Source organism: Dermacentor silvarum, chromosome 10, assembly GCF_013339745.2.
Source record: "Dermacentor silvarum isolate Dsil-2018 chromosome 10, BIME_Dsil_1.4, whole genome shotgun sequence".
Classification (NCBI taxonomy): Eukaryota; Metazoa; Arthropoda; class Arachnida; order Ixodida; family Ixodidae; genus Dermacentor; species Dermacentor silvarum.
The window spans coordinates 77,368,976-77,441,064 of record NC_051163.1 but is presented as its reverse complement, the minus strand read 5'-3'; the positions used below and the strand labels follow the sequence as shown (position 1 = coordinate 77,441,064).

General features: G+C 46.7%; 1 protein-coding gene across 1 annotated transcript; it reads right to left on the bottom strand.

Moving 5' to 3' along the window:
* Positions 1-15,432: 15,432 nt before the first annotated feature.
* Positions 15,433-42,273, bottom strand: LOC119466135 (uncharacterized). The gene is made up of 5 exons (XM_037726625.2): positions 42,133-42,273; positions 36,976-37,114; positions 34,149-34,282; positions 29,860-29,965; positions 15,433-15,663 (listed from the first exon to the last, which is right to left on the bottom strand). The coding sequence occupies exons 1-5, from the start codon at positions 42,203-42,205 to the stop codon at positions 15,441-15,443; spliced, it is 675 nt and encodes a 224-aa protein (XP_037582553.1). The 5' UTR covers positions 42,206-42,273; the 3' UTR covers positions 15,433-15,440.
* Between the last annotated feature and the right edge of the window lie 29,816 nt (positions 42,274-72,089).

Sequence of the window (72,089 nt, the reverse complement as noted above, 5' to 3'; positions counted from 1 at the left end):
TGCATTAGGCGTTTTGATTTCTCGTGGAAATAATGGCCGCCTCATCGAGTTGTTTAGATCAAGGATTATAATTGTGCTATCTGCCACAGGCAATTAAAAAATATGGTGCAGCTAATTAAGATGAAACACCCTGTATATACACCTCTGCTAAAGCAATTAAAATTAAGCATGTCCGATTAACATCCCCAAGCTTCAATAACTGTGTTCCTGTGGATGTCCGACGGATGTACTGAAAGGCCCAAGTGCATGATTTTGCATGTCCCTGTAACGTCCGAATGTACGGTTCTGGCAGCCATCGGACGTACGACGGACTGCCTGTTTTCTTGCGCATAAGCGTCCTATGGACGTCCGTAGTACATCTGGCGGATTTCTGTGGATCTCCGACGGACATCCATATGTCCAAAACTGGCCGACCAGTGGATGTCCACCGGACTTTCGTTGCCCATTGGGAAGTACAACTCATTTCAAGTATGACACCATCTTGAATAGGTTGCATGACGATTTTGTTCGCTTCTGTGATAGTGCTGTAGGAAAAATGGTAGCACTATTTAGACAAAATGTTAATTATGTTTTTGGAAAGTTCTGAAAAAAAATAATTACAGTAAATTGAAAATACTTGTCTGTATAATTTTACTGCAAATAATGTAAAATGCCAACCATGATTAGTTCCCAGTAGAGTGTATGCCTTATGTCGTTAAAAAAAGAATTATAAACCACAATAAACCACTGTAAGTTTATCATACCTGCTACTACTTTGGCAGTATTTAGGGCTGAAGAGCTATGCTTCCCTTTCCAACCAAGCCAAGAAAATTGTGCAGCAAGCTCGTCAGTCAAACAGTATCCAAGAATTCTTTTTCGTCGCCCAGTTTGCGTTGTTGCCGCCAAGCTGCACAAATTCACGAACCTGCCGGGAAATCATAAAAAGCATGTGTCAGACGCTTGTACAGTGTGCAAGGTGTAGAAATAAGTAAGAAAGTTATGGGTAAATTCAGCCCCACAAATAATTAACATATTTGGACTGCAAGCAGCATTCTAGTAGACATCTTGCGTGGAACAAAGCCTATATATGGCCATATAAAAAACAATCTATAGCATACCAAAGTACTGGTGGTTTCCTGTGTCAGCTTTGCGTCAAAATCAAGCAGCTCTTGCAGGCAGTTGAACGGTTGATTGACTAGTGGTGCACATGTTGTCACTGCTGGGGATGATAGCATTTCACAAAGTTTATTGATACTCTCTGCTTGTTGCTGAAGCATTAAGCGTATAGTGTTGAGGAGACGCAGCATATGCTGGAGAACATCTGCAAAACAAATAATAATAATAACTGCACAATGTGTAACCTTGGAAGTCACAGTAGCCAACAATAAAGAAATATCTATCGGGTGTTTCAGCGAACACTTTAAAAAATGTTTAAAGGTTACCTGTGGCAGATAGCACAATTCTAGTTCATGAGCTCGTCTTCTCGAAGAGGCGGACATTACTAGCACAAAAAAATGAAATGCATAATCGACTAATTAAAACATCACTAATTCAGTTTTTGACTAATTACATTACGGCCCCCATATTGCAATTTACAAATTCTAGCTGTGCAGTTAACTAGGCGGATCTACTTGGAACGAATTATCAGGATGACACCAGTTTCGGGATAATAATTCCCAAACTTTGCGATGAAATGCATTGGCATTCCAGTTACTTTCGTACTTCAATGCGTAAAATGATGTTTTGTTCAGCTTCCTCGTGAGCATCGGAGACGGCATTTGTGTTGGCCCGCGAGCATTCCGGCATAATTCACACGCAGAGGGTCAATTAGTTCAAGCACTCTTCTCGTCTCCCGCGACGCCTTCACTGCAATACGTCCTTCGCGAGCACTCTCCATATTTACATGCAGACCCTACAAACAACTATGAGCCGATTACATCGCCTATGAAAGCTTGCGCATCTTCCCGCCACTTCCCGTAACCAAGTTCAGCCCTGAAGTACAAGTTTTCCTCACCTTTGTTTCTTGAGTTAACGTCTGCAAGATGGATAAACAAGGCCCAGATGTTCAAACGGAGACTTAGCGCTCGCACTTGCGCGCTTTCAGAGGTCCTTTAGCATGGAGGAAGAAAACGCGGCTCATAGAATAAAGACATGGAATCAAGAACCAACTTTGATAAAGACGCGGCTTTTGGTTGCTTTTGGCGCGAAGGAGCCATGCAACGCTGATGATGTTGATAACTAGGTGGCTACGTGCTTCTGTCTCTCTTAGGGTGCCTCGATGCCAGCGCCGCCGCGGCGCTGGGCATCGAGGCACCCTAGTCTCTCTCACCGTGGCTGCAGGTGGGATTGGATATTATCACCGCCTATGTTCAAGATATGAATAAAATGAATAAATTAACAATTTTCACTGAGAGCAGTTACTTATATAACGATATATGTTTTCATAAATTACTGAGTTTGTATTGGTTTTTGGTACATTCTTGTTGTAATGCTGGCAACTATGGTGCGTTAATGTAGCTCGTTTCTCGCGGCGCCGGCGTCTTGTAAACAAACAAACGGTTGATCGGCGCGAAACAGTGCCTCCTTTATTTTTTATGCACTGGCAAAAAATGTGCTGCGATATACAGCAGTACACCTTAGTAGAAATTTCGTGGCTTCACGAATTCACGATCGAGAATTTATGCGATGTCCATTGCAGATGTCGCTTGCACTATACGCAGTGCAGCAACTATTGAAAAATAATCAAATAGACGATGTCCCATGGCTGTCCTTCTGTCGTCTGAAGCATCACGTCCGTGTAAAATCCAGTGCAGATGTCCTTAGGACGTTCGAGATTAAAAACAAAACGGACGTTCAAAATATCCGGAACACAACGTCCCTGGGTAATCCTGGGGATAACCGGCTCTGGACGTGGACGTTCGGATATAAATCGGACGTCCACCGGATTTTCGTGGCCCATTGGGGTCCACGCTTCCCTGCAACCGGGTTTCATGGAAATACCAGCGTCCCGCGGCTTTCAAAACGACGTGATCCTTTGGCTTGCAACTATCAATGCCTTGGGTGATCGTCATGCTTGGCCAGAACAAAAAAGAAGGCTGGTTGCGACAAAACGACTTTGCGGTGCCGCCAAGGCATGGGAAAACTACGAAGGCATCAAGAAGTAGTCCTGGCCTGCATGGAGCGCAGCTCTGACAGTTGCTTTCGGCCCACTTCCCTATGCCTGCGGTGAGTCCGATCAGCACAGTTCTGCGCACGGCGCTCCGGAGAGTTACCGCTCCGATCCCGCAGCAGGTGTGCCCAGCAACACCTCGACAGGGAGAGCCGCAGGCTGCCCCGCCGTAGGCGCCGGCTCACCGGGTGTCGCCGTCGGCTTCAACGCAGACGGTAGGCAGCGCGTGGCGACCACCGCTCCTGCGTCGGCCCACCACCGGGCGGCGCATCACAACCGACATGGTAATATGGGCTCATTCAGAGCCCATGTTACCCACGACCGTACAAAACGGTGGCAGGAAGTGGAATCAGACCACGGCGGATACGGGATACGCTCAAGCAGTGCAGCTTCATCTGACTAAGCACTGTTGATGCACTGGGAATAAAAAAGAGCAACAAGTCTCACCGAGATTGGAACTCGGACTACAAATATCATAGTAATACCTGTTAGTCCATGAGACCGGACACTTCCGACACCGGGAATCGAACCCGGGCCTCCTGGCTGAAAGCAAAGTATCCTAGCCACTAGACCACGCCTGATTTTTTATTGCCTTCTCGGACTTGGAAATACAAAGCACAAAAGATAAAAACACCTCAGCTACACTTGAGCTGACGCTTGCGGAGCTAAAATCTTTTCAGTTGCACCAAATCATCAAGCAGCGGTATCCACTCTGGTGGATCAGGCTGCGCCCTGAAACATTCACGAATATAAACAACACTCTCGATAAAGTTTTCATGTGTAGAACGAGATGTCGGCGTGTCGCACCTGCATTCGTGTTTTCCACAGACTGTGGAGGCCAAGGAGCATGATTAAATCGTAGAGCACATCTTCGTTTTCAACTGGTAAGAACCGGATGCCGTACGGGTTTAAGGGGAGCTCTTTTTTAATCGTTCTCTGAAGCACATCCCAATAAAAAATGGGATCCCAGCATTCTAAGAAAACATGTTCAACTGTCTCGGGCTCCCTGCATAACAAACAGTTTGTTGTCTATGGCACGAATATCCCTTTATCATGCAGCCAGGTTTTGACAGGCAGCGTACCGGAGTGCAGTTTAAAAAAGAATGTTTTTACTGCAGGTCTAACGGCCATCTTTCTAACTCGTTTAAGAATAACTTGCCCTGGACCTCCGCAGTGTGGTGACCGGTAAAAGGGTATCGGCAACATCACGTCAACAAGCGCTTTGTACAGATTTTTCTTATTAACATTGCATAGGTAGTCAGGGGTAAATCGTACTTCCAACATCTTGCACGAAGGACAACCTCGCGCAAGTAGCCTGTCACCACTCCATACATGTTCTCACATGAGACTATTCTTCCAGGGAGCAGCCTCTGTAAGCGCACTTGCATAACAGTTCTTAGAAAGGGATCACTTTGATCACGTAGGAACATAAATCGCGAAACTACTTGCCGCAAAAATAAGTGCACTAGGCCAAGGCCTCCGCTTTTAAATGAAACAGAAAGGTTAGTTCGGCTGGTTCTTTCCCAAGTGGACACCCAAATAAAAGCAGCAAAAACACGATGCATTTTTTGAACCGCTGTCCGCGTCGCACACAGTACATTCATGACATACCATAGCTTCGAAATAAAAAAAAAATATTGCAGATAGAGGCACGGGAAAACATTGACAGCTGCCTCCCTTGCCACGCGTCCGCTTTCTCTTTCACTCTCAAAGTTTCTTCTTTCCAGTACGAGCTGGGATCCCGATAACATTCCAGGGGCATTCCTAGATATCGCGTTGGCGAGGTAGACCATCGTAGTCGAGAAAAAGAATCCGGTGCTACGTCCCATTCACCATGCCAAAAACCGGAGCTTTTTTCCCAATTAATTTTACTTCCAGTCTAAACACAAACTTTTTCCACCACACTCGTGACTTTACAGATGCTCTCTCTGTCTGCACAAAACACCGCTATATCATCTGCATACGCGAGTACTTTCACATGCGACGACTGCAGCCTGTAACCCGAAATATTATCAGAGTTGATAATTGCCAGGCAGAGCAGCTCTAAATAAACTGCGAAAAGCAAGGGGGAAAGCGGGCATCCCTGCCTTACTGAAGAACGTACAGTGAGTCTGTAAGTGAGTTCGCCATTAACTATGATGCGGGTCGTACAGTTCTTGTAGGCCATTTTTTCGCTTTCTACTATAACGCAACCAAGGTTGCAGTGTTCCAGAATGGACAACAGTATTTCGTGAGAAACATGGTCAAAGGCTTTTGCCAAGTCGAGCTGCATCATTGCTATCTGACTGCCAAGTGCATCAACACACTCTAATACGCTGCGTGCAACGTGTATATTTGTGGCGATGCTACGGCCTTTAATGCCGCACGTCTGGTGAGACCAAACAATTTCGTGATCACAGACTGCAGTCGTTTTGCTAAAACCTTCATAAAGACTTTGTAGTCGACGTTAGTGAGGCTAATCGGTTCGATATGACCCCACCAACAGGCGTTTTCCGGGATCGTCAGTCTTCGGAATCAGAACAATGTGAGGAAGTAGAGAAAGACAGTGGAACCTGCTTGCGTTCGTAAGGCTCAGTCAAGCACATGGAGCATGTAATGTGCAACAGAATGCTTAAAGGTTTCAAAGAAAGCTGTACTTAGCCCGTCTGGCCCAGCGGCTTTCCCAGATGGTAGGTCGTCTATCGCTTTCTCTATCTCCCGCAATGTTATAGGCAGTTCAAGAAGCTCTTTAATTTCGTCATCTAGAGTTGGCATATGTCTTAAAAAGTCTACATGAAAGCCGTCTATGGTCTTGAGTTTATTGCTAAGAAGTTCAGCGAAGTGTTCGGCTAAAGCGCTCTGAATGCATTAAGTACCTTCTGTAATTCGGCCGTCATACAGGATGCTCCTAATCTCTTTCTTGCAAGCGTATCTTTTTTCGTCTGATAGCGCTCGCGTTGTTGGCGTTTCGCCAACCCCCAATTTTTCGGACCTTGCGCGTATAACGGCGGCTCTGTATCTGTCTGCGTCGATTCTTTCGAGCTCACATTTCACTTCTCGTATTTCTTAAGTGAAATTTGCAGGCGCGCTACTTTCCATGCTCAGCAGCCATTCAAGTTGCCCATTCAGTTCTTTTTCTTTCTCTTTATAACGAGCTACACTGCACTTTTCTATAGCTTTCATTTTTAGCCACTCTTTTGAATCCTTCCCATTCAACTGCAAAGCTAGCAGGCTGCGCATCTAGCATTTTGTCTAGCTCGATCTGAACTCGCAAAATAAACCCTTCATCTTCCAGAAGTTTTGCATTCAGTTTCCATAAGAGCCAGTTAAAACGCGATTTCCTGCCCTTTATTCCTAAAGTGGCACTCACAAGGCAATGATCGCTGAAAGGCACAGGTTTAACATCATAGCTAGAGCATAGGGGCACAAGATCAACAGACACATACATCCGGTCAAGTCTAGCATGACTCTCCCGCTGAAAACGCGTGAATTCTGGGTGGGTCCCAGTAGAGAACACACTGCCAACATCATCGAGACCATAATCGTGAACAAGTGTGTTCAACACTTCCGAGGTCTTGTCTATAAGTGGCCTACACTTGACTCTGTCAACTGCGGCGCACACACAGTTGAAGTCCCCCAATACAAGCAAGATCTTGTCAACGTTCAACCATGGCTCAAGGGACAAAGAAAAGTTGACTCTCGCTTTCTACATTGGGAGCATATACACAAACAATGCGCCAACATAAATTTGAAAACGTGAAATCAGTAACCAGAAGACGACCACTTGGGCAGGCAAAGACCGACTTTACGGTTATTCCTAACGCGTTACGGATGAATATTAGGCATCCACCCGACGCCCCAACAGAGTGACAGACACACACATAAAAGTTTGCTTGAAAGGAGGACACCATGCGGTCGGTTTGCTCCTGACTCTCTATTTTCGACTCCTGTACAGCGACTATATCAATATCGTTATCTAGCAGGAGGCGATTAAGCTGGTACTGTCGCCTTCTTGCTCCCATCCCTCTGACGTTCAAGGTCGCTACACGAAGTGGAGTACTGAGATTAATAGCCATCTCTAAAAAAAAAAAAAACGTCTCAGTCTGCATGGTGCCTACCTTCACGGTCGGCGCAGCTTTCCTCACGACTGCCGGAATCGCTTGACGCCGGTCGACCAGCAACCGGCGCTCACGTCGACCTGGACCCAGCGCTGCTACGGAGGCGGTTTCCCCGCCTGCCGCTCATCGACCGGAAGGTTCGGCCGTTGCTTTAGCGTCGAACGTCTGACACCCGGTGCCTTCGGCGGAGGCTCGTCGCCTTCGCCTGCAGGCTGCTGTTTCACGCCGTCTTCTTCATGAGGACGCTTCCCGGCCGTCGAGCCCGCCGCTCCCTGGCTGGTCTCCATGGCATCCATGTCTGGGGTCTCTACGCTGTCTAGTGTTTCGACCGTGGCTTTCGCCGCGTCCATCGCCTTGTCATCGCCGTCATGTTGCGGCTCACGCTGCGCCGGAACACTATCAGCTACTGCACTAGAAACCACCGCCTTCTGCTTCACCAAAGGCGTCAACGAAGGCGCAGTGTCGCGCGTTGGTTTCCCAGCTGCACGGGCTGCTTCCTCCGCGTCCGCTTCGTCCATCAGCATCTCGGACGAGTCTTCGCTGGTTCCTGGGCCTGCAATGCTCGCGTAAGTGCGAGCACACTGGTCTTCTTCGTGCCCGTAGCTTCGGCAGGTTCCGCAACGCGGGACTCGACACTCCCTGCAGATGTGGCCCGTACCTCGACACCGAAGGCACAGCGGGGGCCTGCCCGGTACAACGACTAGTGCCAATTCACCGCTAACGTTCAGCTGGTGGGGCAACTCGTCCAGCTTCACGCCTGCTTTCAACTTTAGGGTGACAAGCGGGTAGTTGAGCCCTTCTCAGTCATGCCCTGCACACGCCAGCGCTCCCGGGCAACTTCTGCAACTTTTCCATACGGCGCAAACGCGACACGCACGTCCTCATCAGGCACATTGTGTAGAAGCCAGTGGAGTTTCAGTCGAACGTCCTGGTTTGCCGGGTCAATCACCAGGCAGCGGCGGCCTTTTACACGTAGCTCCCCGACGCTCGAGATCTGCTTCACCGCATCGGCATCCTTGAAAGTGATAGCCCAGACATGGCTCATGCGATACGCCCCCAGGGCGACAACGTCCGGAAGAAGCGAATGCTGTGACAAAGCGTCGCGGAAATCTTCCACCCGGTATGGTCGGGCCGTGATATCCGCGTGCAAAAAAACTGTGTTTAAACAAAACGCCCTGTTGGCAGACCTGGCAGAACAACCTGGTAGGTGCTTTCCTGTTCCATAGCCCTGTTACCGCGGCCTGACATGGCCGCTGAAGCCGCTCCTACGGAGCTCGTCATTATACGTTCGTCACGCTAGGTGGCCGGAAGCCACTAGACCACGCCGGATGCGGGATACGCTCAAGCAGTGCGGCTTCATGTCCCTAAGCACTGTTGATGCACTGGGTGTAAAAACGAGCAATAGGTCTCACTGAGTTTCAAACTCGGATTGCTGGATTCAGAGTAATAACTGTTACGCCTTGAGACCGCTCACTTCCGACGCAGGAAATCGAACCCGGGCCTCCTGGGTGAAAGCCAGATATCCTAGCCACTAGACCTAGCCGGATGCGGGATACGCTCAAGCAGTGCGGCTTCATGTCACTAAGCACTGTTGATGCACTGGGAGTAAAAAAAAGGAGCAACATGTCTCACCGAGATTCGAACTCGGATTGCTGGAATCAGAGTAATAACTGTCACGCCTTGAGACCGCTCACTTCCGACGCCGGGAATCGAACCGGGGTCTCCTGGGTGAAAGCCAGGTATCCTAGCCACTAGACCTAGCCGGACGCGGGATACGCTCAAGCAGTGCGGCTTCATGCCACTAAGCACTGCTGCTGCACTGGGAGTAGAAAAAGAGCAACAAGTCTCACTGAGATTCGAACTCGCATTGCTGGAATCAGAGTAATAACTGTTACGGGAGAAAAAAGTCACAGGCCTGCGCGGCACACGCACCACAGTCACAGCCTAAGCTGGTGGAGCGGCTCAAGAGTAGCTCCCATTTCCCACGCACCACGCACACCAGGGTCTTCGCGACAAAGTCTCTTCGCCTCGTTTTGACGAGAACGATCTGAACTGTCAGCCCGGCGTCGACGGCGAGCTCCGGCTTGTAATGTTCTCTGCACAGCAGTCTGCTGAGCCCGATGATGCCTGGCCGCGCAGGGCTGTGACGTTTGCAGGCACCTTTACTAGATGGCGCCACAATACTGGCGGATGCTAGGGATCGCGTTTTCTTTTATTGCGCGCCTCGTCTGAATGGCATCTCCTCGTCTGCGCATGCGCACGCTGCTTTGCAGGTGGCTTAACTAGATGGCGCCACCATACTATCGGAGGCTCGGATCGTTTGCGCCTGCGTTTAAAGCGCATTTTTCCGGTGCCCGATAGCAAGCGCTTGCCTGGCTCAGTGGTACAGTATCTGGCTCCCACGCAGCGGGCGCGGGCTCGATCCCGGCGGGAACTGGGTACTTTTTTCGCACTTCCAGCGGTAGCGGTTACGATCGCCGGACGCCATCGGCGGCAGCAGCGGCGGCAGACACCATCGCGAACCGAAACAGTTATTGGAATGAGCCTATAACAGCTTACGCTGTAAAAAAGAGTAACAGGTCTCACCGAGATTTGAACTCTGATTGCTGGATTCTGAGTGCTAACGGTTACACCATGAGACAACACACTTCTAACACCGGGAATCGAACCCTCCGGGGTGAAAACCGGGTATCCTACTCACTAGACCACACCGGATACGGGATACGCTCAAGTAGTGTGGCTTCATCTCACTAAGCACTGTTGATGCACTGGGAGAAAGAAAGAGCACCAGGTCGCACCGAGATTTTAACTCTGATTGCTGGATTGCAAGTCCAGCGTGCTAACCGTTACACCATGAGACGGCACACTTCGACGCCGAGAAGTGTGTGGTCGAGCGTTCGAGTGCAATAATTCCCGACGCCGGGAATACTGGCACTAGAACATGCGAATCCCACGCATGGCGACGAGAGAATACCGACGGTGAAATGGCGTCGACGTAATGCGCAGTGCGAACAGTGCCCTGGAATAGAACCAGACAGGTCACAACGCTGGTGGGACGAGGAACGCTTGTAGCGGTGTTATACCCCTGTCGCACGGGCACCCGCAAACTCCTTTGAACTCCGTTCGTCTTTATCTCGAAGGAGATACGCTCGGTGTCACACGGTCTCCCTTTCGCCAAGGAAGTTTAATGGAGCTTTTCGCGAAGGGAGTTCGGCAATGACCATTACGGCTGGACGGAGTACTCTCGTTCCCAGATAGCTACAGCTGCGAAGAAAACCACGTTAATAAAATCGTCGTAACTGGCTCACTTACAAATTTTAGCATTATCATTTGTTTTGCCTTTGGTTTTACACCACGTAATTGGAGCTTTGAATTAGTTTTTAAGGACAAGAGAGCCTTTACTCTCTACATCATGCTTCGTCATCCCGCATGGGAAAGTGTCGTTCCGCCATTTCGTTTGTTTATCCGCGCGCGAGCCGCACGTGTCGTACGGCAAAACTCTCCGGGCGAGAAACACCGCAATCAGCGATCCCGATGCCTATACTACCGATACTTTACTTTAACAGCAACTATATATGTGAAAAGTTGCATGGGGAAGTAAGCACAGCAGCGCCGTTTCTGTCCCATGCGGCGCCCATCGAAAGCTCGCACTGTGCCGTGTAGCACCGCCGCAACTCGATTGCCATAAATCTCCATTAGGGAGTTCCATGTTCAACGGAGTTCGCGGGTGCCCGTGTGACAGCGGTAGTTAGAGGCGTCGCACCTGTAAGGCCCCTAGATAGAGTAAGCACCTCGACATTTCACGAGACCCAATTGGGGAGCGGAGCTTGATGGTGAGCACACTTGGCTTCGGCGTTTTCGCAGCCGTACTGTCCGTATACTGCGCTTAGCTTTAGGCCTGCTTTACCTTCCCCTCGCCGGTCGCACATTCATGGTCGATACTAGGACGTTACGACGACTGCGACGCCAACGGCGCGAACGCGCCTCGATTGTCCGTATAACTGCTGTCGCAATGAGAGGATGTTGATATTCGGTCCTTTTCAACATGACACATACCCACGAGGGGGATTAGCCACAAAAATTAAAAATTAAATGAGGTTAATGAAATGAGGTGTTAACTGAAAAAGGATGCTTGTTCACTCTTTCCTCTTCTTTCTTTCCGAGCACCAGGCTGTTTTCCAAATGTGCGCCACCTAGCCCATGTACACCAGCTTTCCAAACGACCCGCTTATGAGAACTTAGGATGTTTTCCGCTTAATAACGTTGACTTCGATGCTTCTCCGGTACTCTTTATTTTTTTAATGCGTACTTTTGTCTTAAGAACGCTATGTTTTCTATTGTGCGTGCGTTTTATTTTAGTGGCACAATGGCCGCGCAGGCCACGCTGTGCCAATGCCAAGACAAGAGCTGTAAATATCGCCTGGTGTTTTTGAATTCTCAGCACTTACGTTGCGCTTCAAGTATTGTTTTGATAACCCGCTAAATCTGGGAAAGTGAATTGTGTGTGCTATATAACGCACTAACACGTTTTCTTTACTATAATTGGGCTTGGTATATTGAAACAGGCAGTCGGTAAATATACTCGTATACGATAATGAAAGCGCGTAGTGCATATCAGGTAGCCCACCCTTCGTTGTGTTTCGTCGTCATAGTCGAGGATTTACTGGGCAGGAACTGCATCAGATGTCACATCAATGCTTTGATGACCTACGCCGAGCATTTTCCTGCGTATGTCGATAGTATTTGTTGGGGTGGCATTTAGGTAGCTCACTTTGCGCGGTGTATACGCCTCACCAGTGCTGTTCCAACATCCTCTTCGTTAGGTGGGCTTGTCTTAAAGTCTTTGTCTGTTGACTGCCCGCGGTAGGTCATGCAGCAGACTGAATTCTTCGAATCACAAGAACGTAAGAACGTTGAAAACTGAGTTTGTCGTAGATATTTACAATACCAAGAAACAGCGCTTCAAAAGACGAGACAAGATTGCACAAAGCAAGCTGAGACGGGACCGGAATAAACACTAGTGCTACTGTTGTCTAATGTCGCCTCGTTCTTGTCGATGTTGCCCTTTATGTTGTCTATGTCTATGTGCATGTTGTCCGTCTAATGTTGCCTTTCGTCTTATTGTTTAACCGTGTTACATCAAATGTTGTTTTGGGTGTACAACACTTCAGCGAGGAAGACTATCAGCGCGGCGTGTGTACTGGTTGGCTTGTAATGATTACCATCGCTGGTCAAGGTTAGTATACCGAAAGTAAAATGATTGTTACGAAGACAGACGCAATTGATGGGTGACATATACTTAATTATCCTTTATTCATTTTCATTTACTTTACCCTCTGTGGCCTCCGGCATTAGCGACAGGGGTGTACACGTAAGCCACACAGCCTAAATGTACACAAATATGGTACGAAACAGTTTCCGCTAAGAAATATTTACATCCTTTTGTCCTGATCTTCTCGCCGAAGAGATATTCGTTATCTTGAAGGCCTGAAATTTCCTGTATTTGACGCTGCGCGAGAGGTGTCTTTGAGCAAAAAGGAAGGAAATAGACTAATGAGCATGACTTCAGGCAGCTAGCCCCGGCAAGCCAAGCTCTTCTGACACTGCCCCTCCTTTCCTGTGGGACCTATCTGTGCGTTGCCTCTTGGGAATAGGCCCTCAATGGTTGCCGGACCTTCTCTAGGCTTTGTTTGGTTGGTGGTTGCCTTCAGTGACGGCCTCGCCACGTACCGATCTCGCCACACACCCTCCTCTCTTTACTCCCCCATTCTCTCCGTGCACTCGGCGACTAAATATTAACGCTTGCCTTGCGTGTTTATTTCACACAGGTTACACAAAAGTTGCTTATAAAAAATTTTACACATGTTACAGACGTAAGGGGCAAACGATAGACTTTCAACTAATGAGTTTACAAGTGAAATGAGCATCCTATAAGCGCATCACACACGTGAAACAGAAACAACAGAGCAGACGCGACTACGCATGGGCGCCAGACATGGCTTGACGGAGATACCGTATCTCCCTTTCTGTTAGCGAGCCCATGTTTACGCTGAAAAGGCAAAAGCCGTTGAATAAAACCAGAGCATGCGTCGTCGTAGGGACGGATGAAGGCTTTATAACAGCAAAACAAGTGATTTACACCGTCATTCCTTATTCATCTTCATTGCTTCCCATCCCGTGCCATGCATCTCGCGAGTTCTCGCGAACTCCTCTTCTTCCTTCTTTGCATCCGGTAGCAGTAATATAGGCAGCAGTGATCGCAGACAACATATATTCTGCTGGTATCAACATACACACTTATTTGCTTCTTTGTGAAGGCTGAACGCCTCGAATATCTATCTTTCTGATTCCTGCGCATTCCTGCGCAATGTTGCAAGCACACATCATTAAACAAAGGAAATGCCTGCACGATAGAAGCCTCAGTAGATAAATAGAAATTATAAGAATAGCGGCGCCTGTCATGTCGGTCTCAGTAATCTGTTCTATGTCTAATGTAGTTCCCCAATTTCTTCTCTTCTTTGTATTACTTGTGTATCACGCTGCTAAGATTATACATAAGATCGCAGTATAAATAAATAAATAAATAAATAAATAAATAAATAAATAAATAAATAAATAAATAAATAAATAAATAAATAAGAAGCATCAGTGGCCTACTTATTCCGCTGCAGGACGAATGCGTCTCACAGCGATCTCCAATCATATCTTTCGTATACCAGCTGACCTTATCTTAGGAGCTGCAAATTTCCGAACTTCGTCACACGACCTAATTCTCTGCCGGCCTAGACTGCGCTTGCCTTCTCTTGGCAGCCATTTTGTAACTCTAATGCACCACCACTTATCTGCCCTACGCAATACATGACCTTCTTCCGCTTAATATCAACTAGAATATGGGCTACCCTCGCTTAGTCAATTTTTTAGGAAGGCTACTTTTATGCATACTAAACACAGTATAGTTAAATATCAGTTTACTCTCATATATACACCTCTATATTACATATTACTGTCCCTTAACTCTACGCCATGTTACCCCACACAGACGTACAATTAATTCGACGAGGCACTCACCCGACGAAACAAGACGAATGGCTTGCAATGACTGATGTGACAGCGGCACACAATCCTAAAGGCAGTCGAGACGCGCAGTGCCAACCGCGTTCCCGAAGAAATTCTTAGAGTGTCGAAGAACTGCAGGGCCGGCAAACACATTAAGGAGTACCTGCACGGCCATGTTGCGTCGTGTCGGCCGCTGGAGCTCGCTCTGCGCAGGTCGTTGGCAATGACGTCTATGCAGCCCTCGCTGCCACCACACAGGTGCCCGTCATCGTAGCTCATCTCGAGGGGGTTTATGCGGTCGCGGAAGAAACGTTCGGACCACAGTGACGTTTTTGGAGCCATATAGGCAGTGTCTAAACATGGCGCCCATGACGTACGTGTATCCGACTCTGCAATTGCTTCCGGCGTGTGCAGTCAGCAAAAGCATGGCCTTCGAGATCAGCTTCTGTTGCCCAGAGACAGTCCTCACTTGGGCGTGGAATCGGACACCACCTATTCTCGGGTGATACGTATTGAAGGCGCTTTCAGCTTTCGCGAGATTTTGCGTAGCTATATCAGCGGACGCCATTGTCGCTTTGTCGCCGAGCAGGGTATCTTGGTATGTGCGAAGAACGCTGTCATTCGCATAAGTCAAGGCGTCCGGTGCTACACTATACTTTAAATCCTGCAACGGTGAAAGTATCTCAGAATAAAACAGCAAACGAGGGTGGCAAAAATAAAGATGCTCAGCCCGCGGCGTGCAAACGAGCATAACATGGCTGGTACATTAGTTTTGGGGTGACTCGGACTAATTCTTCTGGCGCCCTGTTTCTACAGGGGGAGTATTCCATAAGCGTCCACCTAGTGGACTGTCCATTTTGGCCGCCGCTGATTGGCTGGAGCTGCACGAGCGAGAAGGAGACAGGCTGGGGGGGTGCCTGTCTCCTTCTCACTGGTATCCCAGCCCAGCCAATCAGCCCTTAAGCAGCAGCCGAAATGGACAATCCACGGCGTTGACACTTAGGGAATAATCCTGCCCACCACCACCTCCTGGTTAAAGAGAAGACGTTCAGGCAGGCCTTTGCAAGACTAGGTCCACCCGTAGCATATCTGCGTGTTGAAAAAAAAAACTACGCAGGTTATGAAGTAATAGCTCTTTATTATGACTTCGCTGTCACCCACCCCGTGAGCATGAGCCCCAGCGCGCCGAAGACGAAGGCGTGGGGAGCTGCGACAGCTGCACTTCCGCTGGCGATGGCGTCGCAGAGAAACATGTTCGACACGGCGGCAAAGTATTTCTTGAAGAGCGGCTTCTCCTGTTCGTACGAGTGCTTGCACTCCTTGACGCCCTCGTCGACGCACCTGAGCGACCCCTGGGTGAACCTGTGGAGAAGTGAAGTAGGATCAACTCATTAGACAGTGCTCTAGGTTTTTAAGGTTTTCGAAGAGTCTAACTCATCCTACTTCGAAATTCATCTTAAGTATCGTAACAGCGCAAACAATACAGGGACAAAAGGAAGGAAAGACGACAACACGGCGCTGACTCTCAACTGATATTTTATTGAAGGATCGTCTAATATATATACAAAAAATTTCAAAGAACCATGACTTGCGCAAGACACAGTGATACATCAAGACCGTGGCGACAAACTAGGCATTATCAAAAGTTGCAGAAGTAATGGAATTCCTTGTCATGAAGAGCGATCGATGGTTCACTGATGCATCCCGTGCCTCTAATCGTTATATTGTATGCCTCAGCGATTTCTCTTGTCAACTGGTTAGTGTGTTTAAAGATGATAGAAGTCTTGTCAAAAAGGGGGCGACACCCGCATGAGTTACAATGTACCGGAAGATGACGTGGTTCAACCCCTTGAAGAGAGAGCTCATGCTCTCTAAGTCGTACGTTTACACAGCGTTTTGTTTGGCCCACATACTCATTACCACAAGATAACGGTATTGCATACACAACGTGTTTAACAGAAATGTTTTCTCCCAATCGCAAGTAAGATATTACGTGCATCCGAATGACGAAAAAAAAAATAGATGGGGAGCATGAAGAAAAACAATTAAAGCTGCAGTTTGTGACACCCAATGAGTCGGTTTTTCTACTACCAAACTACCAATTCAATGTTTTGCAAGCAGTATGTGGTTCTTCTGAACTAACGATCATATTGGTGTGAAAAACGGCCACAGGTTGTTTGGAAAGCACTTTTAGTCCACACAAGGCTCGTGATATGCCTTATGCAAAATGCTCCAAAGCTACAGCATTGTGAGCTAATGTCAGCGTGATGCGACGCATGGGAATTTCTGAAATACCAGGGGGAGCCATGTTTGCGTGGGAGCACAAAGTCGAGAAATTACGTATAGTTAGCATTGATAACACTGAACTTTTTATAATAGTTTTGCATTTTGCCTTTGTCGATGTCGAATATTTCCTGTAAAACAATGTGATTCGTACAGGGATCACCTGACTAGAAAGACAAGAGGAACTGAGGACGAAATAAAGCGAACAGTCAGCAAAAGCGCTATGACAAGTTTAGCCCTTGCGTGGCCACTCTTAGCTATGAGCTTAAAGGGGTTCCCGAAACGGTTTTCGTCGTGCGCCTAGACACAGAGGGCGTCTGTCGCCGAGTGATTTCTCACAAGAATTTCGGGTCAGCGCGATTTACTGACACAGGTTACAGGTACGAGTGGTTAAGCGTTACCCTAACCTGAAGCCGCGGCGCGTTGCCCATCAACTTTTACACGGGGCGGCCATACAAGCGGTGACGCAAGTGTTGTCTACTTCCGGTTGATTTGAACTGAGTGTGTTCCCGCGTCTCTTTCCTGCGTAGTTTTACTCGTTAAGCCTGGCCTAACGGAGCGAAATTTGAAGACGAACTGCGCGCGGCAGATGGAGATGCGGCGACACAATAGATACGAACAATTTGTTCACTGTCTTTCTTGCTTTTATTCTTTAATGCTACATGAAGCGAAAAGAGGTGGATGCCGCCACGGGCGCTCACAGCAATGCTGCGAGCATACCGGGTGTTCAAAATTAAGCTTTACGGAATTTTTAAAAATCACCTGTGGCCGGCAGCATAATTCTTATAGTTGAGCTGGTTTTTTCGAAGAGGCGGACATTAGTAGCACGCGAAATCGAAACACATATTCAAATAATTTTTAAAAATTGACTATTGAACTTCTTAGTTAATTACTTTACGACACATATTGCAATTTACGAATTGTAGCCGGTGAGTTTGCAAGACGCATCCACTTGAAGTGAATTTCCGGAATTTCCAGAATAAGAATTGTGCTACCTGCCAGCAGGCGATTTCGAAAAATTGCGTAAGATTAACTTAAAAATAAACACCCTGTATATGCAATGTGCAAATACAAAGTAGCTGTTCCCGCTATTATTTCGGTTTATTTCGCCTAGTGGCATGAAAATATATAATTATACTTACGTTTACGATTGTATCTGTATTAAGCTTGTAATATTTCTTTGTAGCCTTCAACCGCAAAAGAAAGTTCTGCCGCTATGGTGTGAATGTGGTGAAATGGGCTATTTATTATATTTTCGCTACGCTAGAATAACAAACACTTTAAAAAAATTACGGCTAAAAAAGAAAAAAATAGTACATAGACATCAAACCGACACTTTCTGTGTGGAAAGCGGAGACGGTATAGCACTACACCACAGTTTTTTTTTCCAACATGACTACAAGCCTAAATAGGTGTTTTTGATCACAGATCACACTCAGTTTATTTGTGTTAAAACACAGAATATTCGCATCACGTCTTCATCACCGTCAATCATCTTATACACATCACGTACTTTCACAACAATTTCCACAAAGTATTCATGCACAGATCGGCCTTCAACATAACATGTGGTGCCTATATGCGAACCGATTACGACAGACTGGATGCAGCCCAACTAAAAAAAATGATGTCCATCTGTAGAAAATCACGTACAGGTGGCCAAAAACAAATGTCATGCGGATTGAGGGATAGGTCTATCTATAAAGTTATCTGCAATATATCCTAAAAGAAAATGTATTATTTCAATATTCGAAAAAATGTTCAATAGTTTCAGTTTTGCTGCACAGAAAGCGCCTGCTTCCCCATGGCACATAAATCCCTCTTTCTTCTAACCACGTTTTAACAGGCAAGGTTCCGGTGTGAAGCTTGATGAAAAGGCATTAACGCTCGCCGGTATCCACTTCTCTTTAACCCTTTTAAGCATGTCTTTCTTACGCCCTTCATGAAACACTGACCGATACGATGGTGCAGGGATAATAATAATATATATTTCCCAATAAGATACTCCCTGAGACGCGTTTTTTTTTTTTTTTTTTTACATTGGAAAGGTACTCAAACGAACATTTAGCCCTGAGGAGTCGATAGGACGACACAACTTCGCTCAAGAACCGTGAAATTGTGTAGCGTGCGCCAATGGCTGAAGAGACAAAAAAATTAGGCATGGCATCCGTTAGCATGGTTTAAAAAAACATGATCACAGAAAGGGTATCATTCGTCTCTTATCAATATGAAGAATGATAAAACTTGCTGAAAAAACGAGAGACACAATGAAAAATCTCCATTCTCGATGAAACAAATGTGTCCTCGTTTGAAGAAAACGAGTAGCAGCGCAAACAACGGCAGGGGACTGAGACAGACTCGGTCACGTCCCGTTGTTTGCGCAGTCAGTCGTTTTCTTCAGACATGTACCAACCGGCCCCCGTTAGCACCTTATTGTCCTTGTTCGCTCCCACTCAGAGCATCAGATAAACGTGGCAAATATACCGTGAAAACTTTGAATGAGTTTACGTGTACAATACAGTGCCTACAGAAGGTACATAATTTTCGCAACGAGAAAGTATGACCCAAGATGCCGGCTTTCTGACGGACGTTCTGACACATTGTAAAGCACGTTCAATTGCCTTCGCATCGCTGTTTCTTCAAGATCTTGGTTTGGCAAATTATTTCCTGCTATCATTCTGGGCAAATTATTCACAAAAGTTGACTTTCTGACAAATGCGGAACCTGCTGTTACCGCTAAAAGCTCCTTTCTTTTCAAAACTGCGGGTAATCGCTGTGTTGACCAATGAGGTTGGTGTTGACATTGACGTGCAGCGCTCGCGTCTTCTACAACATGTAGTTGCTAAAGTTTACTCCCTGAATACACCTGCAGTGCAAGACTGACGTAATACAGCGCTGGTACCATTCATGCTTCTGCCACCAAAGAGCACATATCACTGCTCCCATTTTCATGTGAGAACCTCTGCGCGTCCCATCGGCTCCCCATTTCCGCAACAGACGATCCACATTCCCAGGCGGACGTGGGCCATTGGTTTGAAGAAACGTCTAGATTTATTGTATTTGTGTACTTATTTTATGGGTACACAAATTACTTTGCATACGTATGCAATTGAGAATAAGCTTAATGGAGCGGCATATTTCAAGCAGTCCCGATGACGTAACCTGGGTAGCCAATCGGCTCGCTCACCCAAGTGACATCACTCCCCCACGCTATGTAGCATTGGGAAGGCGTGGCTGAAAACACAGGGGCGCGGCGCCGCTGTCTTCCGTAGCAATGCACATTTTTGAAACCTTGTAATAAATTACACGCGTCAGGCAGAGTGCTTAAATGTGTCTCTTAATGAGCTGAAGGACCTGCGTTACCGACTCAGCACCTCTGTACTCAATCGTCGAAATCGTTTCAAGGTCCCCGTACCTTTGCTGAACATAGTGTTTCCTGTGTACCATTTTCTTATGATGAACATGAGTAATTAAAGTGCAACTGCGCTCACGTGTATTTAGGTATGTATTCCTCTCGGTGTTTTTCGAATTAAGTGACAAGTGATGCGACATATTTTGTATTTTTGCACTATTCGGTCACTTCTATGTAACGTGTATTGTTTTTCCGGCATCAGTTTTGTTTCCGTTTGCCGTACTGCAAAAAATAATGTTATAGAATCTATGCACGCTTTGAATTTATGTGTTTTGTATGCATATTGTTTTGTTATTTTGATATTTTATGCACGTATTGTACGCAGGTATGCGTGTATATAAGTTGTGTTTATGCCCAAATTTGTAAGCTTCGTGCTTCGGTTTTCTTTTTCAAACTTACCAAATTTTGAAAATTTGAAATATTGAGGCCCTAAATGAAAATTTCGCTCCAACAGTCGCTATAGTTTAACTTTCTCTCTCAAGTACAACAAATTTCATTAACATCGGCCCCCTGGTTATCTCCAAAAAGCGTTTCTGCGTTTTACATGTATTTGAATAGGTGGCATCGGAGTTGGGCCCGAGCTCAATCTTCCTCTTTATAAAAACACTTTATTATCATCATCAAGCGAGGCGAGACCGGAACCTACCTATATCTAAAGCAAGGTGCCCGAGTTGAGCCAAAGAATGCTTAAAAATTAAATGATGCACATCAAAAAAAAAAATCACCGCCCCTTCAACTCCCTGAAGATGGTCGAACAGCGAAGCTGTGTTGGTTACACTGAGTGTTACGAGTGTTAGCATGTGCATGTGTTGCACGTGATGCAATTGCGTAACACAAGTAAACACAGATCTAAACCAGGAACTTATATTAAAACGTTGCGAGTCGAGAAGAGGCAGCCATTTCCGACGCTACTCGACGAGTGTCCAGTTCTCTGGTCAAAACATGCCGAGCCATCGCCGCAGAGGCATCGGCTGCAGTCACGGACACCACACCACGCGCGTTTGGCGCGAAAGCGGGAAACGCGGACGGCGTCGGCAGCAGCTCCGCGCGTTATCCGAAAGGACGCACCGCACAGAAACGCCTTCTCTATCACATCTCCTCCTCGCGCCCAGCGCGGACTCTCATTTGTCGCCTTCTCCCCTAGCGCGCCTCATCTCCTCTGCTGGTCACGTGACCTGCCCTCCCCCGGCGTGGCTCTCATCCTCTCCTGGCCATGTGACCTGCGTGACGCCAGACAGACGGCGAAGGCTCGACTAAAAAAAAGTTGCAGTGGCTTAGCTCGGCTATGCCAGGATATACGTAGCGTTAGCAAAGGTTCAGCTGATTATTCTTAGCTTATTCTTAAGATTATTCTTAAGATAAGATTATTCTTATGAGTCAAGCTTCTCCGTTCTTCTGCGCTGTTGAGCAGCATTTGCGCTCTCCTTCTCCATGGCTATACCACACTGGCAAACGCCAGTCAGAAGCGCAGCGGCTCCAGCGCAGTGTCAGACGGCGACTGCACAGCGAGCGCGCGCCGGCGCCAGTGCGTCTACCACGGCTACGACGTCACTCCTCTGGAATGCGCAGACCGGCGGCGGAGTGCGCGAGAGGTGCCGGCTCCGGTGGCTCCGGTGCGCAAGCCGTGTGACATCACTGATCCTTGCGCATGCGCAGCACGGCTCTTGATGTGCCGCGCGAAACGGGCTTGGCTAGGCCAGTGTAGCTAACGCTACAAAACAGCTCCGCTGTTAAAAGTTTCGTCCCTCTCTCTCACTCGTCAACGCGGACGCTGTCGCTTGTGACGTTGCGCCTGTGGTCAAAGACGCAGACGCTGCCGTTTGAGACGCCGCGCGTATAGTCGCAGACGCTACACGGGGTTCCAAACGGGTACTTGAGGAAACGGTGCTCGAAGTATTTGTTGGCTAGCACATATGGGTAGCCACGGTGGTAAAGGGAGCCCCAGCCATAACACGTACATAGTGTTAAATGGGGCCACAAATAACAACCTCCCAAACAGGGAATTTTTTTTATTTCGAAAGTTCGCCCAACGGCATAAAGTACTAAATATGCTAAATGCGTTATTCGATTGCAACCGGGGTTGGGTCTTACCATAACCTTAAGGCTCTAAATATATTTTCGGAAGCCCACTCAATGCGCCTTCTACTAGATGAGCGGAAAGGAACCCATTTACTGGTACACGAACGTTCTAATCGCACCGCGATGGTTTCTTAAATAATTTTGTTCGCTATCACCTGGAGATTACACAGCTTGCGTCGGCGATCAAAGAGGGGCGCTAAAAGGCGTATGCTGCGAATGAAATGAATTACCAATGGAGATCAATTTTAAAAGTTGTGAGCAATTTTAAAGAAATATTCTGAGAAAAGCTGTGTGCAAGGCCACGGAGTGTCTTAAGGTTGCGTACAGTGACACGCAGACAACGCGACGTAGGCAACTTCGACTCCATTGAGAAGCCGTGTTAAATACTCCCGCGGTCACATGCCGTTGAATATTTCCCCGCCCTTCCCTTTTACGAACGTGATGATGATGATCATCATCAGCCTATATTTATGTCTACTGCAGGATGAAGGCCTCTCCCTGTGATCTCCAATTACTCCTGCCTTGCGCTAGCTGATTCCAACTTGCGCCTGCAAATTTATTAACTTCATCATCCCACCTGGTTTTCTGCATTCCTCGACTGCGCTTCCCTTCTCTTGGTATCCATTCTGTAACTCTAATGGTCCACCGGTTATCCATCCTACGTATTACATGACCTGCCCAGCTCCATTTTTTTTTTCGCTTAATGTCAACTAGAATATCGGCTATCCCCGTTTGTTCTCTGATCCACATCGCTCTCATCCTGTCTCTTAACGTTAGTCCTAAGATTTTTCGTTCCATCGCTCTTTATGCGGTCCTTAACTTGTTCTAGAGCTTCTTTGTTAACCTCAAAGTTTCTGCCCCATATGTTAGCACCGGTAGAATGCAATGATTGTACACTTTTCTTTTCAACGACAGTGGTAGGCTCCCAGTCAGGATTTGTCAATGCCTGCCGTATGCGCTCCACCCCAATTTTATTCTTCTGTAAATGTCTTTCTCATGATCAGGGTCCCCTGTGAGTAATTCACCTAGATAAACGTACTCCTTTACAGACTCTATAGGCTGACTGGCGATCCTGAATTCTTGTTTTCTTGCCAGGCTATTTAATATTATCTTTGTCTTCTGCATGTTAATCCTCAACCCCACTCTTACACTTTCTCGGTTATGGTCCTCAATCATTAGCCGTAATTCGTCCCCATTGTTGCTGAATAGGACAATGTCATCTGCAAACCGAAGCTTGCTGATACATTCTGCCATTTATTCTCACTCATAAGCCTTCCCTGTCTAAGAGAGAGAGAGAGAGAGAAAAGCTAAAGGAAAGACAGGGAGGTTAACCAGAGGTTATCTCCGGTTGGCTACCCTGTACCGGGGGAGGGGTAAAGGGATGCGAAAGGAGAGAGAGAGAAAAATAAGTGAAAATAAAGAATAAACAAAAAGGAAGGAAACAAAAGAAAATCACAGACGCACACAAAACAGAACTGTTTCTGTGGGCCAGTTTCCAAGGATCTATCGTCGCTGAGAGAGCTGCTCTCTGCGGGTTGAAAGGAGGGCACTCACAAAGAAGGTGTGCGATTGTTTCGTTGCACCCGCAGGATTCACAAAGTGGGCTATTGGCCATTTCGATACGAAAGGAGTACGCATTTGAAAATGCTACTCCAAGCCATAGACGGATTAGAAGTGTGCAGTCCCGTCGTGGAAGGTTGAATGGAATACGAAGCTGTAAATTAGGGTCCAGGGCATGAAGGCGTGCACTTGTGAAATCGGAGGAATTCCCTGTCTAAGAGCTTGAATACTTCTAAGCATGCAGTGAATAGCGTTGGTGAGATTGTGTCTGCTTGCCTGACCCCTTTCTTGATAGGTATCTTTCTACTTCTCCTGTCGAGAACCAAGGTTGCTGTGCAATCCTTGTATATATTTGCCAAGATATTCACGTATGCCTCCTGTACTCCTTTATTACGCAGTGCCTCTATGACTGCTGATATCTCTACTGAATCAAATGCCTTTTCATAATCTATGAGAGCCATATAGAGATGTTGATTGTACTCTACAGATTTCTCTATTACCTGATTGATGACATCAATATGATCCATCGTAGAATATCCCTTCCTGAAGCCAGCCTGTTCTTTTGGTTGGATGAAGTCCACTGTTGCCCTGATTCTATTCGAAATTATCTTGGTGAATATTTTATACCATACTGAAAGCAAGCTAACGGGCCTATAATTCTTCAATTCTTTAACGTCGTCCTTCTTATGAATGAGTATAATGTTGGCGTTCTTCCAGCTTTCTGGTACATTTGAAGTCGTGAGGCATTGCGTATAAAGGGCCGCAAGCTTTTCAAGCATGATATCTCCTCCATCTTTTATTAAATCGAATGTTATTCCATCTTCTCCAGCAGCTTTTCCCCTGGTCATGTCTTGCAGGGCCCTTCTAACTTCATTGCTAGTTATAGAAGGAGCCTCTGTATCCTGTTCATCACTACTTCGAATGAAAGCAGCTTGGCTGCTCTGGGTACTGCATAGGTCAGTATAGAATTCTTCCGCTGTTTTTACTATGTCATCGAAATTGCTGATGATATTACCCTGCTTATCTTTCAGAGCATAAATTTTGCCTTGTCCTGTGTCAAGTTTTCTTTTCACTGATTTCATGCTGTGTCCATATTTTACTGCTTCCTCTATCTTTTCCACGTTATAATTTCGGATATCCCTTACTTTCTATTTATTGATCACTTTCAACAGTTCAGCGAATTCCATCTGATCTCTCGAGTTTGACACTTTCATCTTTTGCCGTTTCTTTATTAGGTCCTTTGTTACTTGGGAGAGCTTACCTTCTGGTTGCTTTGGTGCCTTACTTCCCACTTGAATTTCTGCTTCTGAAATCAGCCTAGTTGCGGTTTCATTCATTGCCTCTATGTTATCTTTATCTTCCTTTTCCAAAGCTGCATATTTGTTTGCGAGAACCAGCCTGAATTGGTCTGCTTTTACCCTTACTGCGTCTAGGTTGGCCTGTTTCTTCTTGACTAATTTTATTCTTTCTTCAAATTGAGGGAAATCCTAGACCTCACCAACCTATGGTCACTGCACTTTACCTTACCTAACATTTCTACATCCTGAACTATGCTGGGGTCGGCAGAGAGTATGAAATCTGCATCATTCCGTGTTTCTCCATTAGGGCTTTTCCAGGTCCACTTCATGCTTCTGCGCTTCCTGGAGAAGGTATTCATTATTTGGAGCCTATCCCTTTCCGCAAATTCTACCCACATCTCTCCTCTAGTGTTCCTAAAATCAACGCCGTAGTTGCCAATTTCTTCCTCACCAGCCTGCCTTTTCCCCCCTTTTGCATTGAAGTTGCCCATTACTACAGTTTACAGAGTTTGCACCTTGCTCATTGCTAATTCAACATCTTCATAAATATGTTCTATTTCTTTATCATTGTGACTGGAGCTGGGGGCGTAGGCTTGTACTACCTTCATTCTATACCTCCTATTAAGCTTTATTACGATGACTGATACCCTCTCATTAATGCTGTATAATTGATCAACGTTGCCGCTATGTCCTGATGGACTAGAAATCCTACCACGAATTCTCTCTTATCTGAAAGACCTCTGTAGCAGATGACGTGGCCGATAGTCAGCACTGTATAAGCCTCACCAGTTTTTCTATCTTCACTAAGGCCACTAATATCCCAAGCAATACCTGATAATTCTTCAAATAGCCTTGCTAAACTAGCCTCACTCGATAGGGTGCGAGTGTTGAACGTTGCCAGGTTCAGTTTCCAGTGGCGGCCTGTCCGGATCCAGAAATTCTTAGCACCTTGTGCAGCGTCGCAGGTCTGACCGCCGCCTTGGTCAGGTGCTCCACAACCGCTGGGGACTGAGAGCCATGGGTAAATTGTAGGAGTCATGAAGAGGTAGTGGCCGAATACTGCACTAGGAAGGCAATTCCTGTTCTGGTGAGGGAGGGACTTTGTTGAAGCTTAGTGGGCCTTCCTAATTTGGTTGCACCTTGACTAGTATAGCTCGACTAGCTCTCGGCGATATTTTTTGCCCGTGTCAGGCGCCACTCCATGCCTGAAAATGTAGTGGACTGGAGGAGGATTCGAACTTACGACCTTCAGATTACTACACTTCTCGAGCAAAAAGAAAATTTATCGAACAAAACTGTACACGTCTATGAATAAAACACCAAAAATCCTCCAACTTAACTGCAGAATGACCTTAAATAAATGATAATTGAAATGTCATAAGCAGCACAAACGTCATGAACTGTCCGTTCGTACTCTGCATTCGTTATGAACGCACGTAATAGTGCCACTGAGAGCCTCGCTGACTTCACATATGGTCTTTCAAATCTCAAGGACACTTAGGTGTCTCTGCCTGGATGAATGCGAAAGCATTTAGATGGCCTCGTTCGCGTACTCGCGTGGACGTCCAAACGAGCCAGGCGCAGCTACTGAATGAGATGGCGAAGGTTCGTCCGTCGGAGCGCGCGACAGCACGCGTCGATATCCCCTCAAATCACCTCACCAACTGGCAGCGCCACGACGCGCGGCGCGATATTAGACCGGCAACCGTCGTGGTCTGTCTCTGTGATCACGTGACTTGTTCGTCCATCGGAACTACTTCTCCCTCTTTGTCGGAAGCGTACGTGGCGTCGTGTGCACTTCGAAGTATCATCTGGCGAGCGCTCAGCCTCTGTGATCACGTGACTATTTGTACCATCTGCGGCCACACCGCCGGATTTTCCGCTTCATGAGCGATATACAATGCTTTCGCATTAATATAAGAATTCTCAAAAGAAAGCTTTCTTTGACTGTTGCCCCTCACTTTCAGTGATGCTTTCTGGCGGTATAATTTGGGGATGCATGACTGGCGGGTAGAGGCGGTCAGGCAACGAATCCACATACACACGAAAAATGTAATAGAGAAGTGAGAGAAACCTAGCACGGATAAACATCTTCATCTCTAGGAGACACGACATGCCCTCATCAAGAGATGGAAAAGAAATAAGCTCAATCGGGAACTACGCTCACGCATCAATAAGCTCAACGAGAAGGTCATCCACTACACTGAACACCTCACTCGTGAGCATTGCTACGACACGTGCAGCAAGCTCAACGACACACTCAATGCGAGCTCCAGGCGGAGCCTCATCCGATCACTCATTGATCCAACGCAGACAAAGACGAAAACATCCCATAAGCTTCGCAAGCTGCTAGAAACATTTTCGAATACTGACTAATTATTCAACGAGCTTAGAGCAACACACATTGCGGATCCAACAAAACCACAGTATGCAGACTACAAAAGGCCAGAGCCATAAAATGAGGGTCTCATCAGCCCTATCACACCGTCAGATTACAGCGTGTCTTAGTATAAGGAAAGCCGAATAAAGCGCCAGGACCATGCCAAATTGCGACAACACAACTTCGAAACCTTATAGAAGCCGACCATGCATTCTTACTTAAGCAAATGAACAATGTAGTGGGCATGGTCAGCTTGTCAGAAGAATGGAAGGCAGCCAGCATCATTTTCATTCCGAAGTGTGGGAAGCCCCGAGCCATAGCGAATCTGCGTCTGATATCGCTAACATCATGCGTAGATAAGCTGATGGAGCGTATCGTGCTTAACAGACGTCTCAGTCACCTTGAGAAAATCCGATACCTACCCGATAATTTCAATGGATACTGGCATCACTTATCCACTCTAGACATCATGCTGCAGCTCCACGAAGAAATCACGAAGGAGCCAAGCAGCGCTCATCTTATAACCATGCTTGCTGTTGACCTCAAAAAAAGCTTTTGATTATGTTAATCACGATGCTATGCTGCAAAAGCTCGAAGGCTACTGGCTGCGGGGCCAATATTATCGTTATATCAGGGGCTTCCTACCGAGTCGCACTTACACGCCACGAGTGGGCGACACCACCTCACAAAAAGTATCCCCATTCACAGCGAGGTATCCCGCAGGGTTCAGTCATTTCGCTCGCACTCTTGCCATATGCGTGGTCCAAAGAGCGTTACGGAGACATCCCCCGCATCAAATATGCGATCTACGCAGATGGCATCGCCATCTATATCAAGAGGGGCTCACCAGGACACATCCAAGAAATTATTTCTGGGGTATTACGTGCCAAAACCAGTTCTGATTATGAAGCACGCCGTACTGGAGGGCTCCGGATTAATTTTGACCGCCTGTGGTTCTTTAACGTGCACTACAACGCATGCACACGGGCGTTTTTGCATTTCGCCTCCATCGAAATGCGGTCGTCGCGGCCGGGATTCGATGCCGCGATCTCGTGCTCAGCAATAAAATACTCGCTTTCCATATACAGAAAGATGGCGGTCCGGCTACGATGATGTAGCACCTGCTCAGGAAAACACAAGTGCTGCACATGATGCATAGGGTCTCCAGCCAAACCAATGGAGTGAAGGAGGCGGATATGCTGCAAATGCGAAATACACTAATTATGTCACGCCTGCGGCACCACCTGCCCTATACCGATCTCCGCCAGCAAGATATCAATCGCCTTGATGCTCCCACCCGGAAGGTGACAAAGCTGGCCATCGGCATTCCGTTTAGTGTCATCACTAAGCTCCTCCTTGTCATGGGTTCCCACTACACGGTGGCGGAACTAGTCAGTCTTCATCGCCGTCGCCAAGAGCTCCATTTGCAGCACATATGTAAAGGCACACACATCCTCCATGGCATCAGTTATGAACCACGAACTTCGCCTATTGTAGACACGCGCCCAATACCCACGAAACTACGCGAACTCCTAACCATAGCTCCACTGTCACGCCACATGAATCCCCAACGAGACAAGGAGAGGCGGCGCCAGCGGGTCGTCTACTTCAAGAGGTAACGGCAAGGCACGCTGACGGTATCTACATCTACGATGATGTAAGCATTGGGGCACAAGGCTCCACTATAGCAGTCGTGAATAACAACCTCCAAAGTGTAAAGACGGCGGTACTCCCAGAAACAGATCGGACCGTAGCCGAGCTGACAGCTATCGTAAATGCGATCAAATATATTCCCCCTAGCAACTGCGCTTACCCAAGAATCATATTTACTGACTCCATGGCGGCTTGCAGGAAATTGTTGAACAACGATGTCCCGGCCCACATCTCCACACTTATGCAAGAGCACCTGCGCAGCGCTTTTGAAATCGTCTGGGTACCTGGCCATTACGGATGCCGGGCAAGAAAGAGCTAATCAGCTCGCCCGCGAGAATTTGAACCAGGCGCCCGACATTCCGCGACCATCCCAGACGACAAGATGGGCGGGCTCCCCTCTTTCTGCGGCCCTTATCAAGAGGCAAGGCGAAAGTTCCCCAAGCTCAGAAAGCGCTCACCCGTGAAGAGGATGTACTTAATCACCAAGCCCAGACTGAAGCACCTCCTCCGCGGGCTTTACCTGAGGATCCCCCACCATGCCAACACTTTGGCGAACATCCAAGCACATCCCATATCCTCTAGTTTTGTGCACCACGCCCACCTCCCCTTTCTGCTTCCGTAAACCTTTCCCCTAAACCACATGCCGTGCGGCTGACAGAAGCCACCAGTGACTTTAACCAGCGCCGACGACTAACGGCACCTTGCGGCGCTTATCAGTGCTGCACTCAAGAATGCGCAAGCGATGCTCTGGACGGAAGGCCTTTTCACCACCTACCTCAACAAGAAAATAAAGTTATTTCTTTCTCTCTATAAGCTGGAACGTGCTATAGTGAGACACTCAAAGTGAAGATAACCTTTAGCTAACGCAGTTAAATGAAAAGTACTGCACTTACTTGCACCAGTATTCCCGAGGGTTCGTTCCAGGTTCCGGCTTGTTCGGGCTGTCCACGCACTTGTGCATGCGGTCGTTGTTCAAGCAGCTCGAGATCCTCACCAGAGCTGGGATATTTTGCAACAGAAAAGAAAAATTTTTCATTTAGCATCATCATCAGCCTATATTTGTGTCCACTGCATGACGAAGGCCTCTCCCTGCGATCTCCAATTACCCCTGTCTTGCGCTAGCGGATTCCCATGCACTTGCCCCTGCAAATTTCCTAACTTCATCACACCACCTAGTTTTCTGCTGTCCTCGACTGCGCTTCTCTTCTCTTGGCTAACTCATTGGCGTTAACAACCTCAGAGTGCACATTGATTCCCTCTTTATCTCGTATGCTCTGGCAATGCCCTGCGTTACACAGCTCATCGCTTACCACTCTAACGGACTGGGAGGCAGCCCTTAAGAGCGGCGACCTCTCAGAGCAACTACGGGCTGTCCAGAGGGCCTGTGACAGGGCGGAGGACCACGATCTTCTGACCCTGACATGGGTGCGGCCCGCGACGGCTACGGAGACTCCCTGAAAAGGGAGGTAACCTAAAGCGGTTCCTCAGGACCACCAATAAAGTTCTTTGTCTGTCTGTCTGTCCCTTCTCTTGGTGCCCATTCTGTAACTCTAATGGTCCACCGGTTAGCCATCAGATTACGACAGTGGTCCCCGCTATCGTTGTGCTTTCAGTGTAACTTGTTTTTTCGGTCACAACTTCGCTCAATAAAGCGTTAAATTCGTGACTCACAGCTTTGTTAATGTCTGGTTCTTCACCGTCACGACAACGTGGCATTATTGTTGTGCTGTACAGCAACTGAAATTGTTACAGAACAACGCGCAAATTGATCAACAGACATAGGACACAATGTTCTATTTCCGTTTGTATATATCTGGAGATCTTGAGAGAGAGATAGGAAGAGAAAAAATGTATGGAAAGGCAGATATTTCAATAAGAGGTAGTTTCTGGCTGGCTACATTGCACTGAGAAGAGGGGTGGGGTGAAAGGGGTAGAGATTCTCTCGAATTTTTGGGAGTGCAGGGATAATGCAGATGCAGTGCAGTAACTGTCTCTCAATAAAGGACACCTCACCCACATTGAACAAGGTTAGGGGAATTCAAGAAAGGATAAAGGGATGAAGGGATAGAACAAGAAAGACAGGAAGTTAGCCTTCAGTTGACGTTGTTTTTTTATACATGTCTACGAAGAATTTCAATAAATCTGCTACGTTCTCGTGTTTGTTTTGTTGGTTTTTTTTTTTTTTTTATCTCTCTCAGTTGCAGTTTAATTAGCCCGTGGTATTAAGCAACGCTACGTGCTTACTCATCTTTGTTTTCGTAACTCACATAAAGGCAATTTACAAGGCTTAGATAATGCAGGGATAACACGGGAAATGCGGGAGAGGGAAATTCAAGAAGATGAGCAACACGCGAACAAAGTGAAAGCAGGAGTCAATGTTTCGACAAGTGGACTTGTTTTTTTTTTTTTTCAAGGCTTAGCTAACATAAACAAACACCAAAGAAAATGGCTTGCGGGATAGCCACCGCCATAGCTAAATTGGTAGAGCATCGCACGCATCACGCAGTGGTTGTGGGTTGAGCTCTCCCTGGTGACAAGTTCTCCTACTACTTTCATAACGCTTTTCCGCATTATTCCTACGGCTTCAATTAAAAAGCATCTCTAATCTGTCGCATAAAAAAGACGAGTCAACAGCGTTTGACATCGAATTAAGGCAAGCCTTTTTTGGCTGCATTATAGACCACGTGGTTTGTTCTCTAGACTGCACTACCTTCCGGATTGGCTGACAGTTTAGACTGCACTATCTCCCGGATCGACCCATATACTTTGTCGAAGCAAGCAACTTTCCAGCTTTTGGTTTTAGGCACACGCAGTTACAACGAGGGCATGTGAACCTAATTGCATTATTTTTATGCTAATTACGCATTAACACTACTTCGTACATTACTCTACGATAACTTGATGCGCCTTTTTTGTTCCAAGATTTATTTTGAAGGCCTTTTTGGTATCCTACGTGCACTGGACGACCTCGAATTTTCCTATTTTGACGAAAGTGATTAGGAAGTGGCTGCCAGATGCCCAGATCTCACGAACCCGAAATCGATTTGAAGTCGTCAGAGAAGACCGTGTCTTAAAAACACGCACAACTACAGAAGCGAAATCTTGCCAAGTTGGTATGCATTCATCTCGAGGACCAAGCGCCCACAGACAAGACAAACACCGGCGCTTTGTCACCGGTGGTGTCTGTATTTTCTTGCATCGTCCCTGGTCTCTTGGGGCTTGGTACTCAAGCTGAACGCGCAGTTAATTGCCAATGCACTTTCTTTGACTTCGTAGTTTGATGACTCGATGTGGTTGCTGCTAATAGAAAGCCAATTCCCCCTGTTCCTATCCTGAGTGAACCTCGTTTCCAGTCTCATGTAGTACAAGATGAGAGATTCCATGCAGTGCACGTGCTCCTGACGAGGCACCCGGCTGAATGCACGTCGACAGGACGTGTCAAGGGGGCAGTTAACGAAGCTCATCACGGAATGAAAAACGAAGTAATGGAACAGCGAGAATGCCGTGGCAGAAGCAGGACATGATAGAGAAGCAGCCTCACGTAGAAATTTTCGTGGATGCCTGCGTGCTGATCCTGCCGAAGATTTTGAGCGCAATTTGTTGTGAAATGGAGCCCCGAAACACACCTGATGTACTTTAAACGCACTGTACAGAATATTGGAATCTTCGTACATGTAGCCCATGTTTTATTCCATCAACTATAACGTGTTTCGAGCTTCCCGATTACTTGCTTTCGCTGAAATTCGATAACAAGGAGGCATTCACTTTTGTACGCATCAGTCAATAATTATACACTTTGCATCTTTGCCTGCATAGTTTTCCCGAAAAAAAAAACACAAAAAAACGATGTCATGTAGGCACCTCGTCGTTGGAGGAAAGAGTTTGCGCATACACATTAACAGGTCGTGCTGCCTCTCTGAAACCTAAATGCTGGACGAACCAGGTAAACAACAATTCTAAATGTTTCATCAACCCACGCAGATCGAATTTCACGATATTGCCGAGATATATCACTGAAAAAGATGCAGGTGCAAGCGCTAAATCTCTTTCCCTAAATTCGTTAGAATGACCATTGGTGACATGTATAACACGTTTAATGTAATTTCCTAATGCCCTCTTGTGACATTTTGTGTACCTTTACTGCACCGGCAGTGTTCTTTTTTTTCATTTATAATGTGTCATTTTACAATGCGTCTTCTTATAATGTGTCTTTTATTGCGATAGCAATTATATGGACACCCCAAAGCAGATTTCTGCCGTCGGCGTCGCCGTCGCCGTCGCCGTGAGGTTCCGTATGACGTCAATGGAGATGAAATCGTCGTCGCGCGCCGAACGCTGTATGTGCGAGTGAAAGGGCGCGAGGGACGCGCGCTTTCACGTGGAGTGAACGCACGGCGGAGAACAAACGCGCGTTCTGCGCCGTGCTCCCTTAAGGGCTGCAGAAGTAGGCGTCTCTTTCCTCCTTTACAATCACCATATATGTAGAGCAAACGCGCCTTCTTCCGACGCGCGAAAGGCCGTGAGGGGGAGGGGGAAGGAAGGGAGGCGACGTTTAGCTGCGGCACCAAGTGCCTATTTATATCAGAGGCTCCGGCAACAGTCACCAACGCCGCACGCATTTTGTGCGAACGTGGGCAAAACGCCGACGGCGTCGACAACAGTTCTGCGTGTTGCCGGTGCTGCTGCATGTCCAAGTTTATACATCTGATAAAGCTACTATCATTACTCCATATAGCTCTCTACAAATTTGCTATCGCAAACTGCGACAGCTTTTCTTTTACCTCCGTGATGTGTGATACGTTTTTACGTTACACATGTTAAAAGAAGTAGCCGGCAACATCTGTTGGTGTTGACATGTCCTTATTTATTCTTGTTAATGAAAAAAATGAAGTCTGTATACTATACAGTCCTGTGCAGTGTTTTCATTAAGATGTTTTCTTCGGTTCCAATAATTGGTGTCCAAAACATGGCAGCCATGAAGTCACTGACCTTTTTCGACCACCAGCAGTACGGCAAAAGCATGGACCACAACATGGGTTTCTATTGCCCATGATTGATGGGAGTGGGGGGTGGGGTGGTATCGCCATTGGTGTGGGATGTGTACGTCTATTTTGCTGCACTAGTTCGTACATTTTGCCTTAGCCCTGTTGAAGGCGGCCGTTCGTAATGCAGCGCGCCTTACCTTGGAGAGATTGTGCCTTGCAAACGATGTCTCTGGTGGCCTTGTAACCCTCTTCAGCCCGCTCGAACTGGTCCCTGAAGCTTTTGGGGCAATGGGCAATGCTGAGCTGACAAGTTGACTCTGGCGCGAAGAAGCTGTTAAAGGCAACCAGGAAAGAGAGTCAGAAAAAAACTGCGTGCCGAAGGAATGAACTTCAGGGTTCATTACATATAGGGAAATTAGGTGAGGAGACCTATTGAGCTGAAAAGTTTTATGAAGGCGGGAGAGCTATCACATAAAGTCCGTGTTTGGCAGCCTGTAATTCCTGTCGTAAGATCCCTGTTTTACTGATTTCTGCTTCCCTGTCGATAGTTTTAACAAGGCAAATCGCTTGAAACACGTAAAATATTTTTCTTGCGTTTCTTGCTTACCATTCTTTGCTTTAGTGTTGTGAAAAATCAAAGCCCCTTTCTTAAAGAAATATGGTTGAACGCGAAGCTTCCTACCGTGCAAACTGAATCAAAGTCAAAGTCCAAAGCCAACGACTCCGCAACGAATCCAAGAAATGCTGAGCGACCCGATGCGATGCATATGTGATTTAATTGCTTGTTTAGAATTGTTTTTTTTAATGTTGAAGTTGAATGAAGACACATTTCGCTATGTTGCATAGCCTTTAGTTTGGGTCATATAGCCGTTGACTACACGTACACACTCACACTTTCACGGGCGACTGTACACCTGCACAGTATTGCTTTGTGATCGCTGTGGTAGACGGTCAGAGGCTCTGCCGTTGCCGATACACGGGATCGGCCTTACGGGCACGATCGTGCTCGCGCTTACGTTCGCGCGCGCAGCCTCTTCTGCCGTGCGCTGCACCCGCGGTTTGCTCATGGGGACGGCCGGGAATGCATTGCGTGACGCGTGTAATAGATATATACAATTCGTCTGGGTAGCGTGTCGTTGCAGTTCCCATTGTTCTTATTGGCACAACTGCAAATGTAAACTGTAGTGTTCTACGATACGTAATTACGTATGTCGTGCACCGTTGTTCTATTGTGCACACAGATGCGCAGATAGTCCGATTGTGTAAGTTGGCTTTCCTGCAGTGCGGTTTCGGCACTCACGGACGAATCAGTGAACGATAGAAAGCTTCGCTTTAAAAAAAGAGAGAAACAGTGCGGTGAATGCTATTAAAAAAAAGTGCTTGCGAACAGTTCACGAGTCATTACAGAGCTACCACAGCACAAAACACGTTTAATGCATACCACGTGTGTTGCAACAGCTGTAGGAAAAGTTTGCGCAAAATGGTAATCTTTCGTCACAAAAAACGAAGTAATTAAGTTCAATTCAGCTGTGTTATACGGGCCAAAACCACGGTAAGATTATGAAGCCCGCCGTAGTATCAGACTCCGGATTAACTTCAACCACCTGGGGTTCTTTAACGTGCTCCCAATGTACGACAAATGGGCGTTTTTGCATGTCGCGTCCATCGAAATGCGGCCGCCGCAGCCACGATTTGATGACGCGGCCTGGGGCTTACCAATGCAATGCCATAGCTACTACGCCGCCCCGGCTCGTAAAATAAAATTTTGGGAGGTTTGTACTGGCTAAAACTAGACAATCCCAGAGTATGCAAAGCGGTGAATTATACCGAAGTACACAAACGCTCCATTTACTTTTGCCGATGTGGAGTGCTCATTTTCAAGCCTGCATAAGCTTATACTGGGTGATAATAGACAAATCCTTGAACCCACGAACCAAAATTACAATCATCTGTTACTATTCTTCAAACTTTTACAAGGATTTGTAAACGCACATTATTCAACGCTCGCTTTCTTATTTGAAAATTTGCTCAAACACGAATTGAGCGTCTCTCGTCATCCATTGAGCAGCTTTTCTTGCGTACTTTGTGTTCTTCGTGCTTTCAACAATTGATGCGCCAATGTGAGCTAAAACGTTTGGCTAATAAATACAGTACCTGCTTATTGTGTCAGAACATGTCGGCTGCAGTAGGCAGACTAAAAATTAAAGTGGCCTCTTGGGTTCCCAACAATGCATTGTGAAGCGGTGGCTTGTAAAATGTTTTGGTTCCTGCCTTTCAGACCTCACAAGTGAACGCTGCGTCTGTTTTCATACCATAAAAATGGGCTTCACATATTTAATGCATAAAACAGATTGGTTTCGCCTACAATTTATACTGCCTATTTCGACTCCTATTGTGTCTATAATGTGGCTTAAGTGCCTGTTTCAGGCGTCTAAAACCCAAATCTGACACTTTTTTTCTGTGTGGAATGAAATTACCTGCGAAAGAAACGGACTCAGTTTGCACCAAGGGCTGTCAAAACATTGAAATATTCTACGTCTAATTATCATACACGAAACAACACACAGAATACCGACGCATGTAATTTGCTTCACTATTGTATGCAAAATGTCATCCGCCGCATACCTGCAGGCAGAAAGGTACGAAGTCTCGTTGTAGCTCCCATCCGCGTTTGGGAGCAGTTCTTGTCCGAAACAGCAACACAACCCGCCGCGGTGGCTCAGTCAGCTAAGGCGTTGCGCTGCTGAGCACGAGATCGCGGGATCGAATACCGCCCGCGGCGGCCACATTTCGATGGAGGCGAAATGCAAAAAGGCCCGTGTGCTTGCGTTGTAGTGCACGTTAAAGAACCCCAGGTGGTCAAAATTAACGCGGAGCCCTCCACTGCGAAGTGCCTCATAATCAGAACTGGTTTTGGCACGCAAAACTCCAGAAAGAAGAAGAAGAAGAACGAAACAACACACAGAATACTGACGCATGTAATTTGCTTCACTATTGTAATGCAAAATCTCATCCTCCGCATACCTGCAGGCAGAAAGGTAAGAAGTCTCGTTGTAACTCCCATCCGCGTTTGGGAGCAGTTCTTGTCGAAACAGCACCGAGCTATACTCCCGGTAGCAGATGAACACGTGACCCGCATTGCACACTCCAGGCTCTGGTGGACCTACGCAAAAAACAAGTGTTCAGCCTTTCTAATTTACCCCCAAGTTAACCTACACACTTCGACTTTTGTGAACGCCTGCACTTGGAACGCCTTTTCTTTACCTGTTCCTCTCCTTTCTGTCACCTGTTCCCACCCCAGTGCAGGGTAGCAAACCGGAAACTCGCCTCTGGTTAACCTCCCTGCCTTTCCTTTCTCTCTATATCTCGATATTTGCCTGCACAGACCCGACATTCTCCCATTCCCGCTGTTCTTCACATGGTCAAATTACGCCATAGTGTTTGAATTCTACAACGGCGGCACTTTTAGCCTATCAGAGAGGCCGTAGCAGTCGTCTGAACCAATCATAGCTGACAAGATGGCGAATATAACAGTATGGCAGAATTTGACAATGTCTGCCCAGTATATCAGTGCCCCCCCCCCCCCCCCATAGCTCGGTCAGATGCACCTCCGGCACGTCGAACACAGTCGTCCATTCAAAACAACGGTTGCGTATGCGAGAGAGAGCGCACGCGGCGTGAATGATCGAAAGCGCACTAGATTGCGTACCTTCATGATACGGGGACGGATATCGAGTGCTCGCGCAGGATGACAGGGTGTAGCCGCTGGAGCGCGAAGAGTTTACGGATCTCCGCGCGAGCGGTTCAACAGCGGTGTTTGAGGCTGGCGGCTCATTCATTAAGCTAGCTGTGCGCAGTTCCGGCTGATCGGCGAGCTCTGTTTTTAGGCAGGTGGCGCAGTTCCACGACTCTATCTATAGAAGACATAGACCACATAATTTTACTGGAGGTCACCGGTGGCAACAGCCCTCAATATTATCTTGTATGAAGTGAAGAATATTGTCGCTATTTGGAGAAACAGAGTGCGCTGCTCATGCAAAAAGAAGATGATTGATGGCTTCCACTGTGTCCTGCCATTGTCGGTTCGCTTGCTGCAACTGTGTCTGTTTTATAAAATGTGTACTGATTACAAATGCCCCATTTTATGTAGGTTACCGCGTGACATTATTATACGTGCAACATTCGTGAGGAACCACCTCAAAAATTGAGTGTTTTCAGTGACTCCAGGGCACATGCATATTTCTGCCTCTCTGCCTTACGCCATGGACCCTACGAACAACTATAGTTATAGAAATCTGTCAGAAGGGAATCGGTCTTGGCATGTTCGTGACTCATCGTTGCAGAGGATACATAGCGTAGTAAGTAAAAATGACAGGCCGAGACAGGACAAGCGCTGAACTGTCATTGTACATACTGCGCTGTGTGCCCTGTGTAACGATATAGAAATCCGAGAGCTCCTACATCGCCTCGTAAAGCAAGGACAGGACGTCACATTTCAGTGGCCCCTTAGACACTGTGGCGTAATGGGCAACGAACATGCTGACGAAACCTGCTCTACCTGCTTATGCTTACGAAGAGGGCGCTGTTGTTGTTGTTAGAACGTTTATTAAAATAATCATAAAAAGTTTCCGCCCTCAGGAAATGAATCCATCAGGGCCGAGGGAGGGGTAAAAGAGGAGGTTCAAATATTAGTCATCATTTTTTACTCTTGTAAAAATTGTAGTAACGACTGGAATATGAGGCGCCGTGCATGAACGAATCCCGCTGTCAAGAACAGATGCAGCAGTGAAACTTCGAGCGCTTGCGAATATTGCCGCACAATCCTTGTGGAACACACCTAGTTTCCAGCACACACCTCTGCATCGACTGGAACCCTATCAGGTTTCTAATCTTATATCTTGGCTATCTGTATTTTCTAACGTACTGCTGTGGTACTCCCTATTTATTGTTTATATAAATTCTTGACAGGAGCTCCCCCTGCAGCCTCGTGATATGGGACCTCTATCTGTAAATTTACCTTTTTTTTTCTATTCGTGAAATAAACGTTTATTTATTTATTTATTTATTTATTTATTTATTTATTTATTTATTTATTTATTTATTTATTTATTTATTTATTTATTTATTTATTTATTTATTTATTTATTTATTTATTTATTTATTTATTTATTGCGTCCTCCACCTGGACTATTCCGACCAGAGACAACAGTGCTTTGCCGATTGTCATTGCTGGGCGTCGCTCTTACAAAGTGTCTTGGTTTCCGCATCAAAAGGGATGACGGTGTTGCGCGTGACCACTGTGGTAGCGAGTAAACTACCGAACACGATTTTTGGCATTGTCCTCGGTATACAACGGACCCAGGCAGTCACTCGCCACTGCGCTGGCCCGTATTGACGACCGGCCGCTTTCGGAGCAGACACTCCTCGAACACCGGCCTATACAGTCGTCCCACCATAAGTCGGTCAAGGCACTCTCGAAGTTTTTACGTTCGAATGGCCTATTGGAGAGGCTATATTAGACGTCATCCATCTCGATGTTTGCTTTCGAACGCGGTACCCTGATCACAGCAGCGCTGTGAATGACTAGACCACGCAAGTTGGTGGGAAAATGTTAGATACACAGGTAGAAAGACAGGCTGCCAGGCAGATAGACAGCACGCGAAAAGTGTCCTGAAGTACCCTAATAACGCTAATCGCAATAAAATGATAATGCACTAAAAGAAGGACACGTGTCCGGCCGTCTCAATGTCCCCAATCACTGCACAGGCGCAACTTTTTTTGTTTTTGCTGCAAGTAACGGATCACTTTTACTGCCGCATTCACGTTTTCGCTATCTACGATCTAATTACGCCATCGACAGACACATATACCTCCGCAAACTATGAATTGATCACCAGCTTCGGGACAACATGCGGTGAATGCTTGTTCCTTCGAAGCTGGGAGGTTGTGGATTCAAACACCTTGTGGTGTATATTGTGAACCCACTACCGGTGAAAACGTGATTACGCGCAGCTGTACTTCGCGTATCTGTGTGGAGAGCATAACTATGCACGGTGAACTAGGCCTGGACCTCATCGGTATGGTGGAGCCTGTTCAACACTGCGTCACTTTGATTCCGGCTGCAGAGTCGAATCTCGGCAGAACGTGCGTGGCATTCGGGTAGGAGAGACTTGGGGTGGAAACAGGTGTTAAGGGTATAGTGCTGCGGAAACGACAAAGCCTGTGTCGAGAAAAGCACGCGTTTAAATTCACGGCTTGCTGCTGAAGCTGCAACGTCGGGCGCAACAGCAAAATAATTTGGCTCGCTGGTTCTCCCAAGCCCCGCCAGCGGCACACAAGCGAAGTTTATACGCAACCGGATCAAACGCATTCTGTTATGCCGGTTCAGCAAATGAAGAATTGCGACCTTATCTTTTAATGCGTTATCATTCTTATGGTCCTTCACACCCTTCCTATGTATGTATGTATGTATGTATGTATGTATGTATGTATGTATGTATGTATGTATGTATGTATGTTGTATGTTGTATGTATGTATGTATGTATGTATGTATGTATGTATGTATGTATGATGTATGTATGTATGTATGTATGTATGTATGTATGTATGTATGTATGTATGTATGTATGTGTGCACGTACAATCGGTCATACGGTCGAACGCACGAACAGTGAAAGGAAGCGGCTGTAATGAACCGTGGGCCGGATGAGGGGGGAAATTGTGGCGTTGGCATTACAGGTACGAGCGAACAAATTTTTTGGAGAAAGCTAAACATTGCGATGTGAACGGCGTGCAAGTAACAAACACTCGGCTGCTGGCCTGTTCGACTGCTGACTAGAATAAGCGTCGTGGAAAGATTACACGTCGGCGTAGCGAGATGTCTGCACAAATCCATTAGATGGCAGCCTGCGGCGGCGGCAGAGTCGTACAACATGCCCGTGTATACCGCAGGCAAAACATATCGGCCTGTTGTCCTGCGTGCGCCAAGTATTTCCAAAGGCGGGAGCAGAACGACTGAACGGGATGATGAACCGGTGGCAGCGGCCTTGGATGTATCGCAACGAGTGGTACACGAGTAGGCTGCGCGGCGACGGCTGCGTTAGTGTATAGCAGCGACAGGGTATACTGCTGATGCGGCATTCGTAGGGTCTCAGCAACTTGCTCTTCAATAAGCCGCCGGAGCGTAGGGGCGGGCTGTGTAGGAGGCAGTTGCGGTAGCGGTTGCTGTTGGCGCAGCTCAGCGAAGGATAGTCAAATCTCGCTGCCTCAACTCGTTGTAGCTTTGGCATGCACGATTTTATGAGCTCTGCTACGGTGCGCGGACTCATGGCCACCAATATTTGAAAATTTTCATGCGCTATGACCTTCAATAGGTGTTTCACCTTGTCATTTTAGGCATAAAATTTCCCTGTCCTTCTAAAAGTGAATGGGTGGCAGAATGCAAGCGCCTCTAACTTCACAACAAGATCCGCACTTCAGCCTGCCTGCCTTAGAGTTACCGATTTTTGACATTAGGTTGAAGGAATCAGGGAAACTAAGGACCTCGATTTTTAGTAACAGCCATGTATACTGCACCTATTTCATGAGACATATTCACAGGATTGCAGTCCGAATGTTTTAACGTTCGAAAGCCGGCATCTTTTACACTGTGTGTATACAGTGTGGGTGCAACTTGCATAGTACAGGATTTTATGCCTCAAGGTCTCTTATTGCCGAGGAACGGGCCTTGTGTGAAGGTCAAGCAAAACGTGAGCTTTACTCAAAGATTAAGCCCAAAAGGCCTAACTGCAATAAGCCTTCTTCTCCACGAATAATCAGCTGCGCAGTGATTTTCAGCGCGCGGGCAATACCGCGTGTCTCAGAAGTTTTCTTTTACTTTCCTTCAAGTTCACACGAATTGACTGACCGACGGGCACCAACATTCCGAAGAAACACTCGCGGCTGGGAGAAGCCGTATAGCTTATAACTGCAGATTACTTTAGACTACCTGGATCCGTACAACGTGCTACGCGTATTCCGGCCTTACGATGACCGTTAGATGCGACTGGGGATAGGACCTACGGCTACGAATTCATATTGCTGCGAAAGTAACAGACTGCTCTGTTAAGAAAAAAGAAATCTTTGGTGTCTGCTGTCGTCACACGATAAGGCATTCTACGAGTACGCTCGAGCACGACTCACCTTGAGCGAAAGCCAGTACGGCATGCAGCGCAAGGGCGCAGGCGAAGCGCGTTAGTGATGCGTACGATTCCATGGTTCAGATGCGACGACGGTCGTGCGCACACTTCGATACGTTCAGCGATACTATCACCCGGACGCGTCCCGGGGCGTCAATATATGTGCGACACTGCCGGCGCCGGTGGCGTCGACATACAGAGGCGCCGTTTCCTCTGTCGTCCGTGGCGACGTCACAGGTCGTCGACGGTCGCACGCAGACGCATGCAGTCGTGGCAATGTCGTTACAGCACTGCATCGTCTCTTATACCACGTATTTTGCTTTCCATTGCTGCAGCCCGAGAGCTTCGAGTACGTGCGTGTGTTGTACCTTCGTCATTTGGAATGTGAGCTCGTGAGGTGTATGCTGTGGCAGCATTCACCTCTTATATTCCCCTCACGGACGCCATAAATTGTTTCGACGCCGACTGTGGCTTTCATATCTAACGCGGTCTTGACATGCACCATCGCACGTTCATCGCGCTCGTTTAATTATCGCTTACGCGAGTCATTATTTATAATAAATTCAGCTGTCATGCACGCCTTCCTGTGACAGTTGCAGTGTTGACGAGGACTTTGACCGTATATGTTTTGCATTTATTTGCACACGCTTTACATACTCCCAAAGGCTGTCTTGAACACTGCAAACATGCGGCGCGACGTGCGCCTGGAGCTGCATGCGCGTACGTCCTTGACGCTTCTGGTCCTCCTACGGGAGATTGTAAACTACCGTGAGTGTTCGCGTGCGTTCGTATTTTACTTTTCGCTCCTGTCTTTATTTCACCCTCCGTCGCGTATTTTACCTGTAGTATATATATATATATATATATATATATATATATATATATATAGAGAGAGAGAGAGAGAGAGAGAGAGAGACAGAGAGAGATGGAAACATTATTTGACAGGAAAATATTGTAAGGAAAGGATTTTACGGGGTAGTTAGCGCCCCTCAGTCCAGGACCCCACTGGCCTCTGCCGCCTGCCTGACCTGGCTAATTAAGGACTTTTGTCCCGCCAAGTCGGAACGAGCAAGCTGTGCCTCCCACTGCTCCATTGTGTTACTGCTACGTGGCGTATGAGGGTGTTTAGTGCACTCGCAGGTTACATGTATTAGGGTGGATATGCCACTGCACCAAGGGCATTTGGCCCAATAGCGAGTGGGATACATGGCTTTTAACATTTTTAGATGGAATAATACCTGTAGTAGCATTCCAAGCCTGTCACGAGGCTAATCTCTTCAGGTAAAACTTCCTTTCTATTTGATACATTTTCGTTTTGAGCAGCATCTCATGTCTTCAACGATGCTGAACTCTCCAGCTTCTATTGAAACTATATCATCTCTCTTTCTGTCCACGATGTCCATGAGTGTTAGGCTGAAATTTACCGCGCTCGCCTCGACTCGGAATCTAGCGTGTTGACGAGGAGTGAAAGTACACGGCGGGAAATGTCCACAGGATATCAGTGGAATTAGACAGAACCGTCGCGGACGCGAGTACGTGCGTAACGGCAGGAAGAGGTGGAAGGAATCGGAGGATACGTTTTTACGCTGTCAAAAAAATTATTTTTTTTTGCTACGTGCTTCATACCGAACGAAACGAAATGAGATAAGCATAAACGCCTCCGCCTACGTATTTATCTGGAACGTAACCGACACACATTCCAAGATAATGTTTCTGAGGAAAGGGAAATGATAACAACGGAACTTGCACCATGCAGTTGGCTGACACAAGGAGGGAAGGGCTCAAATAGCAAGGAACGCAGAAACAGAACAGGTACATACTGTAGATGAAATTCGGAACTGGCTCATTTTACGGCCGTTTTATTACACTGTACTGATATTTCTGCTCAGATTCCCTTGTTTCCCGTTGCTGCGTTTGGGCAACAAGTTTGGGCAACAAAAAATACGGCTGAACTCATGTCACGATGAATGTCGACCTTAATGCGATTAGCACTGATGCAATGTAGTAACACATCCTAATCCTACCGCATAAACACGTTATGTATGAGGCGTGTATGCAGCCGTGCTCGTTTCTCGCCTTTCCCACTGGACACGTTGCTCCATCTAACGCCGCCGCCGCGAAGTCCGCGCATTGCGTTTGCGTGAATTGTCTAAGTTGTCTAAGATTGGCTAAGTACAAACTGTGTTAGGTACAAGTAGTACTGGATGCTCTACCCATTCAGACAAGATTGTCTGAATATACATGACACGGTTCAATTCCGCCCAGCACCGGAAATATTTTCAGAAATTTCCTTTCTTTTTTTTTCGTCATTGAAGAGTAGCACGCAGACAGTGTTACATACCTAGTGAACCAAGTTGGTCCGATGGTTGGTTTCGAACATTGAGTTTCCTGCAATAGTTACTAGAGGGATCTCTGGCGTTGCGATCGTTCAACCACCATGGGAATGATGGGTGGTGCATAGATCTGTCTGGATCTTCGTGCTTGGGGCTTCAGACATTCTTCTGGCTTCGTTTATTACGCTTTATCTAGGCCAACATTGGCGTAAATTTCAAAGCAATTTGTACTTTTTTTAATGCAGAAGGTGATAAGAATCTGCGAGCACGCATAATCGCTACTAATTGCAGTGGTTCCGCTTGTCCATGCGTCCGTGGCGCGATGGTTTCGATATCGGGCTTCTGTGCTAGTGTTCCTGTGTTCATATCCTGCTGTTGGACAATTTTCATAATGCTTTTTTAATTATTTGTAACGTAGTGTTTTCTTTGAAATGATCACTTTGCAAAGTCACGAAGCCATTTTTAAAGCCAGAATGATAAAGTTTAGGCAAATCCATGTACTTCCCCTAATTCCAATGCTGGATGAACTGCCCTGCTTGTAGCTCCCGTATAGACAGTGACGTCACAGTTCCACCTAGTAATTGTATGAAACTCTATGTTCTCAAACCCAGTTCCCTCAGCAGAGTAGTGGGATGCTCTGCCCATCAGAAGATGGACTTCCCGGTGACCCAAGCTGCCGGGAAAACGGTTAGCGACACCGATAGATAGCTACAGGAAAGTGCATGAAGCATCCTATGAATGCTAATCGCATTAGTAATCAATGTACCATGTTTTCTCGAACATAAGCAACTCCTAGCTCTTCTCCGGTCCATTGTAAGCGAAGCTGAGGGCGGAGGTTACAGCCGCCCAACTTATTTTACTTCATTTGATGCGATTATATTCCACTGTTTAGACCATGCATAGATTGGGGACAAAAGATAATTTCAAGATATATATCTTTAGGGGGTGGCTTCGAACAGTCCAGAGAACTTGAAGGATGCCTTGGCGTAAGGAAATGTGTTATCTTAATGTAAGAGCTAGCACAAAGGGTTAGAAGATCACCATCAAAGGGTCACCTACAATGCGATAACAAGCCTGACGACGCAGACACTTGCACTCCTCGGACAAGATGCATCCTCGAACGGGCCGAGGTAGGGCTATGCTGCTTTATTTCAATGAAATCTCAATTGTTGCCGTCATCGTCATCGCACTCGTTGTTGTTTTGTCGTCATTGCCACAACAGAAGGCCTCCGTATCCTCCCCGTCAATAACTTCGTGATGGAAAGCGACACAGTTGAATGGGTGAAGTTGCGAAGGTTGCGTTCATGGGCTACGCACGATATTCCCCATTCTCACCAGCGACTTTCTTGGACCAAGCCTTGTGGAGCACCATCTCTCATCCATTGCTGCTAGCTTAACGTACGTGCGCCTGCATAACGACATAACACGCTTCTGCCTTCCTCGCTGTGCGGGTGTCCTCTGTAAAGCACATCTTGCGCACGTGCCTTTCAGTCCAGTGGCGCATCGCACAGCGCCTCTCAAACTCACTCTTGCATGGAATAAGATTGCGGCTACCTCCAGAATCGATCCTGAGTTGAGCTTCATAGTTTGTGCTGCTGCGTCGATAAAGCAAATGTCACTGTACATTGTCTGATTCCTTACAGTGGCAGTGAAGATACTTCCCTGTTTGTGCAGCGAAAACGGTGCTTGCGTGGTCTTCCAGAAAGAACATCTTTTCACGTGGAAACGCGGCGCGTGATAACTTCACTTTCCAGCAATTCAAGGCAAACGTACCCTGCATGTTACAGATGAAAACACGAAATCCATGGAAATGTCAGAAGTGCTAGGCGTTGGGCCCTTGTAAAAGATCAGGTGCACAGTATATAAATACATGAGGTCACTCTGACTTGCCAAGTTGAAAAATCTCTGTTATATAGCGTTGTCCGAACACTACCGCGGACGCCGTGACGCCCTTTATTATGTTCATTTAATACGTGAGGAGATGGATCTTCACGAAGAACGTCTTGGAGGCGTTTAACGCCGAACGCAGCCCAACGTGGTAGGTTAGGTGGCACTCTACAGAGAAGGACAGATCAACCCATTTGACTGTTCAGCTTCAAGAGCGAGATGGGGGGGGGGAGTAAGAAAAGGCAGGGAGGTCAACCAGACTTAGTCCAGTTTGCTACCCTACACGTGGGGAGGGGGATGGGGAAGTGAAAGAAAGAAAGAGAGAAGAAACGAGTCTTTGTCGCACATGCATTATCGAAGCGAGAACAGTGGCACAGAAGATGGTCGATGGTCTCTTCACACTCGCACTTAACGCACATGGGTGAGTCCGCCATTCCAATAGGATAGTTGTAGGAGCTTCAGCATGCTCATTGCAGAAACGAGGTGGTACGGTGCGGCACATAAATGTGTCATCATCACGAACTGCTAGAAGAGATCGTTAGTAACCAGCACGCGTCGCCAAGTTCATGATCGAGTGACCAGGGCCGGTATTTTGTAGCGATGCCTTTAAGGTCATAATGCCTTTTCGCGCTTACCGCGCTTTGTCAGTGGTCAGAGCGACGGTCCGCTCGCGTTATCAACGTTGATATCGTGAGCGGACCGTCGCTCTGACAACTGACAAAGCGCGATAAGCGCGAAAAGGCATTATTACTTTAAAGGCATCGCTACAAAATAGCGGCCCAGGAAGGCGTGTGCCAGGGTGCACACGGAACTCCGAAATGGTGAGATGGCGATTACGGGGAAGCCGCGGTTATTCACAAACTACGAAATATTGTTGGCGCTGACTGGCTGCGCAGATACTGGTGCGTAGCTGGCCGCCTTGGCACCCATATACACGCCTCGCGTGCGACTCCATTCGCGCGAGGCTGCTTTCGAAGATTTATTATGTGTATTGTTTTCATACTTGGACTCGTACATTATCTTCTTTTTACGAGGCACGAGGAAGCAGTTGGCAGGTGACTCAAGTTTGTTTTCGCAATTAGTGCACTACGCACTCTCGCTTTGACGCGCCACACCATTATGCATGTCACCGTCACATCGAGCACATTGCAGCTGAAGCCTACAGACGACAGCTGCTTCTCCAAAATGCCGACATTTCGCGCATTGTTTTAGTTACTGCCTGGATTTACTGACACAGTATCGCGTATAACTCTATTATAACATATTATCACGTGGTTTTCTCCTAAAAACAACGCCGCGATCTTCAGTGGGTGTCCGAAGCGGCGGGCAGACTTAACCGGCCTTCTTTGGAGCAGTGCCCCGAAGAATGTCGTCTATATGAAAGTTCCACGAAGAACCCATTTGATGACACCTACTCCTCAAACTATGGCGTGACAATGTGGAAGCGTGGTCAAGTCGGTGATTCAATATTGACATGACTGCACAGCGCAAAATACGATGACCGAAGCAAGAACGCAACGCAGGCGCTGACTTCAACTAAGCTTTATTTACGAAACCGCCAGAAATATACTTTACTTTAGACATGAACCAAAAAATTAAAATCTTTTGCGTGACGTCACACTTCTCATAATCCGCTATCGCATCACAGTATCTGGCCGTGGTTCATAAACTTGGACTGGTATTCGTCGAGTCGTTGTGGTGCGCGGCGCTCAAAGGCAAGATGTCTCACTCGAGGCGGATGTGACGTTGTTGAAAGCTACAAAGAACGCGGAGGGCGAGGTCACTTCCGGTGAGGCGCCTCGACTCGTCGTCGCCACATCCGGCTTCCCGCCAGAATATGATGTAGTAATCAGCCGTTGTGTCCCGGCATTCCGTTTCCTCTCCCCGGAAAAGAAACGTTTGCGACCTTCGACCTTGGTGACGTCCTGGAGCTTCGCGGCTTTTTTTCTTTTCTTTTTTTTTTTTCTTTTTTTTTACGTCGTTGACGCAGTGGCAGCGCCCGTCAGGACGATTATAAAGCTCGCACGTGAAATGCAGTAAACGGATCGCCGCGCACGAATGTATCGCTGGTTTTCTTTAAAGCGCACTGCAGTAGAGAAACCGCACCATAATATGTAAAAATAAAACGCACTTCCGAGAAATCTTTCGGTTCTACCTTGCAAAATTACTGCGGGCGCAATGGTGTGCGAGGCCAAAGGAGAAAAAATGTTTTTTTTTTGTTTGTTTGTTTGTTTTTTTCTCGGAGCAGCGTATATATAGCGACTGCGTTGTTCATTAGGATATAATTGCAAAAAAAAAAGGAACATTCGCAGCGTCGTGTAACCAACCTCCTCTGGAGGAGGAGGTTGCTCTTTCTCTTCTTGCATTGGTTATTGTGATCTTTCCCTGCTGATATCACTTCGTGCACTTTCTTACTGCATACACTGCAACACTGCTCTTAGTGCCCAAAATTCTTCACTGCGGTAAATGCCGAGAAAATATAATATGCATGCAGATCCAATGCACATCTTGGTATGCGGGCGTTTTTGCATATCGCACCCACCGAAATGCGGCCCGCCCGGCCATATATTTATATATATAATTTTCTTACCGGCAATGTGTCAGAAAGAAATTGTGTGCTCACCAGATGCAGGCAGCTTTTTACAACCGGTACAGCGCTTTAGTTTGGCGGGTGTCCCTGGTTCGTTGATGACGTCAGTGGCGGAAACCCCCTTGTAGATGGTTAACGGCACGAGAAAGAAAACAGTGGCAGCTAGTACGGATATATACTAATGTCGCCAGACCTGCAGTGGTTTCCTATACACATACGGGTAACCCACAACCTCAAGGCTTGGTGCACATCCCGCCTATTCAGCCACCAAGTCCAGCAATCTGGGACATCGACTACTGCGGTGAAGCCGACCCTGGGGTGATGCGGTCGGCATAACTCTATGGGCAGCATTTTTTAAAAATCTATTGCTGAGCAATGGCTAGTTTTTCGCGATTTGCACTTTAGGCACTCAATCTCGACAACGTTCTCAAGCTATATGTCGAGTGTAGTTTAATTCCGCCGGCTGGATTTTTTTCCTGGGGCACTTTTGTAGACCCATTTAAAATGCATGGGGTGATTTTTAAAACGTCATTTGCAGCGCAGTAAAATCTAATCCGCTAATTGCACTCTTGTGGCACATACTGTAGGTCTCTCTATATATGTAGGTCCAGTTTGGTTTTATTCCGCTGGCTGAATTTTTTTCCTGGGGCGCTTTTGTTTGGCTACTATGCGGCAAAGCATATTTACAGGGGCAAAAGATTCGTCCGCCGTTAAATTTATGGGAAAGATCTCGTGGACCATGCTAAAAATGGACACGAATGTGCAGCTGAGATGCATATTTGCGCCCTGGCGTATAAGGAAAGATGATGGTGTCAGATTGTGCAAGAAGGAGCGGGCCAAATGGCTTTATAGAGTGCCATTTGCGCGCGTGCGCGTGCCCCTGTTTCTCAAGGGTTGGCGCATGGTAAAGTGTTTCATTTGGTATTTAGAAAGATAAGGTATTTAGAAAGATTTACTATTAGGCAAAGTTTTGACACAAAAAGACATCGCCAAATAGAGCACTTGTTACTTGTGTTTACTTGACAGTGCAATGTGCCGACAATGCGAAGGCTTGAATATTATCAGTGTAAAAAAAATTGAAAGGGAAAACTCATGTTCTATAGAACGCGTGACGGAACGAAATAAAGAGGAAAGGAGAGTCCCCGTGTTACAGCGAAAATCAGCAGCTTCGCCTCGTTTAATAAACGATGCCATTTTAGTTTTAAATGCACAAGCATTTCTATGCCTACCAAATGAGAAATGTGTCCGTCCGTCACGTAAGACGAATACAATGGCTCATAACCACGTAAGGCAGAGGCTACAAGCGCTCAGCGAAGTGAAGCGAACAGCGCATACATTCATTGAGGTCACCCATACAATACACAGAAAAGCACATGTTTCAATAAAGAACAAGTTCAAAACAAGCATCCGAACTATGAATAAAACATTGCATGCCCCCATCAGCAATTGTAGTGGTAGTTTTGCAACAGATTATTTGGACATCCAGGTTGATAAGGAGCGATAATAGTTGATAAGGGTCGGATCGTGGTCGATAAGGTTGATAACGATCGATAAGGGTTAATAAGGCTTTATGCTGGTCGAGTCAAATTTCATAACATTGATAATGACACCGAGCTGCGTGGCGATTAACAAGCGCCACAATGATTGTGCACACTTAAGCAACTCCCAGAGGAGTTTCTGCAGGATTTCTTTTTTCAGTTTGGAAGTATAACTAAAATAATGCGTGCCTGTTAAGTGTACGCAAATCTCGCACGTTATACGCGACGGTAAGGTTGTGAAGGTTTGAGAAAGTGGAGCAGCAACCTCTGAACTACACCGGGTCAATTATTGTAGGGCCTGCTGTGAGCCACACGATTGCTTAGCTGCGCAAATAGGTAATCGCTTGAGAATACTTCTCGGAGCCCCGCTTTGTCGGAAATATTTCCTCTCGTAAGGTGACTCTTACAACACCCTCGTAGCGCAACAAAACACTGGTCTGACGGTCATTCGGACATGACTAACCTGACTCCGGGCTTTTAAATGCAGTCGCACCAAATCGCTTGGAAATACGAAGAAAACATACAATGCGTTTGTTTCTCCACAAACTCCGTCGTACTATAGGAAAACAAGCTTCTAGTTTATGGCAGCGGTATTTACCTTACACAACTTTTTTTTATTATTGTGAAAGCAGTTATATGTACACTCCAGGCGCATTTACGCCAACGTCGTCAGCGTCGCCTTCGCGGTCTCCGCGATGTTCCGTCTAAAGTCCAAGTACGATAACATCGCGGCCGGATGCCGTATGTTGCCGGTGCGAGTTAAAGCGTGCGAGATTTAGCTGAGAAGTCTGGTGGCTCAATCTCAAAGGTTATGAAAAATGGCACACAACAATGCCTCAAGCAAGCATGTCTCGTTGTGTATTGTGTGTATTACATGGACAAACAGCAGTGGTGCCCTCAGGGTAACGTTTAACATCAACTCACCACTCTCGCATTGCACTAAATGGTGAAGAAATTAAACATTCACCGTTAGCATCACCGCGAATTATCGTCAGTCAAAGCAAACAGCAGAGAAAGCTTCGCTTACTCTGCTTCCCACACTGAGTCAGATCCACATAATTTTATTGCGACTGCAAATATATGGACACTCCAGGCACATTTCCGCCGTCGTCATCGACGTGATGTTTCGTATAATGTCAAAGTGCGATAACATCGTGGCCGCGCGCCGTATGGTGTGGGTAAAGTGAAAGCGTGAGAGGGTGAGCCGAGAATGGTTGCTCAGTCTCGCGTGCGCAAGGGAGGAAGGCGGGGGAAAAGCGCTCCGTCTTCCATCGCGCGCAAGGCCGCAGGGAAAGTGGGGGACGTTTTACTCCCGTGGCGGCTACATATGACGCGCCTGAGCGCGGCCGCGCGGCCCCGATCTAGAAAGCGATCTGCGCTGGGTACAAAGTCTAGGCGGGCCGATGGCTGGGACCCTATAACGTAAAACTATTCCAATCTGTTTTCCTTCCAATCTCCTGATGTCCAATTTACGTAACCGCCAACGCAAGCATCGGGCTGTGACTCGCAGCGTTGTTTGAGAAGGCTATTGAAACGCTCTCCTATTTTATAGGAGGTCACTGTTGTTTGCTTTCAAAAGGAATAGCATTGCCTAACTTAACATATTGTAACCGACAGTTACGACAACCGTTTCTAATAAAACTGATTTATTCTGGGCGAACCTGTGCCCGAGAACTCCAGAGACTCAACACTCAACAAAAAACGCCTGCGAGCGTCGCCTCTTCGAACGTTGTTTTCCTCTTTTTCACCTCCTGTCGCGTGCCATTCATCCGATCCTCGAGCACGAGCCACCGGTCTGTAAGCACGTGGTGTGGATACGTGCGGCGCAGCGTTGCCTTGCGGTGCCCTGCCTGACGCTTGTATTGTAGCGGTTCTTTGAGACACAGCTATGATGCGGCGAGCGTCTTCTCGGTCTCAGTATGCTGGCGGCATTAGTCCCCCTCCGAAGAAGCATCGTCCCGATGCGTAGAACAGGCGTAGACAGGCCGATAGTTTAAAAGAACAAAGCTCAGGGATGGCCGGTGGTATTCTTGGGCACATTTGCAAATTCTGTTATTTAATGCCTTTCGTAGTAAGGCTTCATTCGTACTACGTGTACGACCTCTGGGCGAGTCCTGCGTCGTGTGGAGCACACTTGACCTTCGGGAGTTACCTCGTAGTTTAAGGGACTTAGCCGACGAAGTACTTTATAGGGGCCAAAATAACGGCGCAGTAACTTTTCCGAAAGACCAGGCGTACGTATAGGCGTCCATACCCACACTTTGTCTCCAGGGTTGTACTGCACCTCTCTTCGACTTAGGTTGTATCGGTTTGCATCGACGTACTGCTGTTGTAGGATGCGGTGCCTCGCCAACTGCCGTGCCTCTTCAGCCCTTTCTATGTATTCACTAACGTCAGCGTCGTCTTCGCTGCTGTTATTCACAGGTAACATCGCGTCCAGTGTCGTCGTTACGGTTCGGCCGTAAACAAGTTCAAATGGCGTAAAATGTGTCGTCTCTTGTACTGCAGTATTATACGCAAAGGTAGCGTATGGTAGAATACTGTCCCATGTTCGGTGCTCTATGTCCACGTACATCGAGATCATGTCAGCGAGCGTTCTATTGAGCCGTTCAGTCAGGCCATTTGTTTGCGGATGGTATGCTGTGGTTTTCCGATGATCAGTATGCGTTAGTTTCATAACAGACTGCATCAAACGGGCCATAAAAGCTGTTCCCTTGTCTGTTATGACAACCTTAGGCGCGCCGTGTCGCAATACGATGTGTGTGACGAAAAACTGAGCCACTTCAATGGCGGTTGCTGTTGTGATAGAAGAAGTCTCGGCATACCGGGTGAGGTAATCGGTTGCTACCACAATCCATCGCTTTCCTGAGGACGAAACGGGAAATGGCCCAAGTAAATCTAATCCGATTTGTTCAAATGGTATTGATGGTGGCTGTATTGGTTGCAGAAGGCCTGCTGGTTTGAGTGGCGGTGTTTTGCGCCTTTGACAATCTCGGCACGATTTAACATAGTGCTGCACTGAATTCATCAACTTCGGCCAGTAGTATTTTTGGCGGATTCTTGCCACAGTCCTACTAACGCCCAAGTGACCAGCTGAAGGGTCATCGTGGCAAGCTTCTAAGATCTCAGGTCGTAGCGCTGATGGTACGAGAAGTAGAAACGTCTCACCACTGGGCTCGAAGTTTCTTTTGTAGAGGACGTTGTTCTTGAGGACATACGAACACAATCCGCGGACAAAAACTCGTGGAACTTTCACTTGCCCACCCTCCAGGTGCTGGATGAGCAGGAGTAATTCCGGGTCAGAACGCTGATGATGAGCCATTTCCGACGTGTTACAGCCCCAAGAAATGGAAAATCTTGCTCGTGTTCAGTAGCGGTAGATTTGATCGGTGCACGTGATAATCAATCAGCATCATTGTGCTTGAGGCCGGACTTGTACACAACCGTGATGTCATATTCCTGTAGCCGCAAGCTCCACCTAGCGAGTCTTCCAGAAGGGTCCTTGAGGTTCGCCAGCCAGCACAATGAATGGTGGTCGCTGATGGCTCGGAACGGTCTGCCGTACAAGTATGGCCGGAACTTGCTGATGGCCCAAATAACCGCCAGGCATTCCTTTTCTGTAGCTGAGTAATTTGTTTCAGCTTTCGATAAAGTACGGCTTGCGTACGCAATGACTTTTTCTTCTCCATTCTGCCACTGAATAAGTATGGCGCCGAGACAAACGTTACTCGCGTCGGTGTGGATGTCTGTTTCGGCATCTTCATCAAAATGGGCAAGTATGGGAGGACTCTGCAAACGTTGTCGTAGCTCAGAGAAGGCGTCGTCTTGTTCTTTCTGCCACACGAAAGGGACATCTTCTTTTGTAAGCCGCGTGAGTGGTTCGGCAATTTTAGAAAAGTTTTCTACGAAACGTCTGTAGTAGGCACACAGTCCTAGGAAACGCCTGATAGCTTTCTTATCTCTTGGCTTCGGAAACTTTTCTACTGCCGTGATCTTCTCAGGATCTGGGCGGACGCCTTGAGCACTGACAATGTGTCCGAGAAAACGGAGCTCGCGAAAACCGAAGTGACACTTTTCGGGTTTTATCGTCAATCCCGCCGTGCGAATGGCATCCAGAACTGCCCTCAGCCGCTGTACATGCTGCTCGAATGTAGTGGAGAAGACCACCACATCATCAAGGTAAACGAGGCACGACTGCCATTTCAGTCCGGAAAGAACAGTGTCCATCATCCGCTGGAAAGTGGCGGGCGCAGAACACAGACCAAATGGAAGCACCTTAAACTCGTATAAACCATCCGGTGTCACAAATGCCGTTTTTTCGCGATCTCGCTCGTCCACCTCTATCTGCCAGTACCCGCTTTTAAGATCCAAAGAAGAGAAGAAGTGGGCATCGCGTAGTTTGTCCAAGGTGTCGTCGATGCGTGGGAGTGGATAAACATCCCGCTTCGTGACGAGGTTGAGTTTTCTGTAGTCTACACAAAAACGTAAGGTGTTGTCCTTCTTTTTCACCAGGACTACCGGAGATGCCCATGGGCTATTGGATGGCTGTATTACATCGTCCTTGAGCATTTCCTGTACTTGACTTCTTATCGCTTCTCTTTCTTTTGGAGCCACTCGGTACGGGTGTTGCCATACGGGTCTTACGGGTTCTTCGACTATAATGCGGTGTTTTGCGACGGGAGTACGACGGACTTTCGATGAAGTCGAAAAGCATTCAGCAAACTCTGTGACCAAGCTCACAATCTTATCTCTTTGCGGTGATGACAGCTGTCGGTCAATATCGATCGATGCGAGCACACTGTCTAAAGTCCCAGATGCTGGTGATGGTGTGTCGAGAGTCGATATATCCGTCACTTGTTCATAGCCATGAAGAGATGCTATGGCTGTTCCCTTCGCCACGTGTTGTGCCTCATTGCCAAAGTTGGTCAGGAGGACAGCCGCACATCCGTTACGCAGGTGAACAAGGCCCCTTGCCACACATATTTGCTTTTCCAGTAGCAGCCCGATATTTCTATCTACAAGTCTCTCATTGTCTTGAAATGCGTCGCTCCTTACTATGACAGTCACACTGCACCTTGCCGGCACCGTTACGTGTTCATCCACAATACGCAGAGAGGCAACATGTGGCTGTTCCACATCAGAAAAGGCGACAGCATTTTCCGTAGTAAACAACACGCGAGATTCTTGCAAGTTGATTATTGCGCCGTTTGCTTGCAAAAAGTCCATGCCCAGGATCAGATCACGGGAACACTCGCGTAGAACAATAAAGCTGCTGACGTACATAAAGCCACTAATTCCGATCCTTGCCGTGCACATTCCTACAGGCTCGACTAAGTGTCCCCCGGCTGTACGTATCGGAGATCCGGTCCAATGGGTCAATACCTTTTTCAATTTTCTTGCGAGTACACTACTAATAACTGAATAGTCAGCACCAGTGTCTATCAACGCGGTCACTTCGAAGTCGTCGATGATGACACGCAACTCAGAAGTAGCGTCGCCATCACTGCATTTGTTCGTCGCGATGTCACAGTCGTCGTCTCGTCGGGTTAGCGATGGAGGGCCTTCGGTTTCCTGGGCGTCAGCGGCCTTGCCTCCACAGGTCGCTGGCTCTAGTTTTCCCGTCGCGGACTTAGTGAGCGACGCCTCGGTGACATGGAGGACGGACGTGGACTCGGCGACCGATAACGCATAGGCGCTGCCGATCGAGGCTCATGTTGCTGGGGGTACGGAATGTTTCGGCGTGTAGATAAAAATTCTTCTATCTCGTAAGGGCGCTCACCGTTTCGAGGGCAAGGCGCATTCACGGAGAAGCCACGGAGTCCCACTCGGCGATACTGACATTCGCGATACAGGTGACCAGCCTCGCCACAGTGGTAGCAGAGGGGACGCCGGTCTGGAGTACGCCATACATCGCTTTTACGTGGTCTTCCTTCCGACAAGGGCGGCATACTGCGAGCAAGCGTCTGGGGTGTAGCGGTAGTTCGGACAGAGTCAGCGCGTCCAATGTCCTGCCGTAAAGCTTGGGCGTATGATATCCGCGGCTGACGCTCCAGTTGTGCTAGGGGCCGTACCTGAGGCTCTGGTTCACAAATTACTTGTCGCACTTCTTCGCGTACGACATCTGCAAGTGATGACACCGTAGTAGGGCTTTGAACCAGCTTCAATTTCTGCAGCTCTTCCCTAACGACAGACCTCACCATTTCACGTAGGGCGTCGATGTTGCTGGGGAGGGCTCCTGACCTAACTTCGAATAATGCGACGCTTGCATCTCTGTTGTACTGCCTTGCCCGCTGCTGCAGCGTCTTCTCCATAGTCGTCGCTTCTGATCTGAATTCGGCTACAGTCCGGGGTGGATTACGTACCAGGCCTGCAAATAGTTCCTGTTTAACACCGCGCATTAGGTGCCGTAATTTCTTGTCCTCAGCCATGTTTGGGTCGGCTCGGCGGAAGAGGTGGGACATGTCTTCAATGTACATGGTCACACTTTCGTTGTTTCATTGGTTCCTCGCCTGAAGAGCAGCTTCTGCCCTCTCTCTGCGGTCCGTGCTCGGGTAAGTAGCGAGCAGCTCTCGTCGGAAGTCATCCCACGACGAAAACGACGCTTCGTGGTTTTGAAACCACGTGCGTGCAGATTCCTCCAGCGCGAAGTACACATACCGGAGTTTCCTCGTTGCGTCCCAGCCGTTGCATCTGGCGACACGCTCGAAGTTTTCGAGCCAGTCCTCGGCATCCTCAAATGTGTCTCCGTGAAATGATTCTGGCGTCTTGGGTGAGTCAACGATGACGTGAGGAGGGGTCGCTTGAGTAGCCATCGCACTGGCGCCTAGGCTGACCACCGTCGCTTCCCTTGGTGATTCGGTGAGGGGACCAAACTCGGGAGGCTCACCTCGTATGCGACGACTTGTGCGTTGGTGAACAGGCGTCAATTCCGTTGGCTGCAAACTTTGGGGCTCCGGGCTACCTTCCCTGACGTGTGTGGGGCTTGGAATCATACCCCGCACCTCCACCAGAAATGTAACCGACAGTTACGACAACCGTTTCTAATAAAACTGATTTATTCTGGGCGAACCTGTGCCCGAGAACTCCAGAGACTCAACACTCAACAAAAAACGCCTGCGAGCGTCGCCTCTTCGAACGTTGTTTTCCTCTTTTTCACCTCCTGTCGCGTGCCATTCATCCGATCCTCGAGCACGAGCCACCGGTCTGTAAGCACGTGGTGTGGATACGTGCGGCGCAGCGTTGCCTTGCGGTGCCCTGCCTGACGCTTGTATTGTAGCGGTTCTTTGAGACACAGCTATGATGCGGCGAGCGTCTTCTCGGTCTCAGTATGCTGGCGGCAATATATTTCTTACCTGATTGGCTGACCAGGGGAAATAAGCACGCAGAATTGGAGGCAGTAAGGTGGGGCCGGGCTAGCGCAGTGAAAGTAGATAATCTGATGAGGAGGGTGTTGCCGGCGTCTGCGTTTGCCCAGCTTATTCTTACGTAGCTTTCGGTGTCTGCTATAAAATCACGTCGGCGTGCAAGGGAAACGTAACAATACAGCTAAAACGAATCTTCAGTGAAGAAAATTTGACATAGCGATGTCGTTTACGTGCTGAAAGGGCTCGACGACCATATAATGTCACGCAAAATGTTTAATATAGGCAAATAAATCCATTCTCCATGGCAGCTCCGACTAGCCATTGCCAGAGCGATCAGCGGGTACCCACCTTCTATTCATGTCGGAACGGGGCAGCGTCCGGCTATTAAAAAGAAAATTAAGTTTTGATCGGTGTAATAATGCATCTTTGACGTACACGCCACTTTGACGCAGTGATTTTTCACGGCTTTTGGACGTCAGGTGACAGACAGGCGAAGTGGACACTGCCCGAAAACTTTTGACCAATTGCGGATGGCTGATGGTAAAAAGGCATAGAATCGAAAAATAATATTTTTCTGTTGTTCGGTCTCACATGCATAATTAGTGTGCACGCGTAATATAAGAGTGAGTAGCTCTCGTGGTTTTTTAACAGCGGAGCTGTTTAAGCCGAGCGTTAGTCCGTAACCTGCGAACCGAAATTGTGGGCCGATCCTGGCGGTAGTGCAGAAAGGGCGCAAGCGCAACGACATATACCTCTGTGAACTGGCGAAGCTGAGCCTGGTTAAGTCTAGCTAAGCATGGTTGGGACTACTTAAGCTTAGGCTGTCATCGATAGACAATCGATAGTCAACCAGCAGCTAATTGATAATTGATAAATGATCAATAAATTTCGGAAAATGCTGGGGATGACTTGGTAGTGCTTAGCCTAGCTCAAAAGCCATGCCAAGCTAGGTGCCCATCAGCTCCGCTTTCTCTGAAGCATTGCGCCTCCCGTGCAAGCTACGCTAATATTTTTCCTTTACGTTGCGTGAAAGACAAGTGAAGTTGAGCAATCATGGAGGCCTGATTGCAAAAATAGAATAGAAGCAGTTTGGAATAGCTTTTCGTTAAAGCGCCCCTGATGCCTTCATGTGAGGTGTATTTTCGGCGCGATTAGTTCGCGTTGAAGCTAGAAGTAGCACGATGAAAAATTCGCTCGCTGTTGCTGCCACTCTCCCCCACGCCATCGTTTTGAGAGCGAGTGTCCGCGCTTATCGAGAGAGATGTGTTCGTGTGTGATTGTGCGCGCGTGACAACGTGCAGGTTAATTTAGTTAATAAGCGAATGTTTACAGCAGTTTATGCAGCTGATAAAACGACTAACCTTAGTTTGCACAGCTGTCTATTAAATTTCTGTCGCAATCAGTGATTCGCCTGTCGGGCGAAATTGACCTTATTGTTAATATTATTGTAGTTAGTATTATTATTATTACTTATTACGCTCAAGCCAGGCGATATACACATACAAGTTTCAAATACAGGCGCAGTTCTGTCTTCTTGCGACTGAGTGCCGATAATTTTTTTCGAGCAAATGGGGCACAGCGTGTCGTTTACAAAAAGCAGCTTGGTGTCTGCCACTGCGGATACGGTGGCATAGACATGTTGTACACCCGGTTTTCTATTGGATGGCGCAGATCAGCACGAAGAAAGAGAATTTCGGGTGGTGGGTCGATTCCTTGTTGGAAAAATGGATATATTCTCTCGCGCAAGCCGTTGCTTTAAAAGTGAATCCAAAGTACAAGTGCCCAAAAATGGTGGTATTAGGTAGTGTGTGCTCTTTCCCCTCTCTTGTTGCTTTCTTGCTGTTTGTTCTGGGCAGCGTCTCAATACATTAACATAACGTCACTGTCTCGTTCGACGGAAACACCTAAACATTTTTGCAGTAGGTAGAGTCATCTGCGTTCGGCGTTCTTGGAAGTAGTCCCCTTCCAAAGTGATCAAGAAGAACAGTTCTACTTCATCTTTCTTTTCCTTTTATTAAACGTGCGACATTTGATGGTAGTGCGCGAAGGCGAGCATTACAAGCTTTTGCGCTGTAGTCGTTTTTTGTTGAAAGTTGCACACGTAGCTCCACTCTCGTGCGGCTGAGACATGGACTGTCAGGGTATGGTCATTTATCGGACAATGCCAGGGCTATTACTTTTGTTTTCTCGCCGAAAAACCATCCCACCCCCCTAGTCGGTCAAGTAACAGTCCCAACCTTACCACAAACAAGACAAATTGGTTTGTGCTTTTGAAAGCGGATAGTGCCAGTTTATAAACTCTCTGTCTTTGGATCTTAGCACTTGCTTTCTTTCTAGCCCATGCTGCGTTAGAAAAAAGTCAGCAGAAAAATTTTTTTTCTGGTTACAATAAGCATTCTCAATATGAAGTTGTTAACACTTTTGACAGTATTCGTCTTTTCCCGCAATGCGACGTGTGTGGCGGCGCTGTGTAGAGCTTCGGGAAAAAAACGGTCAAATACGATATTCAGCAGCTGATTGATGCACTCTAGTTAAATGCTAAAAGCTTTTTGAGTGGCATGACACCATTTACACATCCTTACGTTGTCATTATCTTGGCACATGACGAATTTGTGCTCTCCAAATCAATTTTCAATGGTGTAAGTGCTGCATTGATTTGCTTCTTTTATTTAATCTACTAAGCTAGAAAATGCCGCTAGTCAGGCATAATAGAGCACAGAGAAAAGACACAACTGCACGCGGCATGGTCTGATCCTTACAATAAATGCGCTAACGAGACAGATCATGAATCCAACTACAAAATGATATCTCGCACCAAAGGAATAAGGGAAAACCACTAGGAGACACTAAGTTCGACAATCGTATTGTTAAAAGGTGATTCAAGGGTGACGCAAGGCGACAACTGTTGCATATGACGGCGTGCATACGACTAGACCATAAATAGAATAACATGACTTTAGTGAACTAAGAACCAATATGCAGGCCATGCGGTAAAACTTTATTATAGAAACACATTTTCAGCATTGTTCGTACAACTCAGCGCTTGAAGCCTGTGTATATTTGAGGCGGTACGTATATGTTTATTGCTGCTTGGCCCACTTTGGTTATTAGCCTGCGTAACACCGTGACTAAATTTCGCCTCATCGCACGCACATTTAAGCCTTCTTGAAAACAGAACCAATACGATTCAGTCACTGGAACAGCCTTTCATTTATCACACAGTCCCACATTCGCTCGAGGAGGACTATAGCGGGGAGCATGTATACACGCATTAAAACGTTTTTCAAGGTAACATTATAAGAAGTGATACCCAAACCAAACAAGATCTAAAACAGAGAAACAAAGCGCCAGGGAACGAATTCACAAAGCTTTTCGATCATAAGTGCTGCACCACGATTGGCTGACACCTGCTTCTGCGAACAGTTTTAGCGTGAGAACGTTTTTGTGAATCCAGCCCCAGTATGTAGCATACAGTAGTTACCATGAGCCTAAAAGAAACAGATATTGAAATTAAAGGCGGGTAAAATTGTTATACATTACCAGGAATTTGGGACATCGCCGAACAGCGCCTCTAGCGGCCGCCTCTGAAAACATACGCGTTTTCTATGGGAGAGCGTCGTTTTTTTCCCCAAATAACTAACCATAGAAGCCACCTTTTAAAATATTCCCGTGGAAATAGGCTCTAGGTGCTTAGCCCGAAATAGCATGCAACTGGTACCATTACTTACGGCAGAAAACCCGTTCCAAATTGCGGGCGAAGTTTTAAGTATGGGAGCTAGTCTATTGAAAAGCCAAAATTTTGGAGGCTTTTTTGGCCAGTAAAAAGCAATTTGCGATGAACCTATTGCGTTGACTGATGTATTCCTGCGGATTTATCAACCTCAAGGATTTATCAACTTCAATGAATCAGCTTTCAGCTAGTTGCAGTAGCAGCAGCTCTTGAAATGGCAAAGAAGTCGTTCCAAAATCGCAGTTTTCATAACAAGGTCGCGGAATTTATTGTTGTACATACATAAACCTAGTTTTCGCTAATAACAGCGCTTCGAAACGGTAGCCGAGCGTGTTGAGCGACCGCAGATCAAGATCACTGATACAACGATCGTGAGTTCGCAAGTTCGAAGCCAGCTGCGCCACGTTTCTTTTTATGACTTTGTCGCTGCTTAGTTTGGCGGTTTTCTGCCAGATGGCATATTCCGTAATGCAAGTCATTTGGTTACGGTTCTTGTTTGGTTTCTTTCTACTGTACCAACGTCTTCCTAAAAAATAGCTGGCTGGTTTCGAGAACATGCGAACGTGCTTCCATACGTCTTTTACACTTTAGGTATATTGTATTTTGGAGAATAAACCCAGGTAACGTGTTTTGAAAGTTCATTTCATTCTTAAGGTGAATATTTATGAAGACATTCCTAAGACATATTTTGCCTTTTCAGCTATGTCTTGGGAAAGGCGTGTTTGTGCGACTCTTGTGCGGCTTGAAATGTAACACAAAAATAAATAGCGTCCAGTGTGTGCAATTAAAAGACACAGAAGTAGAAAAGTTGGCTGCAGCCCCAGACGTAGTATTTTTACAAAGGAATACAGTTGAAGCTATTTTACTGAGTATATTTGCATTATATCAAAGCAGCATTTTTGCGTATACCTGATCTTCGGTGCAAATGAAGGCTGTCCGAATTATTGCACAAGCTTGTTTGCTTAGTACAATCCAGTACCTCGAAACATAAACATTCTACCCTCAATAGGCAGCGCACGTGTCCTATCATTTGAACCATTCCCATATACCTTCACAAAATTTCAGAAATACTAAAGGTATTCATATCCTTTCACCCTTTTACCACAACTTACGCAGAGGAGTATTGGAAATTATGCGAAAAGACTCTGGGACGTATTAATGTAGCCTGTCGTGTAAAAATAGAGGACGACTCCAATTACAGACCACACCCTTTTTGAATTATGCCCACAAAGTTGTGCAAGAAGACACTGTTTTCGACTACAATTACCGACGTTGCCATATAGCATTCTACGTCGGTATTTTGTAGCGATGCCTTTAATGTCATAATGCCTTTTCGCGCTTATCGCGCTTTGTCAGTGGTCAGAGCGACGGTCCGCTCGCGTTATCAACGTTGATATCGTGAGCGGACCGTCGCTCTGACCACTGACAAAGCGCGATAAGCGCGAAAAGTCATTATTATTTTAAAGGCATCGCTACAAAATAGCGGCCCAGGTCACAGCACCATGATATTATTACTGGTGCAATTCTTTAGTAATTCTGTGAGAATATTCTCCTACCCTAAATTTAACATGTTTGAACAATTGAAGAAACATGAGAAAGGACCGTGACGGTTTGCAGAAACGTTCCTTTATTAGAATCGTTTATGACCCATATCGGTACGGCCGTTTTGTCATGATCACGCCAGATGCACTGAGCATCATTTATCATTTTGTGTACTGCCTATAAATAAAATACAAAAGTGTCGTTTCTTGTGTCTGAGTAGCACAATGGCAGCTGAACCTTTCATATGGTCCCACTAAGCCAAACCTTCCCTTTTCTGCCATGGTGCCACAGGACATGTCAATTTCACACTTGATTTTCGCCCTTTCAGTTTCCTAGAAAGCATAGGGAGGTACACAAGACGAACAGGCGAAATATTGAAGTAGTCCTGAGATTTGAGTAAAATTTCATAGGCAATGTTATCATCCTTTATTTGTTTACAAATTTATTACACCTCATTGGTGATAATAATGACGTACTACATAGTAGTTCAGTTCTTATACTTAATACATCACGTCTGAGATGGCTGTCGTGAAAATTAACCAGGTGTAAGCATTGCATGACGTTGGCTGGAAGGCCATTCATTAAAATATGTGTACAGAATAAAGAAAATACAGGTGTTCAATGGCACAGTCTCCGTCAAAAGTTTACGCGGCCGATATTCTGCGAATAAGTTCATTTTCAACGCAGCTACGCCCACAGCCAGTAAAAGTATGCAGAACTTTGTTTACTCTAGACCAGTATACGCTGTAAATTCGAATGCCACGATGCGTGCCTTAGGCGTAGAAATATAATGTTTTTTCAGCTTCAGGCGTGCGAAAGCTTTGGACACTGACTATACGTTCTGAAGGCCAGGCTGCTTTTTAGCTTATACGTGATGATAAGCGCCGAGCTCTTGATGATGGAATATTAGAGCGTAGAATTGTAGCACTTGTGCAAGGTCAGGTGACTTCACGACGCAAACCGAGCGATAGAAGCTCAGCATGCTTTTTGTTTATTAACACTGATGATAAATGAATAGTCAGAGTAAATGTTACTGCCCGTTTCTGGACAGACTCGAGTGTAATGCATACGTTCTATATCACTGAAGGTTCCATGATAATTCCATACAGGGCATTCATATTCGAATTTTGGCCTGTCTTACGCCTACTGAATCTTTAGCAGTGAGAAGAGGTAGGCAATTGCTTCTTGGGATGTAGCCGAGGCCATGGTAGATGTGATTAGAGAGAGAGAGAAAAAGGTAAAGGAAAGACAGGGAGGTTAACCAGAGGTTCTCTCCGGTTGGCTACCCTGTACCGGGGGAGGGGTAAAGGGATGCGAAAGGAGAGAGAGAGAAAAATAAGTGAAAATAAAGAATAAACAAAAAGGAAGGAAACAAGAAAATCACACACGCACACAAAACAGAACTGTTTCTGTGGGCACTGTCATGAAGTCCGCGAAGGCGTTCTCGTGTTGCATTGTCTGAACGTTCCGTCCTAAGTAACACAATGCAGAGTCACAATTTGTCACTGAGTCCGGTGTCTTTCAAGTAACGCAGCAGTGCCTTCAGGGCGGCGCGCGCCGTTGTTTGTGTAGGCCAGTTTCCAAGGATGTTCTTTTCTGTTATTGGGCGTTTGTCCAGTTGATCTATTGTCGCTGATGTGATTAGTAATGCGGTATATGTGAGTAGGCTGACTGGGATTATGACATGAAGTACGCCAACGTTAAGCCACGGTGGAAATTACAGAGCCCTTTATTGTATATATGTTGAAGTCATGTGAGAGTGTCCTCTCTCCTAAAAAGTTATAAGTTTAATAATATCACGACTGAATAGCGTTCTGTTAAGCTGTTGTTAAAAATTCTGTGTACGAAGTTCTATTGTGGTTTAAACTGCAACGTTATCAGCGTTTCCAAAAGAAAGAAACTACAAGTCCATCTTTCTCGGGCGTTCATTTCACATAGGTACCACTGCCTGACTCGTGACCTTTATATCTTTAAATCTGCCCCGATGACGTAAGTTACATTGCGGAAAAAATAAATACCCTTTCTAAAGAATGAACCATCACAGCTTCCCGACAAAGCGCGGTACGTTGGCGCAAGTCGTCATGTGTGATCACGATAAGAACGGCCGCCCGTCGGTAAAAATGACTTTTCACTCCCGGGTTTCTCTTTTTTTTTTTGTCAAGGACGCGACTAACCCGTAGAAGGGTAATCCCGACCTTGGCATGATGCTTGCGACTTTTTTGGTTCCGGACGAGCGCGTTCTTTGTGTATAATTCAGGCACCTGGCATCGAAAGGCTTACACCTTTAAACAGCAAAAGGCTTTCACAGTCACTTCGGTAGCTCCACGGAAAGCGCGGACAATCAGTCCACTTTCAGCATAAGCGCTCTGACCCAAGACACATATTTGCGAGAAAGGAGCTCCTATATTACCCATAGCGAGAAATGTATCCACAAATTACACCTCATAATACCGATGTGTTTATGAGCTGCACTCTGGTGCCTGTATTCTGTATTATGACAAAAAATATAGTTTGTGCAGTGTCAGTAGCCTAAACGTAAAACAGGAAATTGAAGTCATCACAAAGACTGTCATATATCATAAATTGCAAGAAAAAAAACTGAAACTGTACTTCATAATACTCTCAATGCAAAATTTGATGCATGTGATTCATTTCAATTTCCTATCTGTTCCGACCCGCCGTGGTTTCTGAGTGGCTATGGTGTTGGGTTGCTGAGCAAGAGGTCGCGGGATCGAATCCCGCCCACGGCGGCCGCATTTCGATCGGTGCGAAATGTGAATACACCCGTGTACTTAGATTTAGGTGCACGGTAAAGAACCCCAGGTGGTCCAAATTATTCCGGAGTTCCTAACTACGGCGTGCCTCATAATCAGATCGTGGTTTTGGCACGTAAAAGCCTATAATTAAATTTTTTAATCCTAGATGTTGCTAATCGTAGGGTTTAAGGGGAAATAAACATGCACTCTTAGCGCGCGCAGAAATTACGCCGGTTTCTAGCGAGGGGAGCTTCGCGCCGTGACGCAGCAGACCCCTTCAAGCATTGACAGTGCAGCATGCTGCCGGCCGAAATATACGGGCGGTGGGGTGAAACTCGGATGGGGCGGGGGCTGCCGTTGCAACGCGAGGATAATTGGATGTGACAGACGTTCGCGCCGAAGATAAAAAAGATTGTTGATATTAAAGCGATACCTGTGCACTATGACGTAGCCAAATATGGCGGGTTTAATGGTGGATCATGAACGCTATCACAGAGAAGGTTTACTGCAAAAAAATTTATGGCGGGTAGAGGCGCGTTGGGGTTTAAAGAAATAGCTCTGTGGCGGCCATGCGAAAAAAAAATTGTACCTTAAGTATCCTTAGGTGATTTGAATGCAAAAGCATTATGACTTCTCTTAGTCATTACCAGTAAAGACTTCTTAAGTATTACAACCTGTTTGCGATCCTTCCTTCGCTTTCTTTTCTCTGCGTTCATTAATCACAAGACCACAACCATTGAGAACTCATCGCCAAGTAGCTACGAGTTAATATGGTGATCCACCTTAATCCACCTTAACCAAATTTAATTCATTGTAATTTAGTTTACTTCACCTTAATTCACTTGACTCCACCTTAAGTCACCCTACTCTAACTTGTTGTAACTTTAATTCACTTCACTGTAATTCACCTTAATTCACAATAACCACCCATAATTACTACTAATTGACGTTGTCATACCATTTACTATCTTCTCTATTACCACTGATTTCATTCAAGACGCTGATGACGTCATATTGACTTTTGATACCATTCGTTGTGGAGGACGCCGGCTTTTCTGCCTCATGGCTCATGTAATGCTTTCGCATTAATGACTACTGTAGACGACAACGGTCCGTCTGTACGGCACAGAGTAAACAGCTTTCCCACTTTCATTGCGATTTGCGCAGCCCCGGTGCGCGGCGTCCCGTCATGCTCAGAGTTGCTGCAGATATAGTTCTTGCGCGGCGACGAGGGCGAGCGTGTATACTGCTGAGTGCACGCGATAGGAGTGAGACCTATGCTCCGGCCTAAGCGGCCCGAAGTGCTTCCTGACGCCGTGGTGGGAACGCGCCTTTGCCGATACGGATGCCACAAGAGCTGAAGCAAGTGGTATACCGGCGTTGTTTCCGCCATGTTCTCTGCTCTGTGCCGAGTAGAACGACTTATATCACTTGTCACGGCGTGACGACGCTCGGCCAACGGCGGTGCCTCACCAGTACACGGGAGCCCAAGCCCAGAGTCCACAAAAGTTTGCTTAAGAGATTTAATAGTGGAGATGTGGTTTATGGTAAATGAAAAAAAAAGATAATCACGATAAGTCAGCCAGAGAATGTTGATTCCAATGTTAGTCTGCATGAAATCGACAAATTTAACACATGAAAACTTTTCTATAATCGCGATGGAACATTCGCATCACTTATGCTAAAACACTGCGTTGGATCTCATGTAAAGCTTTCATTGTTGTTGTACTTCCTCTATAATAATTATTTAATAATAATGCAATAGTAGTAGCAGTAGGGGTAGTAGTAGCAGTAGTAGCACTGATAGGACTTCAGACCCCCCCCCCCCCGAAATTATTTCGTGCTGGCATGCACCGCCGACCAAAGCAACCACCGGCGCCGGGAATCTTCCTGGATTTTGTCTACAATGTCTTTTTCATGCTCGAAAAGACATATCGGCACGCACATTGCGAACTCGGGCTGGATTTCGTCGCAGCGCCCTTGGCACCTTGGACTCACATAACGCAAGGAGCCCCATCCGAGCACAAACTTTCAAGGGTTTTTCGATAGCGAGCGGGCGCATTGCTGCATCTCGCAGCGGCCGCCGAATCTACGGGGTGCATGGAATTCAATTCCGAAACTTTATGGGTATAAAGTTCTCATAAAGTTATGACACGAAAGGTGCACTGACATTTCCAAAGGCGTGCTTTAGATTTTAAACTCTGGAACATTATGGGTTTAATGTTCTTATAAACTTGAGCTAACATGCGCGCAATGGAGCCCTCGTGTCCAAGCTGTTTCAGAAATGGAAGCCCGCGCTCGCAATCTTCTACACACACAAAAATACTAAATATGACCGTGACTGCCAGCTGGCTTCTCCATACATTTTCAGGAAGGGCGCCCGATGTGATCAATCAGCTGGACCAGGGCAGGCAAAGTAAAATAAGAGAAAACAGAAGAAAGTTAACGGCCTATTTTTGAGGCGGTTCTTTTTCAGGACGACAAGGTCTGGCTCTCTATGGCCATAGGGACAGTGGTCCTATGGATTCAAGCAAATCCCCTCTGAAAATATTGGTATTTTCAGAGCGCTTCTTCATTTGCGAGCTAATTTACATATCTGAAGAACCATTTGGATGTTGCCCCAGGAATACGTCGCATTTGAGCCCAGATGTACAAAACCAAATTATAGAAATTTGTGGTGAAATTATCAAAGAAAGCCTCGATGCAAAAGTAAATGGTGCAGGCCGCTTCTCCAAATTTGCTGACGAAACGACGGATATTGCCGGTATCCAACAGTTTACTGTTTGTGCAAGGTACCTAAACAAGGATGCCAACGACATCGAAGGAGTACTTTTAGGTTTTAGCACCGGAATAGATGCCCTCTCTCATTGCGACTGCAGGTTCTATGTAAATGGGTAGAAACGGCTTCAGATTCTAGCCACCCTTCCAGTGACCACTTCAAGCGCAGATAGTATATTTTTAACATGAGATTAGAAAACTACTTGCGCTCTACAATGTCTGAGGAACACATGGTTAGGCAGGCAAAGTAAGATAAGAGAAAACAGAACAAAGTTAACGGCATATTTTTGAGGCGGTTCTTTTTAGGGGCGAAGCTCCTTATAGCGGCACCCGTTCGTCCCCGTCGTCTTAGTAGTAGTGTGTAACCAGCCTGAGAAAAATGAGAAAGAAAATTCCGAAGTTGTGTCCGTAGCGCGGAATCGAACCAGGGACCCCTCGCTTCCGAGCGCGCGGCGTTAGCACACTACGCCACGAAGCGGACGTGGACACACGCACCACGATGGCAATAAATACCCAACATTAACGAAAGGCAGCGTTTCTAGCGCGTTTCTAACGCGTTTGTGCTAGCGCGTTACGGCCCGTGTAAGAAGCTGGTGTAAGACGCTGTGGCCTCTCCGCCTTACCTTCAACGCGTTTCGAACGCGCTGTCCAAAGCGGTGGCAAGTCAAGTCGAGGAGCGTTTATGAATACGGGGGGTATACTCTCTCAGCAGTCATGTGATGGCGTCGGCAAACGCGGTGCACGTTCCGGCATGTGTATATGGCTGCGTAAGACGCTGTGGCCGCTCCCCCTTACTAGAGAGTACTGCACGTTTCTAACGCGTTTGTGCTAGCGTCCCCTTAAGCGGGAGATCCGATGATTCCCTCCGGAGCTTCGCCCACTCATCATCATTCACCCCGTGGATATGCTGTGATTTTTTTTTTTTTTTTTTTGCGGACGACAAGGTCTGGCTCGACAAGGATGCCGACGTCCACAGAGACGTCGGCATCAACGTGTCCGAAGTCATTGACCACTTCACTAAACTTCCCCGCCGAGTGAAGTTTGTCCTTTAGATAGCGAAGCGGCAAAAATCAATGCAAGTAAAGGTTCTGTTCCTTCAGGTCCATAAACGCGTAATTATGAAAACGTATGACTGTTCATTAGTTTCTAAAACCGCAGAAATTATCGCTGTTTATTCAAGCAGGTAGCATTATGATCAAAGTTATCGTGTGAAAACGAAAATTACGAGGACATGAATAACCAATTTTTACCGACCTTGTTTATTGAAAGCCCGGCCCTCACGGCGTTTCCCGACAAACACACTCGGATATTGGATAGTTTAACTTGCCGCATCATCTGCGGCTTTCGTTTGGTCTTTCCTTTTTAGCTACCTGCTTTCACTTCTTTTTTGGGCCGAAGCAATACCCTTCCTTAATTTTGGGTGCAGAAAATTTGTCGCCGTTCTGCAGGCAGCCAAATTACACATTTTCATACTGATTTTTGCATTATTCCTCTATTATCTACCCATATGGTGCTGTCGCGACCGCCGCATGGCCCAAGTACATATCACGAATTACTTTCAGACATAGCGCAAAAAAGTACGCACAACACACACGAAGACACGACAGACGCGGACGAGCGCTACTACTAACCGTTTCTTTCAGTCAACAAACCGTCCCATTTATAATGTGAACCACGTACACCAGTGTCACGCCCCTTTCCCATGCGAGGTGATAAAAAGAAATCTAAAAAAGTTAACAGTACTATCTCCCTCAGGCAACAGAGTTCGAATAGTTCAGTTCGGCACTGTGCAAAAGAATTGACGCTCGGCCTATACAAATATCTGAGTTGTTGTGGATGTAGAATGCTTCTAGAGCAACTCGAGCCGTGTAGTTTGTTGATTTGCCTAAGATAGTGGTCTCATAATATCGTGCCTCGCAACCACACGTAATGATGTAGGCAACCAAACGTGCATACTTGTCCTCTTTTTTTCTTAACTTTTAGCGCATGCTCCCTGAGCCGGTCGTTTATGCACCGTTCGGTTTGGCCGATGTACACCTTCCCGCACAACAAGGGGACGGAGTATACCACTACTGTCGCACACCCCACGAAGCGGCTATCTTGGCTTGTTTGGCAACCTTCTTTCCTGTCACCGCAAATTCGAGGGCAGAGCCTGGATATCTTATTAGGAGCCGTGAAAACCACAGTAATACGATGCCTGTTCGCGACCTTCTTCAGGTTGTGCGAGACCTGATGCATATAAGACATGGCTACGGGTCTCGCCATCCATCGCTGGGTCTCAGCCCTTTCCGCTCCAGCTCTGTTCTTTACCCTCTGCAGGATAGACTCGGCCACCGCAACAACAAGCAACTCAGGGAATCCCGCTGCTAAAAGGCGACCAATCTGATTGTCAAAGCTATCCTGCATTGAATTCGGGTATGACTTACGGAGCGCAGCATCCAGACATTGTAATGTGATGCCCCTTTTTACTACTTTAGAGTGGACAGAGTCAAAAGGCAGGAGACACTTCTTAAACCGTGGGTGGTAGTCTCAGCAAACCTGGCCTACACTAAATTTTAGCCTGAGATCCAGGAATTGTAACCCCTCAGTTCCAAGCAATTCATGAGTGAAACTCAAACCCTGCCCAGCTTGAATAAAAACATCTAAAATACTCCCAGTGGCAGTGAAACCGTCCTCTTTGTTTAAAACAATTAAAAAGTCATCGACGTACCAAAACACTTTGAATACCTTCCCTCCATTAAAAGTCAAATCAAGCGCACTGTCAATATCAGCTAAAAATATGTCGCATAAAATCGAAGCCACGCAAGACCCACTACACACTCCTCTACGTTGCAGAAAAGGCTGCTCGTTAAAAACAATAAATGTTACACTAAGATAAAATTCTAAAAGCCTTAAATTATGAACCGACAAGCAAGCGGAGTTTTGGAAATCGCATTCGCCACTCGCATTCGCCACTTCCTAACAGCAACTAAAAGCTTGTCTTGAGGTACTGAATAAAACAAGTCCTCAACGTCGACAGACAAGCCATAATCTATACTCTCGTTGTGTTTCACATATTCAGTGACTTCTTCAGATTTCCTCATGCGGAAAGGATCAACAACCGTGAGTCACTTCAGTAAAAATTGACTAACATTCTTTTGCCAAGCCCCCCCTTCGCTCACAATGGTTCTGAAAGGGACATCTACCTTATGTGTTTTTGCAGAAAAGAAAACCTTCAGACTGTTCCCCTTACTATTTCTAATAGCACTAGGAAGAGCATTCAAGCCCAAGTCCTTACAAAATTTGATAAACTTCATCTTAACCCTCACTGCACTTTTTTAAACAGCCACAAAGTTCTTGTGCACTGCCGCTTGGGCTTTTTCATTGAACATGCCTTTCGGCATCACAACAAATCCACCTACCTTGTCAGCTTCTAGGAGAACCAAGCTGTTCTGCCAAACTGA

Coding starts and splice junctions, on each gene's coding strand:
- LOC119466135 (XM_037726625.2), bottom strand. CDS start 42,205: ATGGAATCGTACGCATCACTAACGCGCTTCGCCTGCGCCCTTGCGCTG. Junction 34,283..36,975: donor TCTTACCTTTCTGCCTGCAG/GTATGCGGAGGA, acceptor TGCCTTTAACAG/CTTCTTCGCGCCAGAGTCAA. Junction 15,664..29,859: donor CCTCGGGAATACTGGTGCAA/GTAAGTGCAGTA, acceptor ACTTCTCCACAG/GTTCACCCAGGGGTCGCTCA.